Here is a 72,089-nt window from a genome sequence, read left to right as displayed (position 1 = left end):
ATACCACCACACATAATGGTAGACTGCAGCTACCATCAGGCAATTACATCAGATGGACACATAACTGGTGCACCCAAGCACCCTACGACACCCTAGTCTCTCAACTGACCTGGACTATACTCCCCGAGGGCGTTCAATCTACCAGCGCTTTGAAGTCATACCAATGATATGTAGAGCGCAAAGCAGCAATCGCACAAAAGTGTAATCCAACCTCGGGCTATGTGAGGAGGGGGCTGGATTTCCTTCATTTTCACGTCAGCGTATGTAATGTGCGCTGACGTGAAACTGAAAGTACATTTTCCCGCCGCAGCCATTTTCGGCTGCGACAGTGAAAGAGAAGGAAGGTTTTCACCTTCCTCTCCCTCGATCTTCAGCATTATTGTGACATGGAGATTGAGGGAGGTGTTGCTCGAAAGGGAAGACTCTCCCCTTTCCATCAACACATTCCTTGAAGCATTTCTGGGCACGGATCGCTTGATCCGCATCCAGCAATGCCACTAGACCACCAGGGATCTGTTTTTGAGGTGGGGGGGGTGGGTGAGGGAGCCACTTACTATGTAAGCAGCCCTCTCCCCCGGGCCCCAAAAGTATGGGGTAGTACGTTTTGCCCTCCCAAGGGGTAGATGGGCACACTATTGTGCCCATCTGTCCCTAGGGAAGGGCCAAAACAAACAAAAACTTGTTTTTGGCTGGGGGTGTGGGGCACTCTAAACCACCATTTATGTTCCTAATGAAAAGGGGGTGGCCCTCTCCCCCACCCAAAATAAATGGGGGATCTCATGTAGCCCTCCCTGGGGGCAGAGTGCTAGTGCAATCTGCCCCTAGGAAGGAGTACATGAGATGACCTCCATCCATTTGGGGTGGGGGAGAGGGCCACCAGAGAACATTGCAATGGAAAGGGGGCTCCCCTCTTACCCCCCTGCCCCCTGGGGACACATGGGCACACTAATGTGCCCATCTGCCCCCAGGGAAGGGGCAAAATAATAAATAATAATAATAATAATAATAATAATAATAATAATAATAATAATAAAATAATGTTTTTGGTGGGGGGTGGTGGGACACTAAACCACCATGGCAGTTTCTAGTGGCCCTCTCCCCCCACCCCAAATTGATGGGGGGCATCTTATTTAGCCCTCCCTGGGGGCAGATTTCTGCCTGTAGGAAAGATGTACATGAGATGCCCCCCCATCCATTTGGGGTGGCTAGTGCAATCTGCCCCCAGGAAGGAGGACATGAGATGCATCCCATCTATTTGGGGTGGGGACAGAGGGCCACCAGAGAACTTTGCAATGGAAAGGGGGTGCAACCCCCCCCAACCCCATGGGGACACATGGGCACACTAATGTGCTCATCTGCCTCTAGGAAAGGGGAAAAACAAAAAAATAAACAACAAAAAAGAAATGTTTTTGGTGGGGGGGCAATAAACCCCCATTGATGTTTTAGTGGAAAGGGGGTGGCCCTCTCCACCACCCCAAATGGAGGGGGGGCATCTCATGTAGCCCTCCCTGGAGGCAGATGGCTTGTGCAATTGGTCCCTAGGAAGGGGTACATGAAATGCACCCCCATCCATTTGGGGTGGGGGGCACCAGAAAACTCTACAAAGGCCCCCAAAGCATGGGTCAACACATTGTTCCCACCCTGGGAGCAGATGGGCGCACTAATGTGACCATCTGCCCCTAGGGAAGGGGCAAAACAAAACAAAAACAAAACATTAAAGAAATATGTTTTTGGTGGGGTTGGGGGGATCCTAAACCACCAGTGATGTTTGTAATGGAAAGGGGGGTGGCCAATCCCTCCACTCAAAATGGAGGGGGACCATCTCATGTAGCCCTCCGTGGGGGCATATTGTGTGTGCAATCTGGCAATTTGCTCCTAGGAAGTGGCAAATGTGTTTTTACTGGGGGCGAGGGTGAGTAGACCATCAGGAATGGCTTGAAAGGGGGGCCGTGATTGGAGCGTAATAGTTATGATTTGTTTTTGCTGGGATGACCATAGGTAACACAAGTTTTTTGTGTCGTTTACAGCTTTTATAGGCGAGGAGCTGCAACGTTATGTGAATACTTTTTTTTATTATTCTATGGTTAGGGCTCATTGACAGTGGGGTGGGTGGGACTGTGGCTGTATTGTTGGTGGTGTGGGTGGGAGTTGGCAGTCTGGGGATGTATTTTGGAGGACTGGGACACAATTGCATGGTCAGGCCACACATTTCCCCCCATGCCAGCAGAACATTTCCCATGTGGGTGTACCCTCTCCAAGCACAGCCGCAGCTCCAGGGAGCCCTGGCAGGATCCCCTTCCCTCCCGAGGGAATTTCTGTAACACAGCCCAGCCAGTGCTCCAGGATTGTCGGGGGTGATGTCCCTCACCGTGGGTGGCTGTCTTCCATTTGGTTTGTCCGTCCCCAAGATCAGCAGCGGCTCCAGAGAGCCCCCGCAGGGTCCCCAACCTTTCCCAAAGGGAGAAGCTGTAATGCAGGGCAGCCAGAGCTCCAGGATAGTCCGGGGTAATGTCCCTGGCCCTGGGCAGCTGTCTCCCATGTGGGTTGACCATCTCCAAGTGCAGCGGCAGTCCCAGGGAGCCTAAGCAGGGACCCATCGCTTCCCCGAGGGAAATTCTGTAACATTGTCGATCCAGCACTCCAGGATTTGTCAGGGGTGATGTCCCTGGCCTTTGGTGTCTGTCTCCCATGTGGGTCAACCATCCCCAAGTCCAGTGGCAGTTCCGTTACGGTGCCCATTCTTTTCCGGAGGGAAAGGATGTAATGCAGCCCAGCCAGAGCTCCAAGCTGGGTTTGGGCATGGTCAACCCAAATGGGAGACAGTTGCCCAAGGCCAGGGACATCACCCCCACCTTCCGGGAGCTCTGATTGACCCGCGTTACAGCGTCTCCCTCTGGAAAAGGATGTGGTATGTGCCAGGCCTCCCTGGAACCAACGATGGGCTTGAGGACATTCAACACACACAAGAGTCAGCCGCACAAGGCCAGGCACATGACCCCCTACCACCTTTGAGCTCTGTATGGGTTGTGTTATAGCTTCTCTCTCTGTGAAATTATTGGGACCCTGCCAAGGCATCCTGGAGCCTCTGCTGGCCTTGTGAACGGTCAACCCACATGAGGGTCAGCCGCCCAAGGCCAGGGACATCACCCCTGACCATCCTGGAGCTCTGGCTGGGCTGCATTACAGAATTTCCCTCTGGAATGGAATAGGACCCTGACGGTGCTCCATGCGACTGCTGGTGCACTTGGGGATGGTAAACCCATATGGGAGACGGCCACCCAAGGCCGGGACATCACCTCCCAACTCTCCTGGAGATCTGGTGGACTGTGGTACAGCTTCTCCCTTTGGTAAAAGATGGGGTACCTGCTGGGGCTCCCTGGAACTACCACTGTGCTTGGAGATGGTAGACCCACATGAGAGATGGATGCCCACGGCCGAGGATATCACCTCCAACCATCCTGGAGTTCTGGCTGAGCTGGGTTACAGTTTATCCCTCCAAGGAGGTATTGGCACACTGCCGGGACTACCTGGTGGGGAGAAGCTGTAACAAAAGCCAGCCAGATCTCCAGAATGGTCGACGTGATGTCCTCGGTCTTGGGCGGCAGTGTCCCATGTGGGTCGACCATCCTGCACCACAGTGGCAGTCCCAGGGAGCCCCGGCAGGGTTTTGACCTTTGACGGATGGAAAACTGTAACACAGGTCAGCCATATCTCCAGGACAGTCGGGGGTAAATTCCCTGACCTTGGGTGACTGTCTCCCATATGGGGCAACCATACTCAAGTGCAGCGGCTGTCCCAAGGAGCCCTGGCAGGGTCCCCTTCCCTCCCCCAGGGAAATTCTGTAACGCAACCCAACCAGCACTCCAGGATGTTCGAGGGTGAAGTCCCTGGACTGGGGTGGCTGTCTCCCATGTGGTTGGACCGTCCCCAAGCACAGCAGCGGTTCCAGGGAGTCCGAGCAGGGTCCCTGTCCTTTCCTGAAGGGAAAATCTGTAATGCAGGTGATCTGGAATTCTAGGATGGTCGGAGGTGATGTCTCCAGCCTTTGACAGCTGTCTCCCATGTTGGTTGACCAGCCGCATGCCCAGGCTACACCTCTGGCTGGGCTGCATTACAGATATTCCCTCTGGGAAAGGACTAGGACCCTCCGAGTCTACCTGGAACCACTGCTGGGCTTGGGGATGTTCACCCCACATGGGAGACACCGGCCAAGGCCAGGGACACCACCCCCCACCACCCTGGAACTGTGGCTGGCCTGTGTAATAGCTTCTCCTTCCGAGAATGGACACAGACCCTGCTGGGCTCCCTGGGACTGCAGCTGGGCTTGCAAACAGTAGAGCCACATGGGAAATGAGTGTCCAAGGCTGGGGATATCACCCCCAACTGTCCTGGAGTTCTGGCTGGGCTACGTTACAGCATTTCCCCGCCAGGTAGAATCAACAGTGTGCCAATCACTTTCCATAAGTGAGTCAAGTAACCCATTGCCCCCAGCACTAAATAGTGTGTTTTTTGTGTTATGGGGCCTGCGGCCATGACAGCACTCCCCCTCAAGGCCCCTCTCCTGGGTGGTTTCCCCCCTGGCCCTAGTTTAGTAGGGTTATTGCAGTGAAACTGCCTGATTAATCATGAAGTGTGGACATACTCACTGGGTTCCCAGGTCCGATCTTGGGGCCCATAACCTTTCCAGTTTATGAGGTAGTGTAACTTGGACCGGATCATCTTAGAGTCTAGGATCCTTTTAACTTCGTATTCTGGTTCTCTTTTAACTATTTCGGGATCTGGTGGAGTATCGAACCGCTTACCTGGTCTCAATGGTTTTAGGAGGGAGACATGAAACAATGGGTAGTTCTGCATGTGTACCGGTAATTCTGATTTCATGGCCGCAGGGTTGATCACAGCCTTGATAGTGTAGTGTCCCAGATATCTGGGAAGGAATGCCTGTGGTCCTTTCAGGGGGATGTTTTTAGATGCTAACCAAACCTTATCTCCGACTTGGAAGGAGCTTCCCTTCCGTGTCGATTTGCAAACTGCTTCTCTTTCTCTTTGGCTCTGGAAAGATGCTCTGCTGCTTCCTTAAAAACCTGGGAGATGGTTTTGTGTAAGGTTGTTACAGCGGGCATTTATAATGATTCGAGTGGGTCAAGAAATCGGATGTCCTTGGATGTCGACCGTACACTATGTAGAATGGGCTTTGTCCTGTACTGGTGGGAATGGAGTTGTTATATGCGTATTCTGCTAACCAAAGTATGTCCTTCTAGGTATCCTCGGTTTGTTGCAGCATACACCTTATGTATTGCTCGAGGGTCTGGTTAGTCCGTTCGGTCTGGCCGTCGGTTTGGGGGTGATGGCTTGTAGATAACCAGAGGACGATTTTGGCAATTTTACAACACCTTTTCCAGAATGCAGAGACAAAATGAGTTCCTTAGTCTGATATCTGTATTGATGGGAACCTGTCTAGCCGGAAAATCTGTTTCAAAAACACAGTAACCAGAGTAGAAGCAGTTAGGAGACATTTCAGGGGAATAAAGAGGGCCATTTTGGAAAACAGATCTACGACGACTAAGATGGTATTGTATCATTACAGGAGGGAAAGTATGTAATAAAATCCATTGATATCATATGCCAAGGTGCTGGGGGTACTTCTAAAGGATGTAGCAGACCACCGGGACTTTGCTTTTGTTACTTGTGTTGTGCACAGGTGCCACAGGTTGCGATGAACTGGACAATGGCCTTTCTCCAAGTTGGCTACCAATAATTTTTCTTTATTTTAGCTTGGGTTTGGCTATTCCCGGATGCCCTTCTACTAATGAATTGTGATAGTTTGTGATGCTTTTATTCTGTAATTTCTTATCCGGGATGTAAAATCGTCCTTCGTAGTATGGTAGGTTGTCCACAATTGTATACTGGTCTCCCTTCCCTAGCCATTCCTGTTGAGCTGGTGGACTCATCAAGTGTTGCAGGTCAGAATTTAAGTTGTCTGAAGTGGTGGTTGCGTGTCTTGGACTCGTCCTTCAGGGATGATGGCCACGGGGTCTGGTTTAGTGAATGCCTCTTCATTCATGCGAGACATGGCATCCGCTTTTCCATTGCATACTCCGGGTCTATAGGTGATGACGAAGTCATATTCCACAAAGAAGAGAGCCCAGCAGAGTTGGCATGATGATTGCGCTTTAGCGGTCTTAAAATATTGCAGATTGTGATGATCCGTGACGACGGTGACTGTATGTTTAGCTCCAACAAGATAATTGGCCTCTTTACGACCCTGGCGCTCCCGTAATGAAGGGTGCTGGTACAGGAGTGGCACCCTTCATTACGGGAGCACCTATTATGAGGTTCCCTTTGCGGGACTCGGAACAGACGTCTTGTAAAACCAGACATCCTTTCCGTGTCCCGCGAGGGGAACAGGGAGCTAATAATGGGCCGTTATTTACGTGCCCGTTATTAGCTCCCTCCCCATTTCCATTGAGCCCTATGGGGCCTCCAATGTTGGAATGACCCGGTTATTCCTCATTGAAGGAACCCAGTTTTGGAGCCCGGTATGGAGGCAGCCATGGCGCTAATAGCACCATGGCTACCTCCATACTCATAATGAGGCCCAATGTCTCCATGCTTTGAACGCTGCCTTAATTGCTAGCAGTTATTTATCAGTGATTGCATAATTCAATTCAGGGGTTGAAAACTTGCGAGACCAGAATGCCACGGGATGCAACTGACCTGTTTCGGGGTCTTGCTGCGACAGGACTGCTCTCATTGCTATGTTGGAAGCATCCGTTTCGACCACGTATGGTAGTTCTGGTCAACGATGCTGTAGAATTGGTGCTGTGGTAAATGCTTGTTTTAGCTCCTGAAAGGCTTCTCTGCCTCTGCGGACCAATTAAATTGTTTATTTTTCCATAGTAAAGAGGTGATTGGGTGGATGATCTGGGAGAACCCTGGAATGAACTGGCGATAAAAGTTGTCGAACCTGAGTACACTCTGTACTCCCTTTGTGGATGTCGGTGAGGGCCAGTTAAGTATAGCTTCTACCTTGCGCGTGTCCATGCGTACGTCCCGTGGTGGGAGAATAAAGCTGAGGAATTCTGCCTCTGTCACATGAAAGAAGCATTTCTCCAATTTGGCATATAGCCGGTGTTGCAGTTTCTCCAAAACTGCCTGGACATGGTTGACGAGGTCCTCCTTGGTGGTCGAATAAATAAGAATGTCATCAATATAGACAAGACCGCAGACATCCAACAGTTTGCGGAGCACGTCATTCATGAAAAATTGGAACGCTGCCGGGGCATTACATAGTCTAATGAGCATAACCTGATATTCATAACGGCCATATTTTGTGCGAAAGGCCGTCTTCCACTCGTCTCCTTTTTTGACTCTTACTGGATGGTAGGCCCCTCATAAGTCTAGTTTTGTATATATTTAAGCTTTTTTGACTTGATCCAAGAGCTCGGGGATAAGCGGTAACGGGTACCGTTTTTTTTACAGTGATCTGGTTAAGTGCTCTGTAGTCAATGCAAGTTCTCAGGTCTCCCTCCTTTTTTTAGGCACAAAAAAGAGGGGCAAGGATGCAGGGGACTTGGATGGATGAATGAAGCCATTTGCCAGATACTGATCGAGGTAGGTCTGTAAATGCTGGTTTTCCTGTTCTGTTAGGGCGTAAATCCGGCTGCAGGGAACTTGAGCTCCAGGTACCAGATCAATTTGGCAGTCATACGGTCTGTGCGGAGGTAGGATTTTTGCTTGCTCTTTTTGAAAGACATCTTGATAATCCAGGTTTTCAGATGGTAGTGAACTGGTGAGGCCCAGTATGGTTTCTTTCTTCGATGAACCTGGATTGGTAAGACATTTTAATGAGAATCTCTTGCTATAACTGGTGTCGGTGCAGTTTTTGGGAAAGGTCAGAACTCGTTTATGCCTGTCAATCCTTCGATTGTGGGTCTCCAGCAAAGGGCATGCCCAATATCATCTGGAAATGAGGTGCGCCAATGAGATCAAAAGTGATGTCCTCTTGGTGACCGTCCTGACACAGAAGCATGACCTTCTCGGTGTAATGCGTATCTAGGCCGTATGATAGCTGAGATCCATCAACTGCTGTGATGTTTTCCGAAACCTGCTTCTGGCAGCGAGGAAGGCCTATCCGGGTAGCCAGATCTTGGACCATGTAATTTCCCACAGACCCACTGTCAATGTATGCCTCCAAGTCATGTATGTTCAACAGTTGCTTGAGGTTTACCAGGAGCATAGGGATGACTAGATGTGAGGTCTGTATAGGTTCCTTTTAATTGCTCGACAAGTATACCCCTACGCTTGCTAGGCATTGGAGTTTCTCAAGTCCTGTTCTTCTTCTTCACCGTTATCAGTTGCTCCAACTGCTTTCCTGGAGATAGTGACCTGCCTTACCACAGTACAAACAAAGCTGCTGCTGTCTCCTTTTCTCCCTTTCTGCCTTGGTGAGTGGGCTCTACAAGCCTCTAATTTGCATTGGCTCAGACTGATTGTGTGATTTGGTTTGATTCTCACGTGGTCGCACGTAGATGGACCGTCCTTCGGCCTTTGTCCGATCCATCTTCCGATCCTGCAATCTGTGATAGAGCTGCACTGTCAGGTCGATGTATTCAGCACATCTTTCCGGGGGATTTACTATTTGGGCTAACCCGTCCTTAAGTTCCCCTTGCAAGCCTTGGTAAAAGAGAGTAGTTCTTTTCTCCTCTGGCCATTTAGTTTATGCTAACAGATGATTGAAGGAAGCAATATATGTTAGTAGGTCTTGGTAACCCTGCCGTAGTGATAGCAGTTCATTGTCTAGAGCCCGCCCTTGAGTATGCTGTGCAAATAGTTTCTCCATTTCACGCTGGAAACCTTGAGTCTCGAAGCAAAGGATCATCCTGGTTTACCAAGTGTATTGACCAGTCCGCTGCACTACCTCCCAAATATGAGAGTACAAATGCCACTCTTGCTTGATTGTTGGGGAATGCCCCAGGTCTGAAGAAATGTAGGCGACATTGATTCATAAAGATGGCATACTTATGAAGCATTCTGGTGGGGATGGGGGAACCCCCCCTGGAAGAACCACCTGTACTGGCGTGGGCTGTAGAGGCGCGGCAGGAGGGGCATACCCCGGCATTGGGACCTGGACTGCCTGTGCCTGGAGCCTTTGCATTGCTAGTTAATCTGTCCGGTCCCAGTTCACAATTAGATCCCTCCTTAGGACATTGGCTTCCTGAGGCATGAACTTCAGCCTGTAACTCTCCCAGTAATCGGGCGAACTGGTCCATTTCAGAAGATTCCATAATGCCCAGGCAGAGATCTGGGAGAGGCTTTGCGTTCTGTTATGCTTACCTGGTCTCTGAGGAGGCGTTGGGGCACGGTTGCACCCCTACCAGGTTAAGTCTCTTTGTTCATTGGCCTTTGGCGGGCTTCAGTGCTGAAGCCCTCTTCTGGCACCGAAGTGTCTGTTATGGCTACAGGCCCCAGAACACAAAAAACACACCATCCAGTGATGCGGGCAATGGGTCACTTGACTCACTTATGTAACTTTGGGACCTATAAACACAGGGGCCGTGGCTGGACTCAGTTCTGGCGCCTTTGGTGGCAGTCTCATATAGAGATGTGAGCAGGAACACTTTATTTCAGTGCAGGAGTGCTTTTATTTTACAAGAACTTTCCAGGAGCTGATACATCCTCATGTGCTGACTCATCGGGTGCGGCTCCATGAGCCTAGTCTTCATGTGCTGACTCATCTGGTGTGGCAGGCAGGTTAAACCTGGTGGGCGTGGCTTCAGAAGCTCAGCTATATAAGCTGCTCCATTCTTAAGGCCGGTGCTTCACATTACTGTGCACTTGCGTGCAACGTGATGCTCACCACTGCTTGGACCAGTTTACTTACCTTTGGAAACCAGGCATTCTCCTGCATACTCACCGCCAGGAAACCGGTGCTTCATCGCTTCATCTGCAGACTTATCTCCTGACATCCAGTGATCATGATCGCGACGCCGCAGCACCGCCCTCCGCATCCACGAACTCGGACCCCGTGAAGAAGAAGAAAGACACGGTTAGAACATCCATCCTAGGGCTGTGCTGCATTTGAATTCCATGCGCCCCCTAGTTAACAACTTACCAGCTACTGTACCGTTGCAGCTTTGTTCCTCATTCCCTCTGGCTGTCGCCTCAAGCTCCCCAGCTTCTGCCGGTCCGGCAACATCACCTGCAAGGGAAGAAAGCAAAAGAGGAAACTTCAAAAGTTGAACGCACAGCAATACAAGACAACAAACTTTACAATACAACAAAAACAAATGAGGAAAGACAAGGGCAAACAGGAACACTTACCTGAAGTATAGTAGCTTATTCAGAGCAGGAATAGACTACCACAGGCAAGGGACCAATGAAGGGACTCGGTCTAGATCACACAAATGACCCTGCCAGAAGCAGCAGTACGGAGTGCTCGCAAAAACTAATCAATATGTGAGCTTTCCAAGGACAGCGCATCCCACGGGTACCACTGTTTGGGAGAAGGGGGTCTGGAAGGGGATCAGGCGCACAAGCTGGCATACTCATGCCCCCTATTCTCCACACAGGAGCAGTCCCAAGCAGCATCACCTATTACCACCAGTCACCACATAAGCACAGATTGCGAAGTCAGACCCGAGCGACCTCAACCCCGGAAGGGCTGCAACCATGTCCCAACACCTCTGCAGAGACCAGGTGAGCGTAACAGTGTTTGGGGTGGACAGGATGTGAGGGAGGTGCCTGAAATTCCCTATGCTTAGTCTCCTAGGAGACCTGAATGCACTCTGGCGTGATTGGCCAGCTGGCTGTCCGGCAAGGACAGCCACCCTGCTGTGTGATTTACAGCCAGGCTGGAATGAATGGGAGAAAACAGTTTAAAAGCAGGTCTCTGGGACTTGGAAAGCAGAGTCTACCACTGGAACGAAAGAACCAAAGACGAGCTGAAGGAAGACGACTGCTGCAACTCCTGGATGACCGCTGAAGCCCTGCTACAGGTCTGAATTGCCTGAAACTCCATCGACAGAGAAGCCCTTCAAGGTTAACTTTTTCTTTTCAGTTTGGTGGGAACAACCAACTGGCAAGCCACCTGGACACTGTCCCCATCCTGGTCGAATTTTCTTCAGAGTGCTGTTGAAAACCGGATAGCCATTGGTAAGGAAACCAGTTTGTGGACTTTAAGGCACTCGCACCTTAAACCAAAGTTTTGCCAAGCTTGTGGCCTCTTCCCTGGGCAGTGCAGGAATCTCCCGACGTCCTTCTTGTGCCCACGACTGCAGCTCAGTAACAGTGATATCTGCTCGACTGTAGGAACAACTGCCTCAGCTAAAGCTCTTCTTCACTTAAAAGGTACTGTGCAAACGGGGTCTGGAAATCTTTTCAGCCACTGTGAAAGTTTGTGAAACTTTTCCGACTTCGAAGGCTTGTCCTTCCCTAAACCAACATATAACTTTTCGTCTGACCAAATTCTTCTAAGATCCGTGGCAATGACTTAACCGTTTGCTACCAGAACTATGCTATCCTATACAAAGACTCTGAACCATTGGCTTTGGCCTAGGCCTATGAACTGATTTGCTGGTTGTAGTTAACTGAAACCCTTTGCCCTGCCTATGAAAGTATTTGTGCTATTGATTCGTATTACCTTGTCTTTTTCCCCCTTTTAAAGTAACTGAAGTGCCATTTTGCTCCCCCTTCAGGGGAGCTGAACTTGTTCAGTAACTTATTGGTTGTGTATTTGTAGTATATTATTGTATGATATCGAACTGTTCTTGCTAGTGTGATGTTTTCAAACTGACTGTGAAAATAAATGTGTGTTCTTTTACCAAGAAACCTTGAGTAAGTCTTTGTTTGAATCACTGTATTTGTTGGTCCTTTGTGTAACTTGTTCTACTTCTCACTTTACTCTTGAGATAAGTCTGGCTGCTCAGCCACTGCTACCACATTACTGTGTAATACAGGCCTGTACCAAAGGTGAAATTGTACTGACACTTGTATTCTTAATTGCATATATTGTTCCCCAAGGGTCCTGCATGTGATTCTGCCTAATAGTAGGGTGTCATATCCCTGGCCTTGGGTGGTTGACTCCCATGTTGGTTGAATATCCCCAAGCTCAGCAGTGTTTCCAGCGAGAACTGGCACATTCGCCCGTACTTTCCTGCAGGGAGAAGCTTTAACTCTGGCCAGCAAGAGTTCCAGGATGGTTTGGGATCATGTACCTTGCCTTGGCACCCATATGGGTTTACCATCCCCTAGTGCAGTGGCAGTCCCACTGAGCCTCGGCAGAATCCCCCTCCCTTCCCAGAGGTAAATTCTCAGACGCAGGATGTTCGTGGGTAATGTCCCTGGCCTTAGGCACCCTTTTCCAATGTGCGTCACCCCTCCCCAAGGCCAGCTGGGAGCTCTGGCTGGGCAGCGTTACAGCCTTTACCTCTGGGAAGAATGTGGACCTTGCCGGAACTGCCACTGGACTTGGGGTCAGTCGATCCACATGTGAGACAGCCACCCAAGGCCAGGGACTTCACCCCCGACAAATTCAAGAGCGCTGACTCTGCTGTATTACCGAATTTCTCTCTGAGAAGTATGGGGACCCTGCCGAGGCTCCCTGGGACAGCTGCTACGCTTGGGGATAGTTGCTCCATGTGGGAGACAGCTGCCCAAGGCCAGGGTCATTATCGGCAAATATCTTGGAGGGCTGGCTGTCCTGTGTTACAGATATTCCCTCCGGGAAAGGTCTGGGACCCTTCTGGGGCTCCCAGGGACAGCCACTGCATTTGGGAATGGTCAACCCACCTGGGATACAACCACCAAAGGCCACGGACATTACTCGCAACTATCTTGGAGCTCCGGCTGGCCTGCGTTACAACTTCTCCCTCCAGGAAAGGTTGGGCACACTGCTGGGGCTCCCTGGAACTGCTGCTGGATTGGGGATGGTCAAACCACATGGGAGACAGTTGCCCAAGGCCAGGGACATCACCCACAACCATCCTGTAGCACTGGCTGGGCTGTGTTATAGAATTTCCCTCTGGGAAGGGAAGGGGACATTGCCAAGTTTCCCTGGAGCTGCCGCTGGGCTTGCAGATAGTACACACACATGGGAAACAGATGCGCAAGGCAGGGGACATCACCTCCAACCATCCTGGAGTTCTGCCCAGGCTGCGGTACAGCTTTTCCCTTTGGGGAGGTACTGGCATACTGCTGGAGCTCCCTGGAGGGGAACAGTTGTAACACATGCCAGCAAGAACTCCAGGATGGGTTGAGGTGATGTTCCCGGCCTTGGGCATCTGTCTCCCATGCAGTTTGACTGTCCCCAAGCCCAGCAGCAGTTCCAGGGAGCACCTGCAGGGGCCCCAACATTTCCCAGAGGGAGAAGCTGTAACGCAAGCCAGCCAGAGCTCCAGAATAGTTGGGGGTAATGTCCCTGGCCTTTGGCAGCTGTCTCACATGTGGATTGAGCCCTGGCAGGATCCCCTTCCCTCCCTGAGGGAATTTCTGTAACACAGCCCAGCCAGCGCTCCAGGATGGTCGGGCGTGATGTCCCTGGCCTTGGGTGGCTGTCTTCCATGTGGTTTGTCCATCCCCAAGATCAGCAGCGGCTCCAGGGAGCCCCGGCAGTGTCCCCAACCTTTTCCGGAGGGAGAAGCTGTAATGCAGGCCAGCCAGAGCTCCAGGATAGTCGGGGGTAATGTCCCTGGCCCTGGGCAGCTGTCTCCCATGTGGGTTGATCATCTCCAAGTGAAGCGGCAGTACCAGGGAGCCCAAGCAGGGACCCATCCCTTCCCCAAAGGGAAATTCTGTAACGTTGCTGATCCAGCACTCCAGGATTTGCCAGGGGTGATGTCCCTGGCCTTTGTTGTCTGTCTCCCATGTGGGTCGACCATCCCCAAGTCCAGTGGCAGTTCCGTCAGGGTGCCCATTCTTCCCCGGAGGGAAAGGCTGTAATGCAGCCCAGCCAGAGCTCCAAGCTAGGTTTGAGAATGGTCGACCCAAATGGGAGACAGTTGTCCAAGGCCAGGGACATCACCCCCTACCATCCTGGAGCTCTGGCTGGGCTGCATTACAGAATTGACCTCCGGGAAGGAAGAGGAAAACCCAGACAGTGTTCCCTGGAACTGCTGCTGCACTTGGGAATGGCCAAGCTACATGGGAGACGGGGGCCCAAGGCCAGGGAAATGACCCCCAATCATCCTGGTATATTGTCTGGCCTGCGTTTCAGCTTCTTCCTGCAGGAAAGGACGAGGAATGTACCGGGCCTCCCTGGAACCACCGCTGGGTTTGAGGACGTTCAAACCACATGGGAGGCAGTTGTGGGGAGCCCCGGCAGGGTCCTCTTTCTTCCCTGAAGGGAAAAGCTTTAATGCAGCCCAGCCAGAGCTCCAGGCTGGGCTTGTGGACAGTCAATCCACATGTGGTATAGCCACCCATGGCCAGGGACATCACCCTGGACCATCCTGGAGCCCTGGCGAGGCAGCATTTCACAATTTCCCTTTGGGGAACGGATAGGGACTCTGCCAGGGCCCCATGGGACTGCCGTTGGACTTGTGGACGGTCAACACATTTTCTTTTCCACCCAGGTAGGGGTGTGTTTAAGTAGTTTCTAAGTGAAATGTCTGAAAATTGTGTTTTTTCCCTAAATTTCAGACTTTGTCGGAGCTTGTGGGTAATACATTCTGGGGCGATTCACCGAAGTCAGACCTCTGTGTATTCCAGCAGGTATTGGATTCCAGCTGGTATCTTCTTTTCAGCAATGCATGAGGTTCCCTGTTATTTTCTTGGTGGCTGTGACACACCAGGTCCAAAGCTGTAGGTTGTCTCCCCAAAACCTTTTGGGGAGAGCAGTGGTTTAGCCTTTTTCCTTTTTGCGCAGGTAGGTACAGCCACACATGTGAGGTATCATTTTCATTGGGACACCTGTGGGAACGTGGGAAGGCATTGCTTGAGTTTTCATCAACCAAGTCTAATAAAAAATGTACCCTACAACCAGATGATGCGATTGTAGCGAATTGTAAATGACTGAGCATCTTATGAAATAGAAATAGAGAACATGGGCAACAAATTTGAAGCGCAGGGTTACAAGAGAGAGGAAATACAGCCTGCTAAATATTGGATCACAAAACCAACAAAGAAAAAAATCAAATGAAGGTACTACTCCACTTGTCAATGTGTCATGCTACTCGACCTAATGTAGCCGCATAGAGTCCACCATCAACAAGAACTGGCGTATTCTAACGAGTGATACTAGAGTTGAACATCTGTTTAAGGATAATTCAATATTTGCATACAAAAGGAGTGCTAACTTCAGAGATAGACTAGTCAAAACCAGACCAATGATCAATCCACCATTTACATTGAGGAAAGGAACGTTCCCTTGTCTACACTGTAGCAATTGTGGTCTCATAAATAAAGGAGATACAATCAACCACCCACAAACAGGAGAAAAAATACAGATCAATAGCTATGTCACTTGTGATACACATAACATCATTTACGCCATTAAGTGCCTACATGGAAACTGCTATGTAGGTCAATCCAAACGACAGGGAAAAGTACAATAGAATGGGCACAGGTCATACATTAGAACGAATAACATCAACTCGGCAGTAGCGAGGCACTGGAGTGATAAGAACCACAACATAAATCAGATACGTTTTCATGTGTTTGAGGTCGTTAAACAGCATAATCTACATGAAGACCTAAACAGATGTCTGGATCAAAAAGAGACATATTGGATTTACCATTTGGACTCTCTTGCACCAGGAGGGATAAACGAGGAAATCAACTATATGTGTTACTTGTGATGTTATTACTACAAGGAGATGTGTATGAGAGCAAAGATATGAGATACAGTGACAATGACTATCCAACAGCTATAATTCTTCAATTGATTGTTGTTATTGATTTAACATGAGTATTGATTCAACATGAGCAATCAGATGAGCTATATTAAAAATGACTATCCTAAAGATTATTGATGACAGGTTATACTATCCATAACAGGGAACATATTTCCAGACATCCCCACACCAAAAAGGTGGTACTGCAACTTGGATTACATTGGAGCAATGAGGGATATAGTAGTTACTATGATGGCCCGTGACAATGAGGACAGCACTAGTGGCTTTACCTTTACATGAAAATGACACAGAGTAAGCTGAATAGTGGATTGCTCCACCCTCAGAGGGGCTACAAAAAACAAATCCTTAATTCATAATTTTTTAAATCAACATTTGAATGTGAGTTCATATTTAACTAGGTCTGGCTCTAACTATGATTTAACTTACTTGATTCTACGCAACTACCGGACTTTTCAGAATAGTTACCCACAGAACTACAATTTCTGGGAGAACTGACATGCCGTAGACACTAGCAACAGGTGCCGGTGGGACGCGAGGCAACAGTGATGTCATTACGTTTATGAACGTATGACAGTGCATCGCCTGGCAGCGCCAGACCCCAAAGCTTAAACTAAGACTCAAGACATTTATGAGAACGGCGATCTTCACAACTCCATATTGTTTTACTTTTGATGTGCATTTGATTTACACCAGTACAACACGTATTTATTAGAATCAAACTCCTGCCTGCACGAAGAACATAGATCCGTGACAACATCAATGTCAGCGCGCACTTGCAGTGATCGGCGTCATGTTGCCTGGCAACTGTATACAGTACAGTGCAGAGCAGACGCCGACTTCTACGAGCAGTGCGCAAAACATGTAGCTACAAAGCCACAGGTAAACATATTAAAGAAAGAGAAGGAGAGATTTACACTGAGGTATATAAAACCTAATAATTAACTAGGTATTTTTTTAATACAGCACAACACTGCAAAAGACCGATCACACCACAAGGTTGGCTGAATTTCTTGTTTCAATTTCACAAAGTGAAATGACTAAATTTTGAAAGCACGATATACTGAGTATGCGTTCTTGTTGATTCCTTTCACATAATCATGCTGCTAAAATATACTAAATGTATATACGATTTTAGGCCATATGGTCACAAGATCAGGTAAAAGGAGCTTCCTATGTTAATGTGGATCAATGAACATTGAGGCGTTTTTGCAATGTTAGTTACTTGAAAAGAGCCCTAACTGACTGTTATCTGATTTCTTCCATGATCGCATACAACTGGACTCTATTCATATCCGGTATGTGCAAATTAATTTACTGATTTATTGATTTACTGATTTCATGATGCCGATATGAATGCTGATTTTGGATTTGAATTTGTTATTGTTTTTTGTTCATGACCTGTAATATATTTTCAACAAAATGGTGACACAACTATTATGCAATGACTGGATATAATTAAGCCCTGAAGACGGACACATTCCAAAATGCATTGGCAAATAAATTGATGCCACTGAATCTAGGGATGCACTTTTGGTTTTAAGATTACAATTTTGTAATTTGAAAAGAACCATTTGAGCTTCTGTCTGTAAAATTGGAATGAGACTTTAGATAGTGACTATTGATAACACAATCAACTGCAGCTCCAGAGGGGAGCCAAATGTATGCATGCCTAGAATTGGATGGGATTCCAATTATTTCTTTTTGCTAACGTGGGAAAGTAGGTCATGTGTTGTTAGCGGTGTGTTTCAGTGATTTGGAGGTCGGAATTGTATGATAAGTGATTTATTTTCCACACATTTTTGAATTTGACGGGCCTTGTGGGTAATAGATCCTAGGGCGATTCACACAAGTCAGACCTCCATGGATTTCCACAGGTGTCTTCTTTTCAGAAATGCATGGTGTTCCCTGTTTTCCTTTGTTGCTTGGACACCCCAGACCCAAATCTGTGGCCTGTCCACAGAACCAAATACAGTAAAAATGTGGCCTTCCCTGACACTTTGGAGTACCAGTGGTTCAAACATTTCCCTTTGTGACCAGGTAAGTGCACCCACACATGAGGTACCATTTTTGTCAGAACACCTGTGGGAATGTGGGAAGTTAGAACATGTATAGTTTGTGGCATGTTTTGGTGGTTTCCTGGTGGCAAATGTCTGAAAATTAAGATTTCCCTTTACATTTTGGAATTTGCCAGACCTTGTGGGTAACACATTCTAGGGGGATTTGAGCAAGTCAGACCTCTTTGGATTCCCATGGATGTCTACTTTTCAGAAATGCATGCGGTTCCTTGTTTTCCTTGGTGGCTGCGACAACCCAGGCCCAAATCTTTGGGTTGTCGCAAGACCAAATCCAGTAAAAATGTTGTCTTCCCAGGTCCTTTGGTGTACCAGTGGTTTAGCCTTTTCCCTTTGCACCAAGGTAAGGGCAACCACACATGAGGTAACATTTCTGTCATGACATCTGTGGAAACATGGGAAGATAGGACATATGCTGTTGCCGGCGTTTGTCGGTGGTTTCCTGGTGGCAATGTGTGAAAATTGTATTTTCTTCCCATAAATATTGGAATTTACCAGGCCTTGTGGGTAATACATGCTTGGGTGATTCACTCAAGTGAGACCTCATTGGATTCCCACAAGTGCCTTCTTTTCAGAAATGCATAGGGCTCCCTGTTTTCCTTGGTAGCTGCGACACCCCAGGCCCAAGCTTGTTAGTGGTCCACAAGACTAAATACAGTCAAAATGTGGTTTTCCCAGGTCCTTGGTTTCCCATTAGTTTTGCATTTTCCTTTGCGTCCTGGTAAGTGCAAACATACGTAAGGTATTGTTTTGTTTCGGGACACCTTTGGGAATGTGGGAAAGTAGGACATGTATTGATGCCGGTGTGTTTCAGTGGTTTCCTGGTGGCAAATTTCTGAAAATGGTGTTTTTTTCCCTATATTTTGGACTTTGTGGGAAATACATTCTGGGGCGATTCACGTAAGTCATATCTCTTTGGATTCCCACGGGTGTCTTCTTTTAAAAAATGCATGGGGTTCCCTTTTTTCATTGGTAGCTGCGACACCCTGCGCCAACATCTGTGGTTTGTCCACAAAGCCAAATCCAGCCTTCCCCAGGGCGTTTGATCTACCAATGGTTTAACCTTTTCTCTTTGCAACCAGGTCAGTGCACCCACACATGTGATGTACAAATTGTATCGGGACACCTATGGGAATGTGGGAAAGTATGACATTTGTTGTATTATCTTGGTTTTGATAAAGTTTGCATACATGTCCTACTGCACTTTGTTACACAAACATTTCATTTCCCAAACGTGACCTACATTTAGTCGTTACTTTATGCACTGTATGCTTTTGTAACCTGTACAAGTCACCAATCCTTCGAAAGGTTTGCCTGCGATATTTAAAAAAAATGGATGCTTGCCATTCTTCAGCACATTCGTTTTGCTTATTTTCAAATGCTAAGTATGTCTTTTTAGGCCGCAAGCATAAAAATCATGTGTACCATGGCTCTGTTTTTGGCTCGTGGTATTGCTTTTTTGTGAAACATGACAAACAATGGGTGATTTCCTAACTAGAACAGTCAGGGGAATGTAACAGTGCATTGCTACTCTCAATATGCACAGAATCCATTACCTTACAAGTACAAACATGTTTAGCACCTTCATTATTTTTCTGTCACTTTTCAAATTTTTTCCCAAACTATGGCAATTTAGGTACATAGTTGTTGCATGATTTGCACACATGACCCCTTCCTTAACTTGAAATGATGTCTACTTTTCAGAAATGTATGCCTTTCTGTGGTCCCAATGAGCTTTCCAACCCTCTTCTTCCATTCCGTTCAAGCATGTCCTACAAAAAAAAAAAAAAAACGCCTACCTCTCGCAAAACTCATGGTAATCTTATGAAAAATATGTTTTTTTTCCACTGCACATGTTCGCAAAAGCTTGGAAAGTGGCAGATTCGGAACTGCAGAAAGAAGGAGAGGGAGAGGTGGGTACCACCATTGATTGAGCACAAGATCACTCAATTAATTCGTAAGTAGTTGCACTTCTGGAGCTGCTGGACTATTATGGGGTCCTCTGACACCAGCACCCTGTATCCACACAATATACAAAATGAAGTTGGATAAGATTATCCAGCTAGGCGTGGCACTCTCAATGAGCTATGATGGTTCTGTTGAGGTTTGTCAACTTACAAAAATGTCAAAAGTTTCCAATACTTCAAGCAATTCTTTAGCTGTCTTCCAAATAAGATAAGCTAAGGGTTTGCGGTTGGCAGTCTATTAGGTACAGAACCAAGAAGCAAACTGGTATGGTTGGTGTGTAGTTAGTTTAATGCAAGGCATTTCGGAGTGGAACTCCTTCGTCAGGGCATTAATCACACTTACATATTCAAAATATATTCACAGGTGAGTGTACCAGGAACAACATAAATTACATGTAGAAAAACATATCAGGAATTAAATACAGATACACATGAGTAAATCAAGCTGTTATGTGATAAAGAAAGGTAAAGGTAAAGGAAAATATAAAGGTAAAGGTAAATGTATGTGTACAGACCTATTGTGAATGTAATGTTTAGTTGCAAATACAGGAAAAAATAATAAAAAGAGAAAATAGAAAAATGATTGAAAATAATTCAGTTAATATCATACATTAAAAGCTAATTTAACTGGCTTTGGTCTTTGCATCATGTGTAACCTTTGTCTGGTTTCATTCAAATTACCTTTGGTAATTCTCTGTGGAGTCTTGCACTGCTTACATATGAGAATATCTATCTCGGATAGCTGTGCTGTGAAAGAACGAGTGACGTAGGCTTAGTATAATCATAGCGTGCACAATGTTTGCCAGATGAATCGAGTGCCATTAGTGATAAAGTCAAGGCTTATCGGTATGTATTCCTCACTGCAATTACTGTACTATAAAAGACAAATTAATGTGGTTTTAGTGTGGTCTTTGAGGTTCTGATTGTAGCAAGTGTACTTTAAGAACGGGCAAAGACTTACCGATGTGTGTTGCAAAGCGTGGCAACAAGAAAAGTCTGGGTTAGTGCTTGCACCGCAGTAATAGAGGCGGTTTTGTTGTTCCCGGTTCACTAGGCAACCCTGCGTGGCGTGACGGAAACGCAGCAGGCGTGCCCTCGTTCTGACGCCTTGCGTCCCGCATCCCCATGGAAATGTGGAGACGGGACGGGCGAGGTGTTGAAGTAGGACTTGAGATTGTAAAATCTCGTAAAGCGGTACTACTATCTCGATGAATATTTTGCTTGGAGAAGCAAAAGTCGCCTATAATTCCCCAAAAATGCAAGTACATATAAATGTAGCATAAAAGTCTAATGACGAGCGGTATTACTGTCTCGAGTGGAGAAGCGTTGTATGTTGTATATAGTTTGAGGGCTAATCACTGGGCAACGACAGGGCTCATACCAAAATGTTCATATAGAATCATGGTGGCAGTAGATCCTTTGAGTAGTGGGTACCGCTGTAAGAATGTGTACATTTTAACATTGCGTGAACTTTACGTCAATGTACAAAGGAATTGAAGATTTTCACTCTATATTGTGTGAGAACCTGTCTCAAACTGCTTGTGTGGATTCCAGTACACAGGTAGATCCATCAGGTTGCTGATATAAGTGTAGAAATGTGTACTTCATATGTATATATTAACATGTATTAGTATGCAATGTTCCAATATGGTAAATCCTGTATTCTTATACTATTCAAACCTTACACCCTATGCGGTGGGGGAGCATGTCTTAAATCACTCATGTAGAGCAAAGGTAACTGATGAATCCTTAAAGAGCTGGTTGTCACTGTGAAAATATACATAATATCTGCTGATGTGTGATGTGCTAAACAATATGGTGAGTGTGATACATTAATCATGTGCATAATGAACAATCATGCCTGGGAACAAATGTATGGATGTGCTATAAGAAGCATGCCCAATTGATCTCTTCATTCAATCCTCGTGGAGATAAGGTCCCCAAGGGTTCATTCCAAAAGCATTGCCTTCTGTCAAGTTTGATTTGAATATTTTCATGCGGCTTATTTTTCTGAACCACCTCCAGTATTAGGAAATGGATTTGTGCCAAATTGTGTCTCTTGTTGAGCCAATGTCTCGCAACGGCTGAATTCAGGTTTTTGTTGCGTATACAGGAGTGGTGTTTGTTCCAACGGAGTTTAGCTCTTCTTCGTGACTGTCCGACGTAATACTGTCCACATGGACACTTAATCGCGTAGATAATGTTTGGTGTATCACAGGTAGCAAACGATTTCAACATAACTTTCTTGCTAGTGTGCGGATGATTGATGGCTTTCCTTTGTGCACATAACTGCAGTTGCTGCACTGTAAACATGGAAAAGTTTTGATGCGTTTAGTGTCCAATTGTTTCCTGGGTTGACGTGTTTGTATCCAACAATCTCTGAAGTTTTTACTGCGTTGGTAGGCAAACATGGGTTGTTCCTTGAATAGTTCCTCGGTCCTCTGGTCACGGGACAGTACCTGCCAGTGTTTTCTGATTATTGATTTTATGCATCTGCTTTGTGTAGAGAATCTTGCAATGAACACTAGTGGTGGTTTGGTTTTTTATTTTCTTGCGACTGTTAGTAGTGCGTCTCTACTCTTTTGTTCCACTTTTTGTTTTGCTCCTGCAATCTCCTCCTGTTTGTACCCTCGTTTAATGCATTTTTCACCCATCTTTTGAAGTTCACTGTTGTAGTCCATTGGATCGCAGATAATGCGTTTAACTCTGAGCATTTGGCTGTATGGCAGATTTTTTATCAAACTAGGTTGATGGAAACTAATTCTATGAAGCAAATTGTTTTCATCAGTTATTTTAGTGTAGATATTGGTCTTGTAATGTTTTTCCATGGACTGTATGTTCACATTAAGAAAATTGATGTTATTCTGAGAATTTTCATGGGTGAACTGGATTCTTTCGTCGATGGAATTTAAGCACATGAAAAACTCCATGAGTTTTACCTCTGTGTCTGTCCAAATTCCAAAGACATTGTCAATAAAATGTATCCAGATTGCCCGATGTGGTTTCCATGTTTGATGATTCAGTATGTGGTCTGTTTCGAATTTGTGCATGAAAGTATTCACATAAGAGGGAGCCATAGTTGCGCCCATTGCAGTTCCTGTGATTTGCATATAGAACTGGTTTTTGTATTTGAAATATGAGTTTGCTGATATGAAGCGAAGTAAAATGATAATAAATTCTTTGTTTGCTTCTATATCTCCTGTGTTGAACAGTAGCCATTCAATTGCTGCAGTCCCTAAGTTGTGTGGGATTGATGTGTGTAGGTTCTTCACATCAGCCGTGAACAGGATATGTGAAGATGAATGTGGTATTGTTCCTAATAGTTGAAGAAAGTGTGTTGTATCTTTGATGTAAGTGGTTGTCTTCTGAATCAGAGGTTGTAAGAAGTAATCTATGTATTTCCCAATCTGTTGTAGGATACTGTTCATTCCAGCCACAATTGGTCTCCCTGGTGGGTTTATGAGATCCTTATGTATCTTTGGTAACATGTAGAGGTTTGGAATGCGAGGGTTCTTATTTGTTAGAAATGTGTGTGTGTGATGATTAATCCATGCATTTTCTTCTGCCTCATCCAATATGAATTCAAAGCTTTGTTTGATCTTGATTATGGGGTCTGTGTCCAATGGTTTGTATGTGTTGGTGTCTGCAAGTTGTCGTTTGCACTCTTTATCATAGTCTTCAGTCTTAAGAATGACTAGTGCTCCACCCTTGTCTGCTGGTCTGATCGTTATTGATTTGTCGCTGTACAGGTCTTTCAGCAATCTCAGTTCATGGGGTTTGAGATTCTTATGTTTGGTACTTTTGAAGTTAATCTTCTCCAAGTCTTTCAAAACGTGCTTCTCGAAAATGTCAACAGCTGGTATATTGATTGGCGGTATGAATCTGCTCTTACTTTTGAATTCTTAATGAGGAACTTCATCAGGGGTAATCTGTGGTTCTTTTATTTCACTAAAAATGTTTTTAGTTTCATTTTTCTGATTAGTATGTAAAGTTCCAATTTTGTAGTGAAATAGTGAAGTGTCGAATGGCGGGATGAAACTCAATTCTTTTTTGGATTGTTTCTGTTTCGGCAGAATAAAGAATCCTGTATGATAAATGTATTACTAAGTTCTCTTCAGTTGTAGGTGTGTTTGTGGTCTTCCTCGACCTTTTTCTTTTGCCCCTGCAGGTTATTTTTCTCCTCTTCCTAAAAAATTAATTCCAGACGGTCCTGTTCTGGCCTCTGTTGGTTCAGAATTTCCTGTCGGTTGACTCTCCTCTGCTCTGGGTCTCGCGGGTTGTTTATGATTCTGAGTTGGATGTGTTACTTGAATTGTTCTGTCGTGCTCTTCTCACAGTAGGTGCATACTTGTCCATCCAGGAGTAGACTTCATCATTGATATAGTCGTATGTGTCTCTCTTGAATTTTCTGATTTTCTTATTCTCCAGTTCAGATTTATAGTCTGTCAGCTTGGAGTTGATCTCCACTAGTATTTCTTCTATCTCTTCTTTTTTTAGTTTAAATGAGTTGGCAAGTTCTTTCTTGATTTCCTTAATTTCAGTATCAATTGTTTCAAGGTTAACGGTAATTTCTTGAATTGTTAGTAAAATCAAATCCAATGAACATCTGTTTAGGATTGCTTCCCGCTTTCTCACAAAATCTTTGTTTTCTTTACATAATGTTGGGTGGAGTTGAATTTGTAGCCCTCTTGATATCCTTTGGTTCTTATAGTATCTTCCCAGAGTGATTGTGTGTAATTTAAGATTGATTTCCTTCCTGATCAGATACTCTAATTGTTTGATTCTTTTGGAAGGATCCTGGTCGGTAGTTGTACCTTTGTTGAATACGTCATCACCAATTAATCCCAATATCTTGTTTGCTTCTTCTGTAGTAAAACCTAATGTTTCTGCTCTCTTGGTAGTGAGTGATTCAATGTCTTCAAAAGACATATTGTGGTATCACTAATAGAGGGGTATCAATGGTAAGTTCAATTTCTAATTGCGTTTTGTCACTAAATGCTGTTACTCTGTATTGAATTGGTGTGCCTCAGAACTGCAGACCATTTGTTCCTAGCTCTTGCAAGAAAACAAACACAGTCTTCTTTATAAATCATTTCATTTGCGTTTCCTGATATAACACACCATTTAGTCACTTTTTTATTACTTTCTCACCCCCCCCCCCTACAGCAAACCACTAAGCCATGGTGGTGCTCTATCTGCCTACATGTGTGAATAAAAGGGTTTAAATGTGGCCGGGATATCACTTGTAACAGAAATTTTACAAGGTATTGAATGGTGACATACCAAAATGTCCGAAAAAGGGATCAGCACTGGGAGGGAAAACCTTCAGTGGTTAAGGGATAAATCGGGCACTAACTCATTTCTTCACGCACTCTGATACTCTTGATATCTATTCTTGGCATATTCTCGCCTTTCCATCGTTTGCTACGACCATTTCAATTCATGTGGCCTCTGTTCCCATTATAATATTTTTCCTATAATCCATTTAACCTTGTCGTAGGCCTGCGGTCATTCTCTGCTCACAGTCACCCTGTTACAAATGTAGCTACCACCCCCATATTTACAGTGGCAGGTAACAGATACATCTCCGACTCCCTGCTTAACAATTTCCAGGCTGAATACCCCGGGCCCATTCTTGTCATCCTATTTCAGATTTGATTTTGGTTTCAGCTGTCAACTTGTCAATCTCGTGGACAGCCAGTTTGGCCGAACATTCTTCTGTGTTTTATCTATTTGTATGTATGTGTGTTCAAGACTACCACATATTAAATTGATACATGCATACAAATCTAAAATGATGTGTAGTTCATTGCCAATAATGGGGGAATGCTGCAGGAATCAGGAGAGAGTCTAAAAAATAGGAACATTTACAACTACAGTGATTACATCTACCAGGCAGGCGGTAATGGTTATTTGTGCCATTGGCCATCACAGAAGGCTAAGGCTAGTGGGCTCCAATGAAAAGTACTGGTTCAACATGTACAGTGGTAACAGCTGAAGGACATGGCTAGTGGCCCCCCTAGCATTCTGACGATTATCTGAAAATATTTGAAAATGTAAAACTCTTCCCTTTCCTCTCATGCACTCACAAAGTGCCCCCTCCTCTTTGCATGGTCCCACCACTCTCTGCAGCTGCTTCTTCCCTCTGTGGCCCTCTCCAAATACCCCCTTTCACTCTTTTGTTCATGTGATGCATTTTAATTTCCAAGTGAGTCTTCTGCTGTAGCCGTGGGAATCTTGCAAGATTCCCTGGGTAATCTGCTAATAATCCGAAAATGTTTGAACTGTGATTGGCTCCCCAGACCACCCTCAATTTTTTCAATTTCAAAGGGTATCCTCTCTTCACACACCCTCACCTCACATCTAGCCTAATGCAATTTCCTCTGTTTTCCTCCTCAAAATAGTTTTTTGAGCTATGTTGTTGTTTTCTTTAACCTGATATTACCTCAGTAATCGGTCTCATCAAGCAAAAAAAAAATAAATAAAAAAAATGGTGGTTTGTCATTTCTAAAAAACATCTCTGCCACAAAGCACCATGAGAGATATAGCTATATTTTGTGAGTGGGGGCCCTCCCTTCCCTGTCAAATATTTTAAATACTACTGCACTAATTAACCCCAAACCTGTCCTGCAAATTAAGTCAATGATTCATTCCCAAATTATTTCTTATTGGGACCGAAACCGCACAGCAGTTTTTACAGTTCAGCTTTTCCAAATGAGCACTTTCTATCTATGGGAAAATTAATGGGAGCAGGGCAAAAACTGTGCTTTTTTGTTGTCTTGCTAACTTTCATATTTTGACCAATCTTTCCCAAAATGTCCAGTATGGGGGTCCTGAGACAAACATTTTCTTTGGAAAATGTCATAGAAATACACCAACAACTCAAATGTTATTGACAATAGAATTTCTAAATTTCCTATGTTTCAAGGCTATCACTTTGACTATAGGGTGGAGACTGCTGGTGGTAAGAGCATTCCAGTTGGTGGTGGTTACATAGAGTGAAGGAGTGGAACGGGAGTGGGAGGAGGCTTAAGGCTTAATGGGAGTGGGGGACAGATACATCACCAATATTTAAGAGAGCAGAGACTGGGTGGGAACTAGATAGTGAGGGGCTATGCCATGGGGAGCTTTGCACACAATCAGTAGAAACTTGAAGATTAAGTTATTTTGTATTGATAGTCATCTGTCATGGTGAGCTAAGCAGTGAAAAAGGAGGCCCAGGATAAATGAGCAAGCAGGGGTGGGGTTGGAGGGTTGATGGGGGACCAGCATTGTAAAATAGGGGTGATGGAATCAGGCTTGAAGTTTATTTTGGTGACAGTGAGGAAGAAGAATTGATAGTGTAGTTGGAGAAACATTTGTGAGGTTGTACATGTTCTAGTGAGTGTGGGTAGGAAGGATATGTAAGTTGAGAATAGAGTGGTTGCAGACAGTGAGATCCAGTTTTATGTGTTGGTCAAGTTGGTTAGGTTGGTGTCATCAACGATGACAGCAAGGACATTCGCTGGGAGAGTTTTAATAGTAGGACGAGGTCTGTGAAGATTAACGGTGTCAGGAAGGTAATGGATTAGAAGACTAGTGAAGGGCATGGCTGCAACATTTTGGACATAGATATGCCTGAAGCATATGTGACTGAAGTTAGAGGTGGGGAGAGGGGTTGATTGTGTGTCATTAATGTCCAACACTGCACCTTTTTGATAGTGTAGGGGAGTGAGCGAACATAGAAAAGATGTTGCGAAAGGCAGTAATAGTGGAACTGTATAGAGAAGGAATCCATGATTTACTGATAACCATAACAGAGAGCATTGGATGTTGAGAGTCAAAGTGATCTGAGGTGAAGGTGGTTTTATTGCAGAAGGTGTGGGTATTCTGCAGGCCTAAAGTGAGTTCAGTTGTGCAGTGAGAGGGGTCAGGCTCTCTTTGAGGAGATGAGTGTGGAATTCAGGGTTTACTTCAGTAGGGTGAGGATGACTTGAAAAACCAGGGTGTTGTTAAGTGGTGTAGGATGGACAATAATTAAAAAGTGGAGGGAATAGAGAAGCTATGGGTTGGTTTGTGGGGTAAGGCAGATGCTCACAGAAAATAAATGAGAGGATACAGGAGGAGAAGGATAGGCAAGAACATGGTAGGCAGAAAGATGGACAGGGGTTAAGGGAATCAAGTTCAAGATAGACAGAGACGCCATGAGGGTGCACAGGGTGGGCGTGCTTACCTTGTTAATGGGGCAAGCAGTGCAGTGGAAAGAATGTTTGGGTCCATTGTCCATGTAGTGCCTTAATATGACAAATAAAGAGGCACCATTTCCTCAGTGAATTAATTGAGGTGTCAATAAGAAGTGTGATTAGACTGCCTGCCTCTGAGAGGGCCCCTTACCAGAAAGGGCCAGTTTGAGCAGATGGTGGCTCAGATCCATATCTTCTTCAGCTGTAGATCATGTGATAAGAAAATGAGACCAGATGTAGTGTATGTAGTGTACGTGGACAAATAAGCCTACTTTAGACCACATTGTAGCACACATTATTTAATACTCAACTTTCAGGATAGAGCAGATGTTTATAAAGAAATAATAACACTTTCATTAAGGGCCTGCAAACAAGAATGCACAGAGAATATAGAAATGTATACATTCATAGCAGGCAGATTAAGGGAGAGAATGATATTACTGTCATGCATGACTCCATGGCTCCAATAAACCCAGACCAGAAAAAGTAAAAATACACAATGATAGAGAATGAGCAGGGATTTAATAATGGTAGAGGAATGTGAAAACTGGAGCTATGAACCTGAGGAAAATATGACCTGGCTTGAAACAAGATTAACACATACCACAACCAGGAAAGGCTCTTACTCCCACATACACCTGTCTTTCTCCTCATAACTTTACCATAGGAAAGGAAAATGTGTGGACCAAGATAAAAACATGAACAATATTTAACCCCGTACCCACCCTCAATCCAATATGGCAGTGACACAAATCTCGTTACTTGCTATATAGTAAGCAACTAACCTATCCTGAAATAACGCTCTCGATTAAAGATCAGGCTACAATCATCTGTCTCCTTTTAGTATGCAAATAGAATTGGGCCAGCAATCATGGCACCTAAAGATAACACATTGCATCAACACGTTTTCAGTAGTGAGGAGCAGATTGAAATATTATATAATGCATCCAATCTACTTGATATGATTTTATATTTAAGGTGCAGTGTTATATCTGGGAGTTAATGGAGTCACATGATTTGCTTCTGACACTCACAGGTTGTCTGTTCCAGTCACCAGAAGAAATACAAAACATTAGGGCTAAAATGAGACAAGCTCTACACCGCAAAATTATAGTTGAGTGGACCAACGGGGAAACCCAGGGTCAGTTGCACCCAATGGTTACCAGAACAATTAGAAATGCATTATTTTTTGGCATACAACCCACAGAGTGCTCAGTTTTAAAAGGCAAAAAAGCAAGTTTGCTAGACTAGAAAGGATAGAGAGACTAAAGCAAGTTGAAAAAAGTATGATTGCCTGACAAAAGTTCTAGACGCTGTTTAGGAGGGAAGAGTGTTGGGTGAATGGCAGTGTCTGAACATAGGTGGGGGAAAGTCATTGAAGGACATTGAGGTGTGTATGAACATAACATGTGTTCACTGACTTCTAAATGGGCAAACATTAAGAATGGTGAGAATGAAATGCTAACATTTGTAAGGAATCTATATGTATATATACATGTCTACGTTTAAATTATGTTCCCTCTCTCTTTCCCCCCCTGCACTTTTACCCTGGGCCTAGAAAGATAGTCTTGTCCTCCCTCTGTCTCCCCCCCTTGTCTTGTTGCGCCTAGAAACACTTGTGTACAGGTGCTTTATAAATGACTTATCATATCATATCATGTCACACACGCACAAGTTCTGGTTAGGACTGTTGCTCCTAGTCTGCTATGACTAAATAGTATGGTGGGTTTCTCCTGTGGTGTTAAAATCGGTATCTTGAACCTCTATTAGCCTTTGCTTGTGATGAACATAATCATCACGAACTGCAGTGATCCCATAGAAGGCTTTGGAGGAACATGAGCCATGAAGGGTAGTGCAGGACGTTTTTCATGGATCTAGTTGCCTGTTTTTTAGTGGAAAATGGCTTGGAGTCATATTTACTATGTAGATTTCCCACACTCTGAAGCCAACCCCTCCCTGTCCTCTGGGCCCTAGAAACCCTAGATGAATGCCACATTAGCACCACATAAGGATTTGAATTCCCACAATACAAACACATTCCCTTTTCGCCCTTTCTGCTGGGATTGAGGTTGTCTTAAATTTCCCAATCTGCATGGTCTCTCCTCCTATCTCACTTCCTGATATTGAAGGTTTACTTACTGACTTTGGCCACTGCTGTGGCCTCCTGCCATCTTGTATTCTATTCTGGACCCCGAGAGTGCGCTTGAGGGTCAATTTGTAATTTGGCGCTAATCAATTGTGTTACCCTGATGAAACCTAGCAAAATAAGCAACCAAACCGATAGAAACATATCTAAATCTGCATGTGCTGATCGTGCTAGTAGTTTTTGTTTAAACATAGCTTGCAACTGTGATAAAACACATCATAGTCTTGTAACCAATGGCCATTTTCTAAACTTAAAGTCGTGGGCCGTAGTGGTGCATCCTTGCATACGAAGAGCAACATGGAGGTGATTTTAGCCTCCCCGACTTAACTGCTGTGCTTTGGCCATGAAATGTAGCTGACAATGGGCTTGAAAAATGTTAAAGAATTGTGAGTGCCCCAAGAATTTCTCTGGATTATTCAACTGTATTATCTGTGGAGTTATGTTTAGGAGTCGGGTCATACTGCTCTCTGAAGCCCTCGTAGGGTCATTGGTTGCCTATTGCTTGCTATGACCAACAGAGTGTCCCGTTCAGTTTGGGTTGTTACCTTGTTTTGAATCGAGCAATTCATTGGTTTCAGTGAAAACACAAAAACTGGTATTGCAGCTGCTCAAACTCAGTTAGAGCCGTATTCCTCCAAGAAGCAGACTCTCACCAGGCAGCAACTACGACCAGCATTGCCTGCCAGTCCACAAACAGACCTCCTTCAGCACGCCACTGTGCACAGACGAGATGCCTGACCAAGTTCAGCCACTCTGAACTTTTGGATTTGGTCTGTACATAGAATCACGGTCCTGACGAAGATGGCTTCAACTCTGCATGCCATTGAAACCGGTCGACCCCAGAGGTCATGAGGGCTCTCATGACCCACAACAAATATCTCTTTTAGAAGGAAAAAGATATTGTGACCACCGATCGCTCTTTTGCACACTCATATGGGTAGAGTGTGCAATTTTTATAAGAGCCTTTCTCCCACCCCACGGCGCCTTGGCATGTTTTTTAACATTTTTTATCTTGCCTGCCCCTGGCCTTTCCAAACTTTGAACTTCAAGTATTGCTGATTCTTTGTGACCTATGGGAATGATTAAAAATTGACACTTGAAAAGGAATACGAGCAGTTGACCTGATCACAGGTCGTTACAACTCGATCAAGGCAGCTACAGAATCTAATCCAAAGTTCTGGACATTGCTGAATTAACCAAAGTGGATTTGCATATAGCCCCTACAAAACTCCCCCTCGTCCTTCAGTTTGAGCAGCTGCAATGCCAGTTTTTGTGTTTCACTGAAACCAATGAATTGCTCTTTATCCTACAAAACCGTTGTTTTTGTGCTATCACGTCTATTTTGTTAACGGTTAGAAGGAAGTCAACGGCTTGTCCGTGTCCTCTTGCTCACAGTAGCTTACCCTGTTTGTTGTTATTTTACCTTGTTTTGAATCTCCAGGATTGTCTATGACATTCCAACAAAGGGGTAGGTGGGGAGACAAATAATAAGAAGGCTGTTCACAGTATCCTTGGAGTACACAGGGACACACATTAAAATTGTCCCAGTAGGATAGCTCAGCGGCAACGTGCTCGCCTTGGAAACAAGACGACACGAAGCAACACAGGTTGGATCCCTGGGTCTGCGCTTAGAAACCTTAGGGTATTAAGTGCGTTATAAACATGCAACTAAGACATATTTCTGTAACTGCGCCTCAATGCCACCGGGCTGTGTGAGCGCTTTAAAATGGAAACAAATAAATGCCAGTATAGAGCTGCAAGGACGAACGTCAACGTGACTGCATCAGAGGACTTACTCTGTAGAGGAGTAAAGGACAAGGTGCCCAGCCAACATGCAGGTGGGGATGGACGAGTGCACATTGAGAAGTGGGGCTCTGGAAGAGTAGGCACACTAGTAAATATTACGGTGGAGACCGAGAATGGAGCAAGGGCTATAAGGAAGAGGGAATCCAGGCACTGCCGAAAAGTACTAAGGCAGCTCAGAAGGATACGTGAAGGGGTGTCTAAATGGCAAGTGGAGGAAGCGAAGCAAAGGGAATGAAAACAGAGAGATGGGCAGTGAATGCAGAGCAAAACTCTGTCCTACCAGAAGATGAAGAGAGAAGGCTAAACTCCAAAAGCAAGTCTGGAAAACGACCAGCCCTTCGATCTTCAGGGAGCTAGCTACAAAGGGACAACTGAAGAGATCCACTGTAGTATGTTGCCAGGCAATTCTTCGACTCGTATGCCAGCTATCTAAAGTAATGTCAGTTCAATAGAAGGACTAGTCATGTGTCAATGCTATGTCTACAAGTCTAATAAGGGAGACTTTTGATAGGTACCTGAGAATACCATAGCCAGAAGTTAACAGAGCCCTTTTACACTCAATCTCTTGATTGCTATTCTGCCCAATCGCCATCTGGACCATATCTGCCTACCACTCTCTACTGCCCTTCTTGTGAAGCTCCACTTTCCACTGACTCTAGTTTATTGTTTTCTGACACTTGTCCTGTAGTGTCCTCCAGTTTTCCCTGTATTCTCTTGGCAGGATTCACTCTTACTAATATCTCTATTGTGATGAGGTATTCTACATAAATAGTATATGTCTACATCAAAGCCTCACCAAGGTACACTCTCTGGGCACATGTAGTCTTGCTAGAGGAACACGTTTCATTGTATCCTCCTGCTTCTAATGGTCCCTGTGCTACTTTTCTGTGATCTAGTGGAGGCTTGGCTTTCCCTCAGGAATCGATTCCATGGATCATGCTGTTCCACTTCCAGCTGTCACTTAGGGCTCATCTGTGCCCTAGGGATTCCCTGACATGAAATTCTCTTTATGGAAACCTTTGATTCTGTGATTTTAGGTTCCAGGGTTTCCCCAGCCCTTTGGATACAATAATCGACATGTAGTAAGCATTGTACAAGTACATTGGTCCATCACTTTGCTCTGCACAAATGTCTGAAGCCAACCGTCTAGCTGATTTTGTCATCTACATTTCCTCTGTCTGCTTGCTATGCCCTCTATTCACTTGGGGTTACGGAGTGCACTTGTAGGGGAGGGAATGTTGCTGCATTTCCCACTTGGGTCCTGTTGGTGTCTGTTCTTCCTTATAGGTTCTGACATAGTCAGTCTCCCGTCTGCATAAATACATTGTACTGCTATCTCTTGCCAAAATGCCAGAGTGATACAGTGGTTACTCCTCCAAGCTCATGCCACCTTCAAGAAGGAGGTACATCATATACGAAATGATGACAATCAAAGATTTATCCACCTGTCTGAAAATAATTACCTCCTACAGAGGCCTATGCACCACCAAAAGCAACATCACCAGATGCAAATGTAAGAGATGCATGGAAATTACCAAAAAGTAGGATTATTTTTCTGGTAAGAATCCAGATTATTTAATAATGTAACAAAACATATCAGACCGGCCCCATCCCACCTGCACTTCACAAGAAAAGGAAGAATGTGTTCTGCAAGGATCACCTGGTCACCTGTTGTACAGTGGCGTAACAGGGGCCCCCACACCCTCTGCGGTGCGGGGGGGGGGGGCCCGCAACCATATGTTCTGGAAGGAGCCCCCACTTGGAGTAAAAAAAAAGATATTTCTTTTTTTGCAAATTTTCTTTTTGAATTCACTCTGCATTTCTAAAGAAATTATTTATGTAACAGAAATAATTTCTTTATGAAGGCAGAGTGAATACAAAAAGTCTGGTGGCTACCCCCACCCCATGACATGAAGACCCTAGGCTGGAGTCCTCCATGTTATGGGGTGGGGGAAGCCCTATGACCTCAAAAATAAAAAAAGTCACTCTGCCTTCATAAAGACATTATGCTGTTATGGTTCAGTCCGTCACGGAAATAATTTCTTTAGGAAGTAAGAGTGACTTCAAAAAGAAACAATTGGATTAATTTCGAGCATTGCAGTAGCCGTGCCTGTATGGCAGGCACGGCTACCGCCTTGCTTGCTACCGGCACCGCCTCCCACGATTGGGCAATACCGGCCCATTACGAGATGAATGGGCCGATAATTGCCGATAATTGCCCATTCCCGGGTGGCGGTATTGCCAGGCTCCCGATCCTCTTTCTGCCCAATAGGGCAGAATGGGGGTGGGGAGCATGGTTGCGCCGGCACCGTTGATAACGGTGCCGGCGCAATTATGAGTTATGCTTGCAGGTGCCGCACCACCCCACCTGGCGGGCTATCGGGAACCCGCAAACAGAACTCGTAATGCAGCGGGATGGTATGAATGGTGCCGGTGCCTTACCGGCACCATTCATACCTTCACCGCCAGGGTCCTAATGAGGCCCAATGTATTTTTGAAGTATTATGGCTCCCCTCAACCCATGGAGTGTCCGTGTGTAAGTGTATGGTGAAAGAGTGCACAACAATGTATGGGTGGCTGGGTATGCATGTGTGCATGTATGGTGAAAGGATGCACAATTAAATGTATGGGTGGCTGGGTGTGCGTGCACGGTGAAAGGAGGCACACCTAAATGTATGGGTGGCTGCCTGGGTGTGCCTGTATGGTGAAAGGGTGCACACTTAAATGTATGGGTGGCTGCCTGGGTGTGCCTCTATGGTGAAAGAGTGCACTCTTAAATATATGGATGGCTGGGTGTGCGTGTGTAAATATGGTGAATGGTGTGTGTGCTTGTGTTCAGGGGTGCAACAAAACCTACATTTCAGGGGGGCTAACTTTTCAAATGTTGGGAGAGGTGCGAACGTCATGTGTGGTGGGGATTAGCAAACTTATTTTTGTGGGGGCATCTAACTTCTTTACGCATTTTAATTAGACTATTCTAGTGCAGCTTCAATGTTACAAGCAGTTAACTCTCTCCTTTATGTCTGAAAGCACCCACTTATGGGCTGCTGTGAGAACGACTGGTCTCCTGTGTCCGCTCTACCCTTCCAATCACTCCCATGCCATGCAAGTACTAAACCCACATCACAATTTCAGTTACTTAAAAAATGTGGCATTTGAATGCAGGTACAAACAGTGAAATGTTGTATATTAGTCATTGCTGGGCCGGGCTCTTGTTAACGGCAAAACCCAGGGGCAGTTTAACATCTGTGTCCTTTTCTGTCCGGCAACTGCTCTGTAGGTCAGCCAAGTCAAGAAACATAGCCCACAATTTCAGTGGGGTGGGGGGTGCTGCAGCCCAGTCAGCTCAATGGTGTTGCACCACTACTTGTGTTTAATGTCTTGAGTAATTATTGGTAATCTTCTTTACACCTAGCCCTATTCTTCCTCATCCCAGTACTTGTGTATGAGGCAGTACTTGTGTATGAGGCACTATGCCTCATACACAAGTACTGGGATAAGGTAGAGGTATATGAAGGTAATTCCTGATTTAGCTACCTGTAATCTTCATTACTACTAGTCCCACTCCTCCCCTAGTACTTACCAGTGAGGCAAGGAGCCTCCTACGTAAGCACTGGGACAAGGAAGAGGGACTGGGGTAATTCTGGGCCAATTAGCTGATTTTGGAGGTTGGGGTAGGGGATGGGAGCGAGAAGGGATGTGTGGGGGGGTTGGGGTTGTGAAATAAATCATAATGGTCGTCCATTTCCATGCTAAGCAGGCATGATATGTGGTATTAGTGGCTAGAGAGGCATTTTCGTGCAGCCAGTCTAGTCATCCCTCCATTTGGTATGACTTTTTTTTAACTGGGCATTTCTGATAAAGCAGTCCTGCTAAGTGTAATTACCTGGCTAAACTGGCATTTGGGTTCTGCTTTTTGGAACTTTTTTGAGCTGCTTCCGGAACTTCAGGTAGTCCAGTTCAAGTTTGGGAGGGTCAGGGAGGCCATTTCAGAGGGGGGCACCTGCACGGGAGAAGGATATACCCCCCAACTCTCTGCCTGGAGAAGCATATAACCCTTAGGGCTCTAGAAGGAAGGTATTTTTGAAGATAACGTTGGATGTAGTGCGGATCCCAGCCCCAGAAAACCTTGTGGACAATGAAAAGGGTCTTGAACTTGATCCTTGCAGCCACCGAGAGCCAGTGGAGAGATTTCATGGCTGGAGAGATACAGTCCCTGGGCTTGAGGCCAGGGATAAGTCTCGCAGTCCTGTTCTGGATTAGTTGCAGAGGGTGGAGAGTAGAGAAAGGCAGATTGAGAAAGTGGCTGTTGCAGTAGTCCAGCCTAGAGAGAGAACCAGAGCCCTGGAGACAGTGAGCTTCTGGAGGGAAGTGAGAAATGGAAGAGTCCCTTTGAGAAGGTGAAGCTGGTAGTGGGACTTCTTTGCGACGTCCGAGATGTGAGGAGAGAAAGAGAGAGTGGAGTTGAAGATGACACCAGGAATGAGCGAGAGAGGAGAGTAGGCTGAGGGGAGGCTGAAGGAAAGCTGAGTGTCATCCGCATAACACTGTAAGTTAGAGGAGAAGGTAGAGATCAGGTGGGTCAAAGGGGCCAAGTAGAGGTTGAAAAACCAGGGTGAGAGGATAGAGCCCTGGAGAACGCCACATGTAGAGAGAGGTGGTGGAGTGTAAGGGACAAAGTTGGACCTGGAGGGGCTGTCCAAGAGGAAGGAGATCAGCCACTCCAGAGCCTCATCTATGATGCCCAGGTTCTCACAGAGTCAATTGATCAGGATGGTGTGGTTGACCGTGTGGAAAGCAGAGAAAAGTTTCAGGATGATGTGGACAGAAGGAATACTGGAAACAAGGTTAGAGTTAAGATCTTCACAGGTGTATAGGAGAGCAGTTTCCAAGCCTCTGGCAGCTCTTAAGCCAGACTGATGGTCATGGAGACAACCAACAAATTCAGTGTGGAGAGTAAGCTGGCAGTTGGCCAGCTTTTCCAAGAATTTGGGAGAGGGGAAAGTTCCAGTGGCCAAAGAATGATTACAGAAATCGGCCAAGGCTGGATCAAGGATGTCAATGTGGTCCTGAATGGTTCTGGAGGAGCAGGCAAGCACCTGTTTCAACAACACTTCCATAGATGGGACTTGTCTAGAAACCTTGTCAGCTGCTAGAGAGAAAGAGGAGAAAGGAGGAGGAGAGGGAGAGATGGCCAAAGGGGGCCAAGAGAGGGAGAGGAAGAGAAGATAGTGTACAGGCTGTCCTGAGTTTTAGTGGAGAAGCGAGAGGCCAAAGCCATACAGAGGGCCTGTTGAGGGAACAGGAGAGGTAGAAACTGTCACAGGATAGGCCAGTTCCTTGCAGCTTTTAAAGAGTTTGGCTGTGTTGTTAGAGGACACAGAGACTCAGGCTTGAATGTGTGCTCTCTTCTTGATGAGTCTTATTGCTTCGACTGACATTTTGGTGCAACCAGTCTAGGTATATCTTAATGTGGCCTGGCATGCTTTACTGTAATGTTATTATGTGTCTACATTGGTCTACATTGTGCAGCCAGTTGGGCATGTTTTCATTGTGCCATGGCATTTGTAATAGCAAAGCATTAATGTTCATGTGCACTGTTGGTGACTTACATGTTTTGGATTGCTGTTACCCTACACAACAATATCAAACACTGTGGCTGTTTAGTAAAGTTTTCTCAGAAAGTGTGCTGTATATTGCATTAAAACACATATTTATATCTTTCTCCTAGTACAGTGTGTGGCATACCTCTTAAGCAACATGTTTTTGTGTATTATGCATGCGTGGTAATCTGTGGCGGCCCAGAGTGTGGTGCGACTCGTAATTTGTTGCAGAGTTGCGGGGGGGGCTCAGCAAGGCTTGCAGGGGGGCCTCAGAGCTTGTGTTACGCCACTTCTGTTGTACCCATAACATTACCTGTTCCCCCCTCGCCCTTCATCCAACCCTATCTCTCCCTGTCATTCCCCAGCTATATTATTTCCTGTTTTAGTCTTGGCTATTGGGTGGTGTTTCAGCACCGCCTACAAGCCAAAAGGTTTTCATTATAGTATAGATAGAATGGATATGACATCTGAGGAGCGGCAATACTGATGGGTGTTGTTTGGTTATTTACCCACCAATTGACTCCTCTTGGCCATGTTAATCCACATGACCATCCCCACCCACTACATGCCCCTCCCAAAACACATCCTCCTTGGATCTTTTTGAGCTAGCTCTATCAAGCAGTAACATCAAACATTAGCAAGAGTTATTTCTAAGCATCTGCTGACAGTTTTTCTTTTTTTAATTTTTATTGATTTATTCAAACAAAAAACAATACAAACCACACATGCAGTGTATGCATCAGCAATACAAATGTTCATCGGTTTATTCTGGTCACTGCTTCTCCCATCCCAACCCCCCTTACTAGCCTATTTGTTCCACACAATCTGTATCTGCCTCGCGTGGTGGGGTCTCACACTCCGTGGATCCAGTCAGGTCCTGCACCGTTCCAAACAATTCCGCTATTAATGATCTCCATGGCATCAAGCTTCCTGCCTCCTCCTCTCCCCCTGCATTGCTCGCCTCTTGCCATACCATAGTTTCTGCCTCTGCCCATTTCTGCAACTCCATCCACCACACCTCCACCCTTGGTTTATTACATGTCTTCCATCCCATGGCAATCCTTCTTTTTGCGAGCACATATGCTACATCTTTCAATTTACTAACATGCTTAAGTTTCTGCGATCTGGGGAACCCCCCCAGCAAGCAAGCCCATGCTGTATTTACAACCATCCTGACCCCCTTTTCGTCTAGTTTCTGTGCTACTTCACCCAAGAAGCGCTCAATTACTGGGCATGCCCAGAACATGTGCACCATGCCAGCTTTTTCTTCATCGCATTTGGGACATGCTTGTCTCCCAGCACCCTTGAACCTGGATATCCTTTCTGGTGTCATGCATGCTCTATGTGTAATATATAGCTGTATCTGTTTCAGTCTCGCATTCCTTGACACCTTCCTGTGGTATCCCAAAGCACGTTCCCACATCCCGTCCTCTAGCGGGGCACCCACTTCCGCTTCCCAGTCTAGTCACAATTGTGTTAGCTCCTTCCCGACCTTGGACCTCATCATCTCATGCAGTCTGGAGATCTCATGCCCCCCCTCTGTCATATCATATATCATGTCTATAGTAGCATCTGGTTCTCCCTCCAGTACTGTTTCAGGCCATGTTTTCCTGATTCTCTGAACCATCCTGCGATATGTAATATACTGACCTGTGTGTAACCCCATCTCCTCCCCCAGCACTTCAAACTCTATGATGGTCCCCTCCCACCAAATATCCCCCATTGTCACCACCCCAACCACCTCCCAGTGGTTTCTAAGTATCATCCTCAGCTGCTCATCTCCCCCTGCCAGTGCGACTAGTGGTTCCTGCGGGGAGCATGGGAATGGGTTTTCCAGCATCTGGCACGCTCGGCGCCACATCTCCCACCCGAGCTTCATCATCTTGGGGTGCCTTTCCATTTCTGTCCTGGGCAGCCAAATCACTTCTGTCAGATAAAATGGGGCACAATCATGTCCAAACAACCTGGATTCGGGGGTCAGTTCATCTGAGAGCCATTTAGCTATATATTGCAGTTGGCTCGCTACATAATAGACCTCATAATTGGACAGTTTTATTCCCCCCTTTTCATAGAAGCTCTGCAGCTACCATAATGCCACTTTGTTGCGGGTACCATGCCAAAGGAAATCCCTACACATGCTATGCAGTTTGGTAAAAAAAATTCTTGGGTATCAGGTATGGAATATTTCCGAAATAGTGCAGGAGCCTAGGTAGGACCACCATTTTAAGCATTGCACCCCGTCCCATCATTGCTACGGGCAACTTCGCGCTGAATTTCATACATTTCTTCATTCTCTCAATGGCTCTCTCAGTATTGTGCCTATGCTCCTCGTCCACCGTGTGGTACACGTCTATCCGAGATACCTAAATATGCTGACCGCCCATGGTGTTTGTAGCACCGGTAACCTTCCCACAGGGATTCCCTTATAACTACCCAGCGGGAAGATACTAGATTTTTGACGATTCACCGCTATGCCAGACAGCCCCACATATTTATCCATCACTTCTAGTATGTACTGGAGATTTTCCTCTGGATACCTCAAGTACAGCAGTAAGTCATCGGCATATAAGGAGATCAGGTGTCGTTCTCCCCCCACCTCGATACCTATAATGTCATATTGATGCCTAAGGTATATTGCTAAGGGCTCCAAGGATAGTATATAGAGCATTGGGGACCATGGGCACCCTTGTCTGGTGCCTCTACTTAGTTGCCATCTTCCGGATATCACCGATCCTGTTCTGACCCTAGCCAATGGTTCACTATATAGCATCTTTGCCCACCTTATGTATCCAGGCCCCATTCCGTAGCTCTCTAAGCCGGCAAGCAGCCATGGCCACTTGACTGAATCAAAGGCCTTAACCGCGTCTAAGGACACAATTGCCATTTCGCCCTCATTCTTGCTCCCCCATTCAACCACCCGATGGAGTCGTATGTGGTTATGAGTTATATTTCTATTCGGGACAAAGCCCGTCTGGTCGGGGTGTATTAGTTTGCCAATAACTCTGGGCAGTCTGTTCGCCAGGACGGCCATCAATATCTTGCCGTCCTGGTTCAACATTGAAAAAGGTCTATAAGAGCCACAACTATGCCCAGGCTTGTTGGGTTTGGGTAGCGGTATTATGATCGCCTCCCTGAGTGACTCCGGCAGCCGCCCCACCTCAAACGCTTCATTTAACATTTCTAGCATTGGGGGGAGCACTTCCTCTTTATATCATTTATAAAATTCACTCAGGAACCCGTCTGAACCTGAGGTCTTACTGGTAGGCATCTGCCTCACCACTTCCTCTAACTCCTCCAAGGTAATTGGTGCATCCAGCTCCTCTCTTTCTTCCACACTTATCCTAGGCAGTCCTATGTCTTCCAGTGTTTCTGTGATCTTCTCAGGACTACTACCCCCCTCATCCCCATATAGTAACTTATAATATTCTGTAAACTCCTGATTAACTCCTTCCTGGGTGTCAGCTACACTACCATCTTCTCTCGCAATCGTTCTAATCATGGATCTGGGAGTTTCGCTCTTGTATAACCATGCCAGAAGTCTTCCTGTTTTATCCCCTCCTGCATGCTGTCTCTCTATGTATTTTTTATAGTTGAGGTTACATAATCTTTCCCATTGCTCCGCACATTTCTACTGCAGTTTCAGTATTAGTTCCATGTCTGCACCGCCTATCCTTCAATGCCTTTTCCAGTTCCCTTTCTGTTTCGTGTATATCAGCCAAAATCCCACCTTGTAGGCCTTTTGATTTTGTTATGGCTACCCCTCTCATCACCACCTTGAAGGCTTCCCATAATGTGCTTGCTGAGTCGACGCTACCCGTATTTGTCTCAAAGTAGTTTATAATCTCCTTCCTTATATCTTCCCTGAAGACGGGATCCTTAAGTTCCTCTGCTCGAAGGCGCCATGTCGGAATCCTTGCCCTCGGGGGGCAGTATTGCCACCCAATAGCCACGGGCGAGTGGTCCGAAAGGACCCTCGCTTTATATTCTGCTTGAGTGCACTCCATCACCATGTCCGACGTAGCAAAGACATAGTCCAGCCTCGTATGTAATTGCTGCGGGGCAGAATAGTGTGAGTATTGCCTATCTTGGGGGTGTCTTGTTCTCCACACATCCACCAGACCAAAGTCGTCCAGTAGAGTCTGCAGCGCTTTAGCCGCTGGGGCAGGTTTATCAATCCTCCCGTCTGATCTGTCAACCCTGGGGTCTAACACACAGTTAAAATCCCCCCCCAGATCACCGCCCCACCCATGCATATGCTGAGGTTATGGCACAGAGTTCTAAGGTATGCTGCCGTATTTTGGTTGGGGGCGTATGTATTCACAATGCTTCTCTCTCTATTCTCCACTAGTCCCCTCAATATGACCATCCTCCCATCCGTTTCCACCACTTCCTGCAACAGTTGAAATGGGACGTGCGGCACCACCCAGATGAGTACTCCTCTAGCATAAGCCGAGTATGTCGAGCCCACCACAACCCCTTTCCATTTCTTCACCACCGTCTCCATCTTTTCCCGTGTCAGGTGTGTCTCCTGCAACAGTGCAATATGTATCTTTTGTCTGCGCAAGTACAACATGACCTTGTTCCTTTTTAGATAACTATTAAGTCCCCTGACATTCCATGTAATTATTTTAAGGTCCCCCATGACCCATTAGAATCCCCCTCCCCCTCACACCAGTGCAGTCCAGATCCCACTTCCATCTTAGTCTATATAGGCTCATTTCCCAATTCAAACTCCCCTTAACTACAAAAACCCCAAACACCCTCTTCCCTCTCCCACCCTCCTCCCTTCCCTTCCCCAACTTCACCCTCCCCAACTGTTGTCCAGCTCCATCCCTGGATCTCAGGGACCCCCGCATTCAACCCTTTCTGGTAAAGCCTGTACTTGTGGCTCAGCAGGGTGAGGCCGCTCTATTGGCTGCCTTTCTACTAAATCTCGGGGGTAAGTGCGATCCTGTCGCTCCCATTTGTTTAGAGTTGCTACGCCCAATATTTCCGTTTCCATTTGCGTTTTAGCACACTATATCAAAGCTGCTATGCCTAATGCTCTCATTTTCGTATGCGCTATTACATACTATATTATTGTCTACCAAAGTCATAAAGTTTGAGGGCTACGCCTCAACTATCGAGTACATCAGAGCGCAATAATACATTCCCATTCTCCCATCCTCGCAATGTACATGATACAGTGTCTTCACTTATCGTGCTCCTGGCCATCCTGCTCCCCATCTCGCTCCGGGCAGCCCTGTGAGTCCAAACACGACTCTGTTTCTTCTGGGGTGTCAAAAAACAGCACTCTGCCCTTGTGCAGAACTTTCAACTTCGCTGGATACAATAGCATGTACCTTATATCCGCTTCATGCAGTCTCCTCTTGACCGCCACATAACTATATCTCTGTCTCTGCACCAGCATAGTGTAGTCAGGGTAGGCTGTAATCATAGAGGAGGCTCTTTCTATCGTTCTGCCCTTATGAAAATACTCCAGGATCTTTTCCCTATCTTTGTAATTCAAAATTCGCAATTATCGGTCGCTGAGGAGCTCCAGGCCGTGGTTTCCTCATCAAGGCTCGTTGTGCCCACTCCACCGTAAACCCCTGTAAAAGTTTGACCGCTCCCACTCCCTGTAGGATCATGTTCTCCACGTAGTCCGTGGGGTCTTGGCCCTCTTCTCCTTCTGGCAGGCCGACCACCATGATGTTGTTCCGCCTCGCCCTTCCTTCTGCTTCCTCCAATCTATTTTCAAGGTTGGCGACCTGTTGTTTTAGCACATGGACCTCCTTCGCATTATTAGTGCTTACATCCGTGTTTGTCTTCACTGCGCTTTCCAGGCCGCTAGTTCTTTCTGCCAACACTCTGACGTCCTGTCGTAGCAGGGTGACTTCGATTCCTACGGCATCTAACTTGTTCTTCAGAGCCGTCCGCAGTTCTGCAATTGCAGTTCCCCACTTGTCACTTAGATCTGTTATGGCCGCTAGGGCCTGTTGGTTTTCTCTCTCAGGGGCATCCTCTCCCGATGCTTCTCCTGTTTTTTGTGTTGTAGTCGGAGGGGTCCGCTGCACCTTTGCATAGGTGTCCATGGTGGGCTGCTTACTCTTGGCTTTCAGCCCTTTCACCGACATCCTGCAATCTCGCTTCATGCCCTATATCAGCTCTCCCGTATTGCAATGTATTTCAGTTCAGTGTCTGGGTGTCCTTAGCAAGCCATACTGCAAGACGGCCCGCAAGACCAAGCTTTGAGTGGGCTGTGTCCTCCCACGTTTCTCCTCCGGGCAATAATTCAATAGCGTGTTTCCGGGGTCCGTACTCGCCCTCCACTTTTTCCCTTTTTCCTTGGCAACGTGTCTACCTGGGCTCAGTGTGCAGTCTGCTGACCTCAACCCCTGCTGGAACTTATAGCGCTGCACCAGTTCACAAATATCTGGCCATCTGCTCACCTTGCATGCTTATTCCACCCTGTGTTACACGTGGCCTAACTCCCCTGTCACTGTGCCACTATACCGTCCAGCTCTTTGCATTCACCCAGTGTCCCATCAGAGAAAGGGGGTCAGATCTCAGGCTCTTGATGCAGCAAGACAGGCCCACAGTGCACCCTGCTCCCCGTTGCTTCTGACCTGGGCAGCACTGATTTCAGCTGTATTCCTCTGCAGTCAGCACACCACCTCGCGCTCGCAATGCACTGCAGCTGTGCAAGGGGGCTTAAACTGACATTTTCTTCCGTTCGCGTCAACGGCAGGGCACCATTTTGCGTGTTGCATGCATGGATATATTACTGCTGTCCTCAGTGACCAGGGCTTGCTGCCCACAAACACTTGCAGCCCCCTGTCAGAGTCTTTCTGATTTATCTCCCACCTGCTCGCTTTGCCTGCCGTCAATGCCAACGTTCTACGAGCCCAGCTGCTTCCACGAGTAGCTGAGAGCCGTGCCTGCATACGGCGTTTCCATGATGTTACTGTCGCAATTTACGTGTGCTACATTCTTTCAAGCGCCGCCTGGTCATTTCTGTCCTGCTATTAATACACAACCGCCACACGCTCCGCTAAAACCGACGGGATTCGGCTGCCTCCGTAGGCGGCTGGAAGCCGCGTTGGCCTGCAGAGTCTCTTCCTTATCACTGCGGCAACCTCCGATCTCCACATTCGTTCAGGCCCAGAAGCGCCGACTCGTTGCCACAGTAGCAAACAATGTTGCAAAGCAGCGTCACTGGCAGTCGTTTCCGTCGCGCTCTGCGCACTTCAGGAGGATTCGATTTTCTTTGGGGCTTCAATTACACTCCTTTGCTGTCTGCCATTTTGGCCCCATTTTATTTGCACAGCCTTTCTTCATCAAGTCTATTATCTCCCGATCCGTGGGCACAGATGACTTGCTGCTTAGGATTCTTAGTGAGAGTGCTTTCAGATGCCCGTCCCTTCAATTTCCATGCGCTTGCAACGTTTTGGAGTGTAGTTTCACGGATGCATGTTGGATCGGCAGGAGCCCAGCAAGAAAGCACGTCCTAATCCATGGCTAGTTAGCCACGCCCCCCCCTCTGCTGATAGTTAATTACTTAATTGCAGCTGTAAATTGCTACTGATGAAATAATCATTTCTTAACATAGTGCACCTTCAGTTGTTTGATTATCATCTGTTAATTGCACTGAAGTCCTGTTAAAAAAAAAGCATTTGCAAAGCCACCGCTGGGCCTTTGCCTATGTACAGGTATTAAATAGGTATTTGCCAAGCACTGCTTTCGTAAGACCAGGAAATCACAACACTTTCCAGCTGTTGCACTCTTATGGCCAGGTAAGCCAGTTATATGATACCATTATATCAGTGCCTACAAATGTCTATCACATATCGAAACAAATGCACAAACGGTTGGCATTGCCAATGCTTGTTTTTTTGGGCTCTGTTGCTTGCTACCTAGATTTGCAACTATCTGTAGCTACATGCATACCTATATACATACATATATACGCATCAGAAGGCAGACTCTTGTGTTGCTTGCTTCTCTGCGTTTAACGGATGTTGGGAGGGTGGGGTAAAATATTTCTATTGTTCTGCTGTATGTTCTGCTGGTCTGTGTATGTGTTTAGCCTGCTTTGGGGGCTCAGGGTTTCCTATGCACTCAGTGCTTGAATGACAGCATCTGTCTCTTCCTATGCAGAACCCAGAAGGCCGTGCTTCCATTTGTTCAGGAATGATGACCCAGTGAAGTGTCCACTATGGATATCTGTAAAGATGCAAAGGGACGACCCTATAATCTCAAAATACTTAACCATTTCGTTGGTGTCACAGATATACATTGTATATATACCCTTCTTTTTAGAGCTGTGTTTTCCGTAAAACTCCATGCCTGCTTGCGTGTATCATGATATGATAGGTTATTTATAATGTGCTTAATACCCAGAGGTTTCTAAACGCGGACCTGGGGATCGAAGCTGTGTTGCTCCGTGTCCTCTTGCTTCCAAGGCGAGCATGTTGCCCCTGAGCTATCCTCCCATCATTTGGGCTCTGCTACCTGACCAGATCTCAACTGTGCACCTTCATATAAACTCATTGACAAAGACCTGTGAGTAGGACGAGACTCAAAGTGCCTTGCTTATGCACCTGCAATCCTCATCACAATGAGTTCCTTTTCACAGGCCTAATGCCCACACGTCCTTGTGTGTTGTGATATTTGATTCAGGCTGCTTCTGCTTGAACACAGGAAGCGTGGCATTGTGGGATGGGGGCACACTGGTATTTGATCGAATTCCTCCTACGGGGAGTCCATGTTAAAAGAAACACAACGTACAATTGTATAAAAAGGCAATTGAAAGGAATGAGTGCATGCATTCACTGTAGGCCACCGCTTATTAATAAAGAGTGTAAGTGGAAGGTGGCAGATCAGCACTAATTGTAATGGAGAATACTGGTAAGTAATCAGGGCATTACTGGTGCCTACTGCTTTCAGTGAGCAACAGCAGACATTTTGGTCACAATATTGCATCCATTTTCTGTTCCGACCTTTTTGGTGACAATCATTGCATCAGGGTAGAACTGCTCTCACTGATGTTCGTATTTTGTATTACACTATACTGCAAACGTTTGAGATGCTCTGTCTTGATCGTATCATTATTTCCATCTTTTCAGCACATTCAGTAAACCATTAAGGAGGTGTGGGCAACTGAAACAGTGGTGGAGGCAGATTTTGGTTCCAGAGGGTGTGAATTATTGGGCATTGGTAAATGCTATTTTGCAACATCAGAGATTGGCCTGAAAGAAATCACTGGAAGTGGGGATGACACTCAATCCCCCTCCTAGTCCTAGTTCTGCCACTGAACCCAAACACATTCACCCTAGAATACAGCCAATGTATTTTGGGGACAGTGCAGGAGTGGACTGGGAGGTTGCAAGCAGCCACGGAGGATCTAAACATGGTAGACCTTTCCCCTCCATGCAATGTGAACGTGCCTGCCCTCATAGGCATTGCCAAAAACAACTAGACTTCTACACCTATTGCTTAGATGGCTGGGTCAAAAGTAAGACCATTAATGTCCTCGCTAAAACGCTGAGCCTCATTACGAGTTAGGCAGTAATTCTGCAATAAATCAACCGAAAACGAGTTATCGTTACTGCCACTTGGTCAGGCAGAATTTCTGCCTAATTACAAGTGGTTGTGGTGGTATAATTCCTCATTTATTTTTGGATCCATTGGACCCAATGTTTTCTTTTTGTTGCCGAATTACTGCTGTGGTCATTCGGCCAACTCTGTCACTTTTTGGGCATTGAGTGGGAAGATTTACCTCCAGGGTTCTGCTGGAGCTAGATCCTCCACTGAAAACCAAAACTCATAATTTGGCATAGTGGTAAAAGTGGCAGTAACTCAGTTTTTACCACTTACGGCCAAACTCGCAATGAGGGCCGTTGTCTTGAATTTGGCAGCAGTGTGCACGGCAATGGTACAAACATACACAACAGCCAGTGGTTAGCTTTATGTGGCACTGCACATGAGCTATCCATCCGGCATGCAATTATTTCCAGACGTTAACATTACGTGCCCAGGAACTCACACCATTAAGAAGTATCTGCCATCCCATGGCTAAGTATTGCTTACATTTTCTAGATATTACAATCTTATATTTAGGCACTCTCACCAAAAACTAGGGTTTCCCATTAAATACTCATTTGGGAGGAACGGTAATACTTTGCCTAGGTACTCAGATCATATAGCAACATGGCTGCTTCACCTAACAGCCTAACTACTTCTCTGGCTTTCCACATTAGCTTTTTGAAATGGTGTCAAGGCACTCTTTGAACGCTAACCTCACTTAGGCCATGATTTATAAAAGCACTTTCGAATGCGAAACCCTCATCGAAAAAGGCTTTGTAAATCAGGCCCTTAATATTCCCCGGAACTGCCTCCATTTCCACCACTGCCTTACGTAATCTTTCCCTTTATTTCACACCCATCTCCAATACTTCCACCAGGTATTTGGAACGGCCAATGAGCAGAGCTATGGCTCTTGTTACACTTTCAATTTAGAGCAACATTGGTGAAAACATAGATTATGCAGCAGCAATAGACGCTTTTACGTCAGCAACATTTAGGACGTGCCCCACATTCAGACAATGAACATAAACATGGGATAATGAAAATTAATTCCATTTTCTAATTTTGTTGAATACGCTGTCATTAAAACGGTATTTTATTTGTCATGCCGTAATGATTTTGGAGAGTGAGTGCAGTGGGGGTAGCAGTAGAGGAGAAGCAAAAGGGTGGGCAGGGGGGATTCCTGTGTTTCACCTTTGCCGCAATATTGTCTAGAAACTACCCAGCGATGACTGATGATCAAGCTCCTCTATAATCCCGATCAGCACCGGCAGTCTTTCAGAGGAACCTCCTCGTCCAGAATCCTGACACTCCCGTCTAGGCCTCTTGACTTCTTGAGGAACAGAGTTGTTGATGGAGGCTAGTGACTGAGCGCGAACTCGGTTCCGAAAGCTGCAAAACTGAAGTTTGCTCTGCGTGTCGTGGGCGGGGCCATAGAAGCACACGCTCCCACGTGACTGGCAGTGATTAGCAAAGGGTCGCAATTTAACGAACCCATCTAAGCGGAAAAAAACACTTCCACTGGCCCCTGAACCATGACGGAATATAAATGATTATTGAAGGCTGCCAATCCTTCGTCAAATCAAGGGGCATAACGGACTTGTGTGTGCATTGCCAGTCACCGCTCCTGCCCCCTTTGCCGAGGTACACTACCGGGCCGTGACATGCGTCTGAACCAGAGTGGATAGGATATGTCGCCTTTATTAAACGCTGCCATTCCTCTCATGGGGGAAACGAGCACTATTGATCACGAAGACGAAGCGGAGAGCGTAGGCTGGAGGGGAAGGAGCGAGCACGAGACTGACAAGGCGTGACATGCGGTACACGATTACATAATGCAGTAGTGTGTTCGGAAGTTGAGCTGGAAATCATCTTCATTCAGCAACTTGACAACCGGGCTATTATTAACGCATAGAAAATTACTCGATGCAATGACCCTGGAAGGCGGGAAAAAAATATCAAACCATAGAGCCCATCCCCTCCCCCACACAATTACGTTGGGATTTAGACTACAAATGCATTGATCCCCTCAGTTATATTCAGTGCTGGTCATTGGGCCGGCTCTCGGCGGAACCGAGATCCGGCACCAGATATGAAGCCGGATCTCGGGATCCAGCCAGAGTCAGCCTCCCAAGACCATGAACCGCGCTGGAATAGTCCAAAAAAAAAAAAAAATCGCATGCGACGGCATCATCGCCTTTTACTGCCGACTTTGCCACTGGTGTCGTGTAATGCACAATGCTTGCTACAGGTACAACTCATTCCTTTCAGTGCCAAAGCAGCGGTAAAGGGCAATGCTGCCGTCACAGGCGTTTTTTTTAAAATATATATTTTTTAACGTATTCCAGCATTGCTGGATGTCCACTACGAGCCCCGCCCCCTCTAGACCACGCCCCTCGGGCACCACCTTCCCCCCATACTCCCCCCCCACCCCGGCCCTTGTGTTGTGGGATCCCCACCACATTTTTTCCATTTCCACCACTGGTTATATTAAAGGTTTGCTCTTTTCTGAATTATGCATACTCAAGGCCTAGACCTTGCTGGGATAGCGAGGGGGGAGGTGGATGAAGTCAGACCCAACTATAAACCATGAATAGAAAGACTTAAAGCACTGGTCAATTGATGGGTGAGGGATGTTCACTGTTCTAATTGCAGTATGGACAGTGTCCTGGCTTTAAGCTGTGTGGTCCCCAGACTGCCATTGCATTGTTCTCTCATGGGATGTACTATATTGCTTTATTTAGAAAAAATATATTTTTAATACATCTTTCCACAGCGACACTCACAACAAAAACAATGAATGTGACATATGTTGTAACTGCTCGCCTGCAGCTTCCACCTGCTGTGCAAAGAAAGCCAACGTTGAAAAACATGTTTTTGACTGTCGCTCTGCAAAGAGCTAAGGGGCCAAATTGAACCTGTAAGAGCCTACAGGGACCCGCTGAGGAGGCGCACACGTCTGGCCGGCTCGCGAGCTCAGAATAAGAGACAGGAATCCATAGGAGTGGTGTCCCTAGGTAGATACTAAACAAACGGCGCAACTGGGAAAGAAAATTTTAAAACATGTTGTAAAAACCTATGAGGTTATAAACAATGGGAATAAAAAAAAAAAAAAAAAAAAAAAAAAAAAAAAACATGTTTTATAAAAAAAAACACAGAGCTAAACCTACCTAAGCAGTCTCATAGAATCATTACTTAGATAAAAGCAACTACATTAGAAAAAAACAAAGACATAGAATAATATTAAGTGGCTTATTTTAATAATGGCACACAATGTCCTCGAACTTTACCTGGCGGCCAAACTCCACATAACTGGTGGCATGCGCTGCTGTGCTGCTGACACAGCTAATTGAAGAACAAGCTCGATCCACAACTCATCCACAAAGAGAGGACCAGCAAACAGTCCTTCACTTGTTACACACCCACCCTCTGGAACTCAATTCCGTAATCGGCTTGGAAGGTCACTACAATTCTCCAATTTCATACATTTCTCAAAATGTGACTTTTCCAAGAACCCCTGACCAAGGAATAATTTCAATGGATGCACATACCTATGTACAGACAGCAACTCACAGTACTGTGCTACTGTTAAAAGATGACAGGCCCAAACACCGGCTACCCACACCATGTACAGCGCTATGCTGTTCTCAAGCTAGATCTGTGATTCAAACAATAAAATAAAAATAAAATTAAATATTTATTTTTTATTGGAAAAAAGTGTTTGCCCATTTTAATATGATTTTCTGCTTGGATTTTAGGGAGATATGTAATGTTCTCCCTCCACCTACCCCTACCTATCCTTTGAAGTAAATATAGCAGCTTCATTTTTAATAAGGTAGAAACACTTGAATCCTACTCATTTTTGCCTGCTTTTCACACCAGTAAAAACCTATCAGCATCCATAGGGATTAATTGTTAAGGCCACAATACTGCATCAATCCACTACCCGACCCTGCCATTACACACTCCATCGCAAAAAATCCACCGCCACCAACATCTTCTTCATCTACAAAATCAGCAAGCTTTGCCTGCACATAGGCACCAGCTATGCATCCACAGACCCACCTCACATCCTTCTTTACAAAATCTCCTCACCCTGGAAAACATTTAAGACACTGTCAACAGAGGACCTGTTAGAAACCCTGGCCATCTTCAAAGCCACATCGTATTCAGGCGACATACTCCCTGCATCCATCCTCAAGACGCTCCCCACAGAAGCTCTCCTTCCCTAACTGGAGATCATCAACAGCTCCCTAACTCAAGGCACCTTCCCATCGACCCCAAAGACAGGACAAATCCTTCCTTTACTAAAAAAAACTCACTCTGTATTCCTACAACCTAGGTTACTATCACCCCATCATCCATCTTCCCTTCCTAGGTAAGATCATAGAGAAAGCGATAGCCGCACAACTGCTGCAACACATTGATATCAACAATCTCATCCAAACCTACCTTTCTGGGTTCAGACCCAGGTACAGTAGGACGGAGACAGCAACCATACAGGTGGTTGACGATGCCCTCAACACCCTTGACAACGGCTACCCCTGCCTTCTGGTGGTTTTCAACCGCTCGGCAATTTTCAACACAGTAGACAACCAGGCGCTTACGGACACCTTACATTGTCACGTGGAAATCAGCATCCTTTTCCTACTATGGGTCAAGTCCTACCTCACCAACAACCAGCAATTTTTTCAGATGGACTCCTCTAGATAACCAATGCTACCCATCACCTGTGGAGTCCCTCAGGTTTCATCCTCTCCACAGTGATCTACAATCTATACATGAATCTTCTGGGAGCCCTCCTAGCCACACAAAACATCCATATCCACCAATACACCTCCAACACACAGCTGTACTTCAAGATCATCTCCATCATGGACATCCATAAACTCAAAATCTGCCTCTCGCTGATCCAGTCTTGGAACTCCAGTGCAATCTTGAAGCTCAACCCTTCTAAGACCAAATTCCTTACCAACACCACTGAACACCCAGACATACAGACATGGATATCCACCATGAACTATGAGGGCTTCGCACCCGAGCTCACCTCCTGCGCTCAGTCCCCCAGGGTCCAAATCGAGGAACACCTCTCCTTCAAGACACACATAGCTAAGAAAAGTCAGACAGATTAGCATCAGCTCTCCCTCCTGTGGAAAGTCAAGCCCTTCCTCTCTCCCGACAGCTTTAGGTCCACTGTTCAAGTATTGGTCCTCTTCCATATGGATGGGAGCAATGCACCAGGCCTCCTGTCATCCTTTCTTGTGCCCCTAAGAAGTGCCCTACACGTGGCTGCCTGCCTCATCAAGGGTCGATGCCGGTACAACCCCATCACCCTGGCCCTCAAAGACCTTCACTGGATCCCACTGCACACACAAATCACCTTCAAGTCTTGCTGTGTCGTCTATAAGGCAGTCCCCTCAAGTCATCCAGCAACCTCACAGAGACTCAGCATCTCCAGTGGACAGCGCACCATCAGAAGCCAAGACACATGCTGACTTGAAATCCTCCACTGCAAAAAGGAAAGGACCAGAAAACAAACTTTCTCTGCCTACGCTCCAAGACTATAGGATGTCCTCTGCATCAGCATCAGACTCGCCCCCACATTCCTTCAGTTCAGAAAAGAGCACAAGAGCCACCCCTTCAAGGAGCCTCTCCTCCTCAACACCTAGGCCAACACATCACCCCTTGCGCCACCTGACTCACTAGACACCGCCCGCCCCCCTGCTACCTATCACACGGTACAGCTGTACACCCCCTCTGTGCCCCTCTTTATCCTACCCATTGTATATCTGTTCTGTTGTTACCTTGGAAAAGCACTCTGTTATGCATCTGTACTTTTGTATAACTCTATAAAGCTCTCTGTCATGTATCTGTATTGTTGTATGGCTTTGTAAAGTGCTTTGTTGCGTCTCACAGCTAGGTCCGCACAAAAAAAAAATAATAATAATAATAACAATAATAATAATAATAATAATAATAATGATGTTAGGTCCTCAATATCCATAATTAGCCCATGACGAAATTGCTGAGTGTAATCCTTCTTAAAATGCAAGCACGGTTTTCCAACGTCAGTTGAATCCCCAAAATCGAGCAGTATTTGCTTAAATCTCTACACTGGTTTGCGATAAAGCAAAGGGAGAACTATAAGACAGTGGGCCTCATTCTGAGTTTGGTGGTGCAGTACATTTCTGGTGTTATTAGATTACTGACACTTATTTTTTGACCATCACAGAATAACCATCAATTTAACCACACCTTGACATTTTAACTTTGGAGGCATATTGCTGGAGGTAAATCCTCCACTTTACCTCTGACAATGTGCACAGATACTGCATTGGTATCATTGCTCAGGTTAAATATGCACATTTTCTCCTGGAGTACTATGTATTCCAATAATGGGATTAACACTGTTTTACCACCACTTGCAATCTGGTGCTAAATCCACTGGAAAGAGTGGCAGTAACCATTAATTACTATGATGGAAATGTTGTGAGAACATTTTTTACAAAACCATTGACTTAACACCATAATCATTATGAGGGGAGGTGCATCTTCGACCAGGGTTACAGGGCCACAGAGCCCAAATCCTGGAAAAGCCCTCCCATGGTTCAAAAATTTAACTAGAACTCTGAGCCTGTATAGCTCTAAAAGACTGCAACTATACAACATTTGGTGTGTGGGATACAACACATTGGGCCTCGTTACGAGGTTGCCGGTAAAATCCACTGGTAGCTGGCAGGTTACCAGCAATCCCATAACACCATTACCATCACCTGACATCCCGGTGCTACCGGGAAATCACAGGTGGTCGCGGTACACTAAGTTCCCATTCCCGTGGAGTCCCATGGAACTCCATGCGAATGGGAAACCTGAAGCACAGGCACCGTTAGTAACGGTGCCTGTGCTTCAGTGATAAGCTTGCCAGTATGTGCCTGAATTCCCTGCAGGTCAGGCCTGCTGGGAGATCCGTGGCTCCCACCGGCAGGCTCAAAGTAAGCTGGCCTGGAAAAGGGGTATATAACATTTTACTGGTTGGCACCTTTATTTCCAGACCGACTCACTTATAATGAGGGACAATTTTTAGCTTTGAATGATTCCTGTGCTTCTGTTTACTTACCCAAGGGTACACCTACATTCTCCTTCCATCAATAATTCTTAGACCTATGCCCCTATCTGCTGTGAAGTGACATCTGTTTGCCTGTAATACCACCTAAAAAAAACTATGAAAAATAAATAAAATAAAAAATAGCATCACACTGCACAAACTTCCCTCCTTTAGCATGTGCTGTTTAACCATTGATAACCTCCAATAGCTGAGGAGCCACATAAGATATTTAGGGCCTGATTCATGGAAAAGTGTGCATAGATCCAGCAAAGTCTGTGTGCCGAGAACGACTCTGTGCGAGACTACACGCAAAAATATTTCTTTGTGCTTTACGTATTCATGGAATTGTTCCCAAAAAGTAAGCCTATATGCAAGTTGTGGCCAGAAACGCCCCTGGAACGCCCCCACGCAAAGAAAATTCAGCCATATACACCTACCTCCTTCACTATTGACAACATTCCCATCAAGGTCTCCAATCATGTGAAGACACTCGGAGTCTACCTAGACTCCGACTTGTCAATGGATAGACAGGTCAATGCCATTGCCTCCTCCTCAGCCTATTACTCGAAAGTCCTCAACGCTGCCAGACCTTTCTTGTCACGCCAGAATTGCCTCACCATTGCCAGGGCAATAATTGGATCTAGGCTGGACTACTGTAATGCCCTACTCGTTGGGACCTCCAATAAGAACCTGGCCAAACTTCAGCTAGTTCAAAATAATGCACTTAGGGCTGCCACAGGCACCGCGAGAAAAGACCACATCTCAGAAGTCAGAAGACAGGCACACTGGCTTCCGGTGAAAGAGAGGATTGTTTTCAAAACACTTGCCCTCACCCACAAATGCCTCCATGAACTTGCTCCACCCTACCTGACCCAAAGAATCACCAAGCACTCTGCCACCAGACCATTAAGAACGTGCTATTCCAACACGATTGTCACGCCCAAATCACGCAAGGTGCGCGCCGGTGGTGCCAGCTTTCCCACGCGGGCCGCCACCCACTGGAACGCACTGCCACCTCACATCAGAATGATTGAATCCCACCAAGCCTTCCGCAAAGCTGTTAAAACCAAGCTCTTTGTATGAAAAGCACCTGACTGCATTCTGTCACTGTATTATGATTATCATTCTTCACTTGTAACTATGCCTGTAATTGTGTATCCATAAGACCTCTCGTCTCATGCATATCTGCTGAATTAAGAATCCAACACTTACTTGTAACAGCGCCTCGATGTCCATGGGCTGCAAGTGCGCTATACAAATGTGAATAAATAAATAAATAAATACCTTTGCAGGCTCCTCAGGTGCAAACCCATGCACCCTGGTAGCACTGTGTGGGGTCCCTCCAACCATGTCAGCACATCGGCACAACTATGTGGGGTCCGCCATAACTGTTACCGGCACCCCGACAACATGTGTACCATTTTCTGTATCTCCAGTTAAACTCTGGTCAATCTGTTTGCAAACCCCCATAAATGGTTTATGCACCCTGCTACACGGACATGCACCCCTGAATTCGAACGGAACCCTGTCTGCATGCACTCACCCCGAAGTCCAATATGCAATCTCACGTCTGCACAGTGATTCCTAAGCGCAAGTATCTGTACGCCTGCCATCGGGTGCCAGATGGATCGAGAGCTTTGCATGGACAGTTCCGCGACGAGAGGTTGCATGGTCTGATCTATGAATACGCTTGGGTATGTGCATTTGTGGGCGTGCAATGGACTGCTTGCGGCTGTCCCTCGTAACGCCCACATTTTCCCTTTGTTCTTCTCATTTTGCGTGTTCCACCTCCTACTCTGATCCCTGCGTAGCCCACGCCCACGCTAGGCGGTAGGTGCTAGGCGCTAGGTGCAAGGCACTCGGCCACTCACAGAGACGTGCAGAGCCTGTGCAAAGTCACCGCAAAGTACAAAAATGTCCCACACTGTTGATTCCATGAATCAATGGAGGGGGATTTGCGTGCGGTTTGGCCTGCAAAGTCTCTATCTGCCACGCAAACATTCCATGAATCACTTTGAGGAATTACATTTAACTGAAGGGTACTTGAACCCACACATAAGGCAGGGCTCACAGTGCACTGGAAACTTAGGTAAAATGAAACAGGTTCTCTGCATCCTAAGCCCCATCGATACTGGTTAAACCATTTTGCAGCATGGTTTAGCCAACTTATTAACATTGGTTCTACAACCAGAAATCACAGTCCAAAACCCAACCCTACTCATTTTACATTAATAAACAATCTTTCAAATCCCTGGCCTGGCTGAAATGCACCGAAACTCTCCAGACATGCACAACTTGTTTCATCGAATGTAGATCTTATAACGAGCTTCGACAAGATTTTAGATTTGATTACACATTCCTTGGATATCATTTCCATAACACAAAACACCATACCCAAGAAAACAACCTCAACATATTGTACTACACTCATTGCTGAAGCTAAGAAGCAACATGTAGTTCTTGGAAAGGAAATGTGTCAATGCCTGTATAACACTAACAAGAAACTATGGCTCATCAGACAAAAAAAGATATCATGCCCAGATGGGTGTTTTGGCATTTTATGTCTCAGTTCTATAATTCTGTTGCTTTTCTTTTCCTCGTGCTCTTTATCCTCATTGTCTTCCCACCACAGACCATGGTGTGGCTCACACTACTTTGAATACTGTCTAGCCTACCCACCAGTCTCATACCTGCCTAGATCCTGAGTAACTTTAACGATTGCTTACATCCAACGATTGTTAACTCCTTTAGCATACCATGTTACTCTACAGCATTTTACTGCACTACTTATTCTATATTGCATTGCATGACGTGACAAGTATATTGTTTCTGTACTATACTAAACTCTACTCTGTCACACCTTACAGACCAGGTAATACTGTTGTGTTAATACTATAGAGTTATAGGTGACTTTACCAGAGGCAATATGCACACTGCCCTGCTAAACATTGTTTCCTTAGGCACCCTACTTACAATCGGTTTACTAACCAGTCTTTCAAGACTACCTACCCCCACACTACCTATCCATTATATTACATTTATTATGGCATCTTCTTCTACCATTTTACTCACCGCATCCTCTCCTAACAATTTGGCGCATGGACAACAAGCAAGTAAGTTGAATCTCACCCAGGGACTACCCAACTTTAACAGTCCGTGTAACATTGCCTCCAGAAACGTTAGGCCTCCCTCTCGACTGCCCAAACTATTTAAACCCCCTTCCAGCTCTATAACTTTCATAGACTGCCAGAGAAAGAGCCCACCCAATAAACAAACTACTGCTACTAGAAAGATCAATTCTAATACCCCTTCCTCTCACCCAGCACCCAGCCTCTGTCAAACAAAATTCTAAAAATCTAAGCCCCATATTGGCTTACATGCCTCTGGAGTTATTCCCAGTACTCCATCCCCCACTTTCCTAGACAACTCTGCATCAGACCTCAAGGGTGCTTTAATAAACACAATATCATTAGTCGCGCACAAAACAGAGATAGCTGACCTTATTGAAGCAGAACATTATGACTTTCTGGCCATCACTGAATCTTGGCTACATGATGTAGCAGGTCCAGCCCTCACGCTAGCAGTCCCAGACGAATACACTATTCTAAGAGCAGATAGATGTGAATCATGAGGAGGAGGCATAGCTCGCATTGCTAAATCTAATCTATCTATGAGATTAGCTCCCCTTAGACATTAAATCATGTGAATCCCTTTCAGTTAAAAACCTATTGCCAGCTACCAACTCCTTAATATCCATCTCATATATAGAACCCCATGCCCAATTGGTTCTTTTGATGAATATATCTCCACCATACTTTCGGACAATATAAAAAGCACCTCACAAGTCCTTCTGTTGGGAGATCTTAATCTGGGATTTAATAACTCTAAAGACCAACAAGCAACTATTGTGGCTAATAGCTTGGTAGAACTCGTTTCACCCAGAGAGTGAACCTACCAACACATAACAAAGGGAGAATACTGGACTGGGTGGCGGATTACAACTGCAATGCCTTGATCACTTCCATTACCCCTCAAGTCTGGACAGACCACCACCTTCTGACATTTACTCTGGCAACCAAAAGGCCTACTGCTAAGTCAAACATATCCTCTCCACCCACACTAGTAGAAACATTACACTAGATAAACTTCTAGCCTTCATCCTTCCCACTCGTAACGCATTACCTGACATCATGGAACCTAATTGACTATTTTTACGGATATAACAAGACTACTTCTCTGGACGATATTGCCCCTTTAAAATTGAGAAATAGCAAGCCCAAAAGCCACCTTAACTCCTGATTTAGCCCTCAGTTGAGATGTCTGAGAAAAGAAAATAGAAAATGCGAAACATCCTGGAGATTGCTTCCCTCTGCTGAAAATAAAACTAACCTAATCAATATATCTACAAAAATACTCAGGTATAAGACAGCACCAAGTCAGTGTTCAAAAACATGTATTTATTTTTTAAATAGTAGCCCTAAATAAATACATGTTTTTGAACACTGACTTGGCGCTGTCTTATATCTGAGTATTTTTGTAAACACTAATTTTGATAGTGGTTTATTTGGCTTTCTAACCACAACTCAGTAAGACGCGACAAATGGTCTTTCATGTCCAAAGCTAAACAATTCTCGTTGCTCAGCATATTTGTGTCGCCTTGACAGACCGAACCTACAAAGCCAAAACATTTTCTAAACTAATCAATATATCATCTCAATATAAGAAAGACATCCTCCTGGCTAAACAAGTAACTTATAATAATAGGATCCTGCAAGCTAATTCCAGCATAAAGGAATTATTCTCAATCCTAAAAGAATTAGAAACACAGATAAAAGTACAAGACAACTGTATCAAAGACAAAACTTGGTGCTCCAATATTCAGTATGCTCTAGACAACAAAGTCTCCACCCTTCAGGATCAGATAGCACAAAGGAAACCTTCCCTAACATCCACTACCTTACCCTTCAATACTCCCCTGCCCACCCACAAACACCTACCTGCTTTAGCTTCTCCAAAATGTCCATGCTCGAGGTTGAAAAGGTTATACTGTCTCTCAAACCTTCGAATTGCCAGGGTGACCAATGCCCAGTACACCTAATCAAGGGCGCGGCAAGTGATCTATCCATCTCAGGTCGGCAGTCTGTCATAGGTCTGTCTACCAGGGAGCTTTGGCAAAGATCAGCTGGTGCACGATGGTCCCTCGTAGCTCGGGAAGAGGGCGCCTTACCAGGTCCTCTCTGGGTCAGTCCTTGGAGACACAGCAGCTTTAAGATTGATGAAGAAGGGCAACAGCAATTCTTCTCTTGCAGCAGGGCTTCAAGGTTAAGCTTCAGTTTCAACTCCAGTTTCTCTTCAGCTTCTGAACATGAATTCTAGCAGTGAGAGGCTCCCAGATATACTAGTTGATCTCCCATTCATTCTGCTGGGTCACAGTCAGGCAACCAATCGGTCAGCAAGGGCATTCATGCAGACAGGCATCCAATCAGGTGCATAGTGCATTCAGGCCATTCACTTCTCTCCAGACACTCACAACAATTAATGTGTATTGGGACAAGTACCCAGTCATTCAACACTCCACACTGCATTCATACCAGTTTCAGGCAGGGCTGTCTCAGTCATTGTGTCAAACACCAGATATTAGACATCCACAACACAGAATGCATATTCGTCACACACTCCATTCACCCAGGTCCCACCCACAGGGTGGCCTGGACTTCACAACAACACTGTATATGGTGCTTCCACCCAGCAGCTAGTCAGGGGGAAGGGACAGAGTCAGGGTTTCCCAGGACGTTGGGAAAACAAGGTAACAGGCAATAGAAAGCAAGATGCCACATGGGCCATCTTGTTTCCTATCAGGAATCAACTGATTCCAGTGGCAGGGCCTGGGTATCCCAAAATGGAGGATACTCAGAGCATCTGTCAAATTCAGCATGGAGCTGCCACCAGCCCATGCCCTGCTCTGTGGGCCACACACAGGTGCCCAAAAACATACACTAGGGGGCATAGGGTTGTACCCCTACCCATGAGTGCCATAAGGGTACCCCATGGGTCTGTACACCAAACCAAAAGAGAGAGCTGCACCTCCAGGAGTCCCTCATGAACTCCTGCATGGAAAACACGACAGAATACACGAAAAAAGGCTGTAAAGGACAAGGATATGGAGGCCCTGTCCCTCCGATGCATTTCCAGCATCACAGTCACCCCCCCAGACTGAGGTTAGGGTGCCTAATCTCTCACAAGATAGACACCCTCATCCAGACGGTCAAGATACCTGCTGGAAGGCCATTTGCATTATCATGACTCTTCCCTGGTCTATGCTCTATGGTAAAGTCTAGCCCTCGCAGGCTAGTGGACCACCTGGGCAGTTTTGGGTTCTTACCCTTCATCTGCATAAGCCACTTCAGGAGCTTATGTTCTGTTTGGATGTTGAAGGTAGAGCCTGTAAGGTAGGGCCTAAAATGCCTAAGGCTCCAAACTATGCTAAAACATTCTGTTTCAACAGCAGCCCACCTAAGTGCTTTACTCTTGAGTTGTTTGCTGATGTATATGATAGGATGTTCCCACCTTTTGTCATCTAACTGGGACAAGACAGCTCCAATTCCAGTGTCGCAGGCGTCTGTTTGAACAATAAACGGCTTGCTGTAATCGGGCGCACACAACACAGGTGCCCTAGACAGACTTTCTTTCAACCCATCAAAGGCCTCTGACAGTCTTCAGTCCAATTAACCTTCCTAGGCTATTTGGGTGAAGTCAGAGCTGTCAGGGGTGCAGCTATAGTTCCATAGTCTGCTATGAAATTGTGATAATACCCAGTGAGGCCCAAAAAGGGTCTCACCTGGGTATGAGTAGTGGGAGTCTCCCAGTCCTGTACATCCTGTACTTTACTGGGGAGAGGTTGGATTTGACCCCCTCCAACCTCATGACCAAGATATGTGACTTTCCCCTGAGCTATCTGGCACTTGGTGGCCTTGATAGTGAGGTTAGTCCTTTTCAAGGCCTGCAAAACCTTATCCAGATGTGTCAAATGCTCTTCCCAGATGGAACTGAAGATGGCAATGTCGTCTAAGTAGGACACACAAAAGGCCTTCAGCCCACTGAGTGTATGATTGACCAATCTCTGGAAGGTGGCAGGGGCATTCTTCAACCCAAAAGGCATGACCCTACACTGGTAGAGTCCATCTGGGGTTGAGAACGCCATCCTATCCTTGGCATGGTCCGTTAGAGCTATTTGCCAATAGCCTGAGATAAGGTCAAAGGTGCTCACAAATTTGATGAGCTCACGAGCTCATCAGCCCTGGGCAATGGGTGCGCGTCCCAACATCTTGGCGACCTCAGCCTGAATGTGGTACTTAACGGTATCTCACATACGGTAGCACCTGCTTTTGACAGGCGGACTGTCACCAGTGTCAATTCTGTGCCTACACCACGGTGTAAAGCCTGGTGTCAGTGAAAATAGAGAGGCATACTGCCAGAGCAAAGCACTGCAGGCCCTCTGCTGCTCTGTCATCAGATCGGGAGAGAGATGTACTCCCTCCACGGAGCCATCCTGAGGTTTGCTATGCAGCAAATCAGGAAGGGGCTCACTCTCATCCTCTTCTTGCTCTGAAGCTAGCAAGAGACATGAGACGTCTGCTCGCCTGTGGAAAGGCTTGAGCCTGTTAACATGGAATACCCGAGAGGCTACCACAGGGGCTCCCATGTCAACCAGATAATTGACTTCGCCCATCTTGGAGATGATCCTGAAGGATCCAGTCCACTTGTCTGCCAAAGCTCTAGGCTTGGTAGGCTCCATCACAAAGATTTCCTGTCCCGGAGTCCAATCCACTTGCAAGGCTTTAAGGTCATGCCAGTACTTATTCAATTGCTGGCTGGCCTTGAGATTTGCTGTCGCCTGACCCATCATCTGTGTCATCCTCCATAAGAGGCCTAACACATAGGGCCTCATTACACGGACGGCGGTAAGGGTTAACGGTCACCGTTAATGGCAACGGTGACCGTTAACCCTTACCGCCGTACTACGAGGTCCCTTTGCGGGTTGGAGGATTTAACGCCTGCTTCTTGCAGGCATTAAAATCCAACCCGCTAAGGGACCTCGGAGCTAATTACGGCACCGCAAAATTGCGGTGGCGTAATTAGCGCCTTCCCCATTCCCATAGAGCCCTATGGGGCAGAAAATGGAATGGGGAAGGGCAATGGCGGAAAGGGGATTTACCGCCCCTCCAACCTTGGAATGGGGCGGTAAATCCCCTTTCCGCCAAGGCGGTGCCGGTATTTTACCGGCATGAGCCATGGCGCTAATAGCGCCATGGCTCACCGCCTACCGTGTAATGAGGCCGATAGACCCCCACTTTCTTGGTGGGACCTGGAGGGGTGGCCTCCCAACCTTCTCTGATCAAGGCAAAAGGCCCCCTCACGGGATGTCCAAAGAGTAACTCAAAGGGGCTGAAACCAACACCCTCTTGACATATCTCTCTGTAAGCGAACAGCAGGCATGGCAGGAGGAGATCCCATTTTCTCCTTAGGGGCTCTTCCAAAGCATCTAGCATACCCTTGAGAGTTTTGTTAAATCTCTCAACTAGACCATTGGTCTGGAGATGGTAAGAGGTGGAGAAGTTGTAGGTTACCCCGCACTCTTTCCACATGATTTTAATGTAACTAGACATGAAGTTGGATCCTCTGTCAGAGACAACCTCCTTAGGGATCAAAACCGGGTAAAAATGCCCAGGAGAGCCCTGGCAACCACCTTGGCAGTAAAAGTCTGAAGGGGTATTGCCTCAGGGTACCTGGTGGCATGATCAACCAAGACCAGGATGAACTGATGTCCACCTAATGTGGGAGAGCCAAGGGGACCAACAATGTTGATGTCCACCTTCTCAAATGGGGTGCCAACCACTGTCAATGTCTGCAGTGGGGCAATGACACTGGCTCCAGCCTTGCCCGACAATTCACAAGTTGGGCAGGTCCTGCAGTGGGACCCCACTTCTACTCCCATCCGAGGCCAGTAGAAATGGGCAGAGAGCCTCTGCTTAGTCTTCTTGGCACCAGGTTCAGGCTTAGTGGGCTCACTAACAAGGAGCTCACCCTCTCAATAGATCCGGAATGTCCCAGGCACTTCTCGCTCTGCCTGGGACAGGGCCTGTTTCCTTAGGCCCTCGAGAGAGTGGCACTCTCTCTGTCCCCCTTCAGCCAACAGGCATTGAAGGTCGGGTTGGTCCTCCGGGTTGAGAAACTCTTCCACAGGAGAGTCTTCTGTCTCTTCTCCCTCAGGAGTTGAGTTTGGGTTTTCCACACGATCCAGCCCGTTCAGAGCATGGGTCCCAAAGGGTGCTGTAAGAACAGCAGGAAGTGAAGGCTCCCCCTTCACAGAAGTGGCCTTCTTGTTCTTCCGTCTTCTTGCCTTAGGCCTCGCCTTTGGCTCGGGTACCTGACTCACAGCCAGACCCTGTGTCACCTGTAACCTAGAGACTGCAGCAGCAGTCATGGGTAGACCATCCGAGATCAACCCCAACTCTACTAGATCATTTCCTAACAAAATGTTAGCAGGGACATTGTCCTAAACCAGGACAGGAAGCGTTGCTGTCTTGTCTCCAATCATGAGTGTGACTAAGGCTACAGGCGATAATTTAGGAGGCCCACCAGCTAACCTGGTGGTTCTCAGAGGAGCACCTACATAGACCTCTGGCTTGAGGAGGGTCCTGTCCATCACTGTCATGCTTACCCCAGTGTCTCTCAAGCCAGTAGAAGGCTGGCCATTCAAGAGGACACTTCTCAAAAACCTACGGGTGTTCTGTGGGATAGTCGCCAGTACTTCCGCATACTGGTCCCAGGCCCCAAGGGACACTAAGTAAATCTCTACAAGAGCACCAAAGGTGATTCCTGTAGAGGAGGGGAGGACGGTGGCCTCCACCTCAGACATGGGGTAAGGATAGCTCAGGCTGACAGCCTGTACTCCAAGTGCCTTACCTTTACACTTGGAGTCACCCTTCTTGTGATCCAGAGCCCCACATTCCCAACAAGTGCCAGGAATGCGGGGTACGGTACTGGAACAACTGGGAGCCTGATTTGCAGCAGGTGGACCACTACTCTTATTCCCACCCACAGATGACTTATCCCCACTAGCATGTTGGGTCTTAGAAGAGGAAGGTTTTGGTTTATCCTACTGTGATTGCTTCTGGGACTCCTCAGATTTGTGAGAGGTCCCCTTTTCTGTGTCCTTGTCCTTCCCACTGGAGTCCTTAGGGGACACCCGGTGGGAGATCCACCTGTCAGCCATCCTAGCTAGCTTAAAGGAATCCAAAATGTTCTGATCAGCAACATACCGACACAGCTCTGGTGAACAGGCTTCAGAAAAATGCTCAAAAAACAGAAGGTGGGACAATTCAACTAACATTTTCACTTTGTAACCATCAATCCACCCCATCATTTTCATGTGCACAGCACTCACCCAGTCAACCCAAGACACATTCTCTCTTTTCTTAAAATCCCTGAACCTTTTAAGGTATTTGGTAGGTGTCTTGCCAAACTTGGCAATCAAAGCAGACTTCTTGCACTCATACTGACCCCTTTCTTCCACACTCAGTTTCAGAATACAGTCATATCCAGTCTGAGGCCCTCTGCTTAACAAAAACTTAGCCCAATCTCTCTTATCAACATCATGAATTGCACAAGCCATTTCAAACGCTTCAATCCATTGGAGGATATCTGAACCCTCCACAAACACACCAACCAAATCTTCCATAAACTTGGTGGCTGGGGACCTGCCATTCTCAACTGGTTTAGCTGAAGTCCACTCTAGCTTTCTCTAGCTGGATTCTTTGGTGCTCAGTGTCCCTATCTTTGAGTATCACTTGCTGTGCCAACTCCACTTTCTTCAACTCAGCTTCTCTTTCCAACTTTTTGTATTGAAAGGCTAACTGTTCCGGTTGTAGCTCCAATTTTAAAAGTTCAATTTTCAGGGTTTCCCCCTGAAGGACAATGCTGGGGTTTGGAACAGAGGCAGCAGGAATGGTGTCATTCCCAGAATCAGATTCAGTGACAACCCCAGGGGCGGGGACCTCGTTGGTTGCATTCCCACCCCGTCAAGAGTTTAGCCATCAGTCTGGTAGTCCACCAGGGCAGCTATCAGCTCAGCCCTAGACATATCCACAATGTCTAACTCCCTGGCTTCACAAGCACTCTGGAGAGCTTCTAAGCTCATCCTAGTCAATTTACCATTTGCAATAGACTCCATTGCTTGTAATGCAGTTATCTTGTACACAACTAAACCTCAATTTAACAAAGTGCAGATATTTTGTAAGTGGCATGGTTATACACTGATTCCTAAAACCATAAGAATCCCACTTCTGCCACCAGTGTAAAGACTGGAGGGGGTGTCTGTACTTCTGCTCTCTATATGGTAGAGGAGAGGCACAGAGGACCCCAGCCAAGATTCTCTATTATTGGTACGTGGTGGAGCAATCAAGGCCTCGCTTCTCAGGAGGTGATGCAGGTTCGTTCTTAAGTACAGTGTAGTCCCCAAGTCCCCACAAAGGAATGTCTACACACTGTATTCTTTAAAACACAGTCTTTATATAATTAATATTCAAGGTTATGTACAATATCACAATAACTCACTTTGTACTTGGTTATCTACAATGGCAAATATACAGTTCTACATGGTACCACTCTTAGTATTAGATCTCTTTAAAGTGCATCAACTGTATGGATAAAAGTCGCACAAATCAGTTCGTAAAGGAAACCAACAATAGATATAAGAGGAAAGCAGTTAGCGCCAGGGCTGCCTCCAGTCACGGAATGAGGGCCATACTTTATTTCTCATTATGATATTATGTGCATTTTAAGACAATGAGGCTCATTACAAGTTTGCCAGTATCCTGGTGGTAAATCCGCCAGGATACCGGCAAATGGAAATACTGATACCAGCACTCAGCCGGCAGTATTACCAGCAGATCACGAGTAACGGTGTCAGGTCTAAATTCATATTCCATGGAGTACCATTGAACACCCTGAGGCATTTTGCTGGTATTATCGGCACCCGTAATAGAAATACCAGGGATTTTTGCCAGTAAGGTGCCAGGATTACCTCTAGCTCACTCTAAACTGAAGGTATTTCGGACACCTCATCGGAAAACTTGCAGTTGGCTGGTGTGGAAATGTGCCGGTATACGTTAATACTGTCACATTAATTCTGCAAAGGCCAACATGTGATGATGCCAAATGTTATGAATTTGCATGTACCACAATAATTTTGCAGTGCATATGTTAAGGATTTCAACAAGGCAACACACCCGGGTTTCGCCTAGCATGTAATGCACAGATGACGTACTTATTTATTGTGTCTATAGGTTCAATATTCTGAGTGATATATCACTCATATCACACCCATCTCAAAATACCCCCAGGTCACAATGGACCAGGAATAAGGCTGGTTGGTAAAGGAAAATATTTATTTATTATTTAAAATTCAAATCACACATAAGTATTAATATATATAAATAAGTAAGGCAATTGAATTTACTTTTGAGCAGCACAGAAGATAAAGCACAGGGAAAGGTTTTGGGTTGTGAAAAGATAGCATTTAAGTTAAGATTCCCCCTGCAAAGTTCTTAATTCACAAATGAGCAATTCTACACAGAGGTAAGTGCGCAGCAGGTATGTAGGAATAAAATAACAGTGTATAGGGTTTGAATGCAATCTTTCCTCCCCAAACAAGAGAGAAAAGCGTTTTGGAAATGTACACTTTTAAATGACAGCTGAAAATGGCTTTGTGAAACAAAGAAAAGTGTGCAAAAACCCTTAAATTGATAGAAATTCCTATGGGAGCAATACTAAACATAATAAAACCAACTTGAGCTACAATATGAGCAACAGTACCCACTTTAAATCAGATTGGAAGTTAGAAAAACTTTGAATGGGAAAAGACACCTGTAAAACTTTTGCAAAAATGCAAATTTGTGCCTAATTTCCGCTGTGCGAAATTACTGTTCCACAATGCGGTGTTTAGTTGTGGATGTAGCTACAGGTCTTAGGTTGCAGTGAGAGTTGAAATTAAGTTTCTATCTATTACATTGAAGAAGTTATGCAAGTTTGAATGAGAGGTGTTTTTGAAAATAAAGACGCAAAAATTAAACAGAAATCAGTTTTTACAATGACAATTATGCTCTAAACTAGGTATTTAGGCTGGTTACCAGTTTGAAACACAGTAGCCCCCAGAGTGGTCCACAAAAACCAACCCCAGCACCTCAGTGTCCGCCTTGGAGGACTCAGTCGGATTACCTGTGGGATGATTTTAAGGGTTTGGGATTTTCACACGACAAAAGGATTTTCCAGAAATTATCACTAGCAAAATAAATCAAAGCAAGGTTTCAAGACTGGTGTGACACTATTATATGTTTTTAAGTTAAAGAGACGGTGGGTTGAGATTGGGATAGGATAAGGCAAATATACTGTGGGTTACTATTATTCCTGTTGATACAGTCCACTGTAAATTAGGATTGGACCGTCAGGGTTCTGGTCATCCGGATAGGGTCTACCGGCAGCAGGGCACTTCTGGCAGGATGGTCAGCTGGGTGGTTCTGCTCAATTGCACTACACCTCAGATTGGATTGGATTGGATTGGATTGGCCCTTCTGGTCACTGGGCACTGTAGATTAGTGGGATTGTGAGTTTCAGCAGACAAGCATGAATTGTAGCAAGCCAGACTGGATCAGAATTATTCATTCCCTAAGTTTGGGTTGGTTCAAGATTTGGGCCTAGCTGAAAAAGAGTTCAGCAAATGTTGGGGCCTGGATTTGGCAAAGTAGACTGGAATTAGGACAAGATGAAAAGTTCTGGAACAGGATGCAGAAGTTAGGAACAAAGAGCTGCGCGGAAATCACGATGTAATCAGGAATCCATGTGTTCCTGTTTGTTGTGAGGTTCCCATATTTATCATGCCAAGTGACATCACTCAGTTTATGGTAGGGGCAGAATTACAGTCCACACCCACTCGGCTGTGATAGGTCAGAGGCGCTTGCCTTTTTCTGGTTGGAAGCCAGAAATAGCTGTGATATTTTTTGATGTGACTTAGGAACTCCCACAGGGATTTGGACCAATACTTAACTTTTATAAAAATGCACATTTCTATAATTATGCCCCCTAATAAAATCTGACACGTTCATTACATATTTGATGGGTTATCTTTACATTCAATTCCCATCTCAGTGAGAGCTGGCTTTGTCGTTCTGTGGGAGTTTGTTCATTTTAATCATAAAGATTTGGCCTAACAATTCCTAATTCAGTACATATCTGCACAATCACCACTAGAACATGGGTATACAATATTAGGATTGCAGCATTTATAGTTCTGTCACAATAACTGGTTTGGTGTATCATAGCTGTGGTACAACAAACTGGTCAAAGAGCATAAAATTAGATTTAAAACTACTAACCTTTAGATGTATTCTCCTTCTTGTGGCGAAGTTAAAAGTATTTGAAGCTTAATTACAAAGAGGCATTTAAACACCAACGGTTCTTGGCAGTTTTTATTTTTACTTTCATTCAACTGGCAACAGTTGTCAAATTCCTTTGATCAGGGTGGGGTGCCCTTGAGAGGGAGGAAGTTTCCTGCCCCTCCCCTGTGGGGATCAGTATGCAGCCTGCCATTGTGCTTGGCCGGGCCACAGATGAAAGTCTGATGAGTTCTTTGTCGTAAATATGTGAGAACCTCCAGCATCAATTAAACCTTCCAGCTAGCAGTGGAGTGTCAACCTGAAGTGTCATCTTTCCCAGGCTGAGAACTGTCAGGCAGAATTGTAATTACTAAAGACTGTGTTTTAACTTGAAGTTACCTACAACTTCATTAAAACAGAGAAAAGTAACACAGTTTATATGGGATTTTGACATTTAAAGAATTTGGCCTTTCACAAAAACATACTTTTAAACCAGGTGATTTTGCACTGTCTTCAGGGAAAAAGCACAGTTTAACTGAGTCTTTTACATCAGATATTCCTCTGAAGCACCTGTTCTTTCCTGAAGTGCTGGGATTTGTTTTTCAGTTTGGAGATATGTATCCAGCCTTTTGTTTGTAGTTTCTGCCTGCACAGTTGAAATTGTTACATGTTGCCATTTTTAGCTGCATTTCTCCCATGGTAAAGAAACTAAATGTTATTGAGCTGGTTTTCCATAAGATACATTTCTTAGCTGCTGTCAGGCCCGGCTCCTCTGGGCCATACTGGATGATCGGTAATCCTTTTACTCTCAAGGATTCAATGGAAAATAAATGGATCTATCGCCAAAAACAGCACTTTGAAGGTTGCAAAGCTACCTTTTTAAAAGGCATTTTCGATTTTCAGGACAATTCTGCTGCCTTGCTCCATGTTAAATGTAACATCACCGACTGGCCTTTTCCTGCAGCGAGTTCTGTTTTCCCCTTCACTTTGACTGTGTGTAGCAGGGGTGTACAGCCTTTTGTGATTGTGACCCATGTGCAGTTTTGCAGATGTTTGTGCGCACAGGGGTTAGCACATCCATTTCTGGCCGTTTCTTTCCACATTGCTAAAGTGGTGCAATGGGGCACATTGTTGGGAAGTCAGGCACGTGGGATTTTTCTTTCTGTCCATGTGAAGAACACCGGTTTCTTCTCCCATCAGCGATTGATGCGACATGCTCTCCTCGCCGGCTTTGGTTGGAATGGGAACAAAACTCCCGTCTTTTCTCGTGCTTTCTTTTCCAGTGTTGTGCGACACCCCAGATCTCTTGTGTTTTTCCTCCCGGGTCCCCGAGGAGGTCGCCCTTGGTGATTAGGTGTATTTAGTGCCAATACTAGAAAACAGAACATAATGCAATTATGAAAATATTCCCACTACTGTTCCCAGGGGGATTTCAGCAGTGGGATAGACGCATGCATTCAATAATAATTTACAATATTGCAAACATGCATTTACTGACAATTTCAAATTTTTCTAGGTTTCCTCATTCTCTACCTCTGGGTTTTCTGTAGGCTCTTCTATTTGCTGCAAAGTATTCCAGGGATGACAACTCTTTAGCTGGTTTATGTGGACCCACACGCCTTTCAGCCAGCAAGTCACATCTGGGAATGTGGATTCTGTAGGTGAGGCCTAAAATGGTGACCTCTCCTTCATTTCTGAAATTCCATTTCCTACCATAGCGCTAGGCTGACAGGAAGGCTTTCTTTAGGATTGCCGGGACCCTGAGATTTAATCTCCAGTTGGGACCGAGCATGGCAATAACTAGGGTCCAAATTCATTTTGAGTTGGTTGAGGAGGTGACTGCCCATATAAAAGGCGGAAGGAACACCTTGCACGACCCAACAACTACGTACTATGCTTTTGATGATGCCACTGCTAAGCAGAAGATGTTTGGAACAGGGAGTTTCCAGGCCCCATACCCATGGACCAATTGGCTCAACAGCAGGCAGGGCTGGACTTTTGGAAGTTTCTTGAATAATACTTCGCTGATGAAGCTTTCTTCGCTTTTCAAGTCAATTCGGGTGAGGACAGACTCCTTCCGGTCATTTAACTGAATCGGGAGGAAGAGCTGTTCGCCCTTCTTCAGAATGCCAGCTACACTTAGCGATGGTTTGATATCAATTTTGGCTATGGAATCGGGATTTTCTGATTGTGAATTCGTATAGAATTTTAGAGTATCTCCTTCCAGTGTGGAAAGCCACTTGAGGCTGGAGAGAAGGTTGATTTGCAGAAATGGAGGGGAGTTCCCATCACCAGTTTGTTGTACCACAGCTATGATGGTAACGTTGGGTATGTCATTGTTTTGAAGATAGAACTTAATTTGGTCTTGTTTTTGGTCAACCATGTGGCATGTGCCATTTAGACTAACATGGCTGACACTCTGTTTTAATTTGATTGGCCTGTGGGTCTGGGTCCAGCGTACCTTCTTCAAACAGTCTATTAGGGAAGACAACCTACAGAGGATGTCATTCCCTAATAGACAGTTGTTTCTTCTGGCGCCACGACTATGACAAGGTGCTTCATCTTGTGTCGCCCAATTTTAATTTCCAGCTTGGCAGACCCCTCAACAGAAATTTCCTTCCCATCTAAGTTCAGGAGTTGTCCAGGAAGAGGGGTGAGAGGGATTTGGTATCTGACCCCCTTCCTGAATTTAGCTGCTCAAAGATCCTCTTTGACAGCAAAGTTGCTTGGGATACAGTGTCCACCAGTGCTGAAATTGCACAATGCACTTGCACTTGGATGGAGGCGTAGAATCTACCGTCTATCTCCTCCAATGGGCAACGGTAATGGGCGTTCTTGGTAAGCTGGATGGTCAATTTACTTATTTCTGACTCTGCCACCGGGATAGTTGGGTCAAGAGTCGGTGTTGGTGTTGTGGAATTTGACAAAGATTTTCGACACACCGCTATTTGGGGAGTTTCGGGCTCCCCTCTTTTTGACTCTGGGCTGCCCCGCCCTTTCTGGAGGCAGTCAACAGAAGTGGTTGGTGAGGTTTGGGGTTCCCCTTGTGCTGGTTCTGGGCTGCCCCCATTCTAAGAAGTGGTCCCCAGAATGGAATTGTGTGGTTTGGGAATCTGAACAGGCAATTTCACACTCAGGGATTCGAGGAGTCTCAGGCTCCTCCATTTCTGATTCGGGGCTGCCCCATCAACTTTGTGGAGACAGTCGCCAGAATGGCTTTGGAGAGCTAGGGGATCTTCTTTCTCTGGTTCTGGGCCACCACCCCTTTTTTTTAAGGCAGTCCTCAGAATAGGTTTGGGCATGATTCTGTGTGGGAACTTG

Source organism: Ambystoma mexicanum, chromosome 3q (assembly GCF_040938575.1).
Source record: "Ambystoma mexicanum isolate Mex_15411 chromosome 3q, UKY_AmexF1_1, whole genome shotgun sequence".
Lineage (NCBI taxonomy): Eukaryota > Metazoa > Chordata > Amphibia > Caudata > Ambystomatidae > Ambystoma > Ambystoma mexicanum.
Note: the sequence above shows the minus strand (reverse complement) of the source record.